Source organism: Parambassis ranga, chromosome 6 (assembly GCF_900634625.1).
Source record: "Parambassis ranga chromosome 6, fParRan2.1, whole genome shotgun sequence".
Taxonomy (NCBI): Eukaryota; Metazoa; Chordata; class Actinopteri; family Ambassidae; genus Parambassis; species Parambassis ranga.
In genome coordinates, this window is record NC_041027.1 from 74,574 (window position 1) to 146,662 (window position 72,089).

Sequence of the window (72,089 nt, forward strand, 5' to 3'; positions counted from 1 at the left end):
CTCCTGTCCTATGCTCTCCTCCTCTCATTTCCACAGATATACAACAAACACATGTTTACAACCAAACTTTCCTGCTACCAGTAGGTGGCGCTATGACCGTATCATCCTATTAGCATATATATCTGTTCAGACTCGGGTCCATAGCAGTACTGTAAGATTTTGTCCACATTGCATAAAGTATATGGGTAGTACTGCATAAAACACAGCGAGTTCCTTTGTAATGGCGAATGGTCAACTTTGAGGCCACTCCCCCGCCACACGGTAATACTTTTGAAAGAGTTTTGGAATGCGTCTATTCCCTATGGTGTCCTGAGTGGACACAGTGAATTTCAGCTCAATTGCATGAAGTATGTGAGGCGTGAAAAGTTTTGAAGCAGGGTCACAAATAGGCAAAAAATGGCCACAAAAGTCAAAATGGTGGACTTCCTGTTGGGTTTGGAGGGGGGGTCCAAGAGACTTTTTTGTGCGTCTTGGGGTGATACACATGTGTGCTAATTTCATGATCCTGTGTCAAACTGGCCAGCGGGGCTACGCATTAGGGCAATAAATACAGTGAGTTCCTTTGTAATGGCGAATGGTCAACTTTGAGGCCACGCCCCCACCACACCGTAAGACTTTTGTAAGAGTTTTGGAATGCGTCTATTCCCTATGGTGTCCTGAGTGGACACAGTGAGTTTTAGCTCATTTGGATGAAGTATGCGAGGCGTGAAAAGTTTTGTAGGCAGGGTCACAAATCGCCAAAAATTAACAGAAATTTCAAAATTGCGGACTTCCTGTTGGGTTTGGAGGGGGGGTCCAAGAGACTTTTTTGTGCATCTTGGGGTGATACACATGTGTACCAATTTTCATGACCCTACTCAAAACAGGCCAGGGGGGCAGGCAGAAAAACCTATGAAAACACAACATTTTGTGTAGCCAGTAGGTGGCGCTCTGTCAAAGCCTCAATATTGTTGTATAGATGTGTTTAGGGTCAGACTCTGATCATACATGTGACATTTCGTACAGATCGGACAGAAAACGAAGAAGTTATAGAGACTTTCTGTGTCCTCAGAAATGGTCAAACTTTGAGGCCACGCCCCGGCCACACCGTCAGACTTTTGTAAGAGTTTTGGAATGCGTCTATTCCCTATGGTGTCCTGAGTGGACACGGCGAATTTCAGCTCAATCCGATTGAAGTATGCGAGGCGTGAAAAGTTTGGCAGCAGGGTCACACATCGCCAAAAATGGCCACAAACCTTCAAATGGCGGACTTCCTGTTGGGTTTGGAGGGGGGGTCCAAGAGACTTTTTGTGCGTCTTGAGGTGATACATATGTGTGCCAATTTTCATAATCCTGTGTCAAACCGGCCAGAGGGGCTACGCGTTGGGGGCGCTATAGAGCCATTTTTATATGTGCATTTCAAAAGTCAGCAAATTTCAAAATTTTTCGGGCGAATGAATTTTTCTACCAAGTTTGGTGAGTTTTTGGGCATGTTAAGGCCTCCAAAAATGCGATCTCGGAGGGGGAAAAAAAAAAAAAAAAAAAAATTAAAGCTGCAAGCAGCATTGCGGGCCCTCGCGCACCTTGCGATCCGCGGGGTCATCGCAGTCTTCTCTCCTATGCTCTCGTCTCCTATACTCTCCTGTGCCTATGCTCTCCTCCTCTCATTTCCACAGATATACAACAAACACATGTTTACAACCAAACTTTCCTGCTACCAGTAGGTGGCGCTATGACCGTATCATCCTATTAGCATATATATCTGTTCAGACTCGGGTCCATAGCAGTACTGTAAGATTTTGTCCACATTGCATAAAGTATATGGGTAGTACTGCATAAAACACAGCGAGTTCCTTTGTAATGGCGAATGGTCAACTTTGAGGCCACTCCCCCGCCACACGGTAATACTTTTGAAAGAGTTTTGGAATGCGTCTATTCCCTATGGTGTCCTGAGTGGACACAGTGAATTTCAGCTCAATTGCATGAAGTATGTGAGGCGTGAAAAGTTTTGAAGCAGGGTCACAAATAGGCAAAAAATGGCCACAAAAGTCAAAATGGTGGACTTCCTGTTGGGTTTGGAGGGGGGGTCCAAGAGACTTTTTTGTGCGTCTTGGGGTGATACACATGTGTGCTAATTTCATGATCCTGTGTCAAACTGGCCAGCGGGGCTACGCATTAGGGCAATAAATACAGTGAGTTCCTTTGTAATGGCGAATGGTCAACTTTGAGGCCACGCCCCCGCCACACCGTCAGACTTTTGTAAGAGTTTTGGAATGCGTCTATTCCCTATGGTGTCCTGAGTGGACACAGTGAGTTTTAGCTCATTTGGATGAAGTATGCGAGGCGTGAAAAGTTTTGTAGGAGGGTCACAAATCGCCAAAAATTAACAGAAATTTCAAAATTGCGGACTTCCTGTTGGGTTTGGAGGGGGGGTCCAAGAGACTTTTTTGTGCATCTTGGGGTGATACACATGTGTACCAATTTTCATGACCCTACTCAAAACAGGCCAGGGGGGCAGGCAGAAAAACCTATGAAAACACAACATTTTGTGTAGCCAGTAGGTGGCGCTCTGTCAAAGCCTCAATATTGTTGTATAGATGTGTTTAGGGTCAGACTCTGATCATACATGTGACATTTCGTACAGATCGGACAGAAAACGAAGAAGTTATAGAGACTTTCTGTGTCCTCAGAAATGGTCAAACTTTGAGGCCACGCCCCGGCCACACCGTCAGACTTTTGTAAGAGTTTTGGAATGCGTCTATTCCCTATGGTGTCCTGAGTGGACACGGCGAATTTCAGCTCAATCCGTTGAAGTATGCGAGGCGTGAAAAGTTTGGCAGCAGGGTCACACATCGCCAAAAATGGCCACAAACCTTCAAATGGCGGACTTCCTGTTGGGTTTGGAGGGGGGGTCCAAGAGACTTTTTTGTGCGTCTTGAGGTGATACATATGTGTGCCAATTTTCATAATCCTGTGTCAAACCGGCCAGAGGGGCTACGCGTTGGGGGCGCTATAGAGCCATTTTTATATGTGCATTTCAAAAGTCAGCAAATTTCAAAATTTTTCGGGCGAATGAATTTTTCTACCAAGTTTGGTGAGTTTTTGGGCATGTTAAGGCCTCCAAAAATGCGATCTCGGAGGGGGAAGGAAAAAAAAAAAAAAAAAAAAAATAATAATCCTAAGGGTTTCAATAGGGCTCTTGCACCATTCGGTGCTCGGGCCCTAATTAAAGCTGCAAGCAGCATTGCGGGCCCTCGCGCACCTTGCGATCCGCGGGGTCATCGCAGTCTTCTCTCCTATGCTCTCGTCTCCTATACTCTCCTGTGCTATGCTCTCCTCCTCTCATTTCCACAGATATACAACAGAACACATGTTTACAACCAAACTTTCCTGCTACCAGTAGGTGGCGCTATGACCGTATCATCCTATTAGCATATATATCTGTTCAGACTCGGGTCCATAGCAGTACTGTAAGATTTTGTCCACATTGCATAAAGTATATGGGTAGTACTGCATAAACACAGCGAGTTCCTTTGTAATGGCGAACGGTCAACTTTGAGGCCACTCCCCCGCCACACGGTAATACTTTTGAAAGAGTTTTGGAATGCATCTATTCCCTATGGTGTCCTGAGTAGACACAGTGAATTTCAGCTCAATTGCATGAAGTATGTGAGGCGTGAAAAGTTTTGAAGCAGGGTCAAAAATAGGCAAAAAATTGCCACAAAAGTCAAAATGGCGGACTTCCTGTTGGGTTTGGAGGCGGGGTCCAAGAGACTTTTTTGTGCGTCTTGGGGTGATACACATGTGTGCTAATTTTCATGAACCTGTGTCAAACTGGCCAGCGGGGCTACACATTAGGGCAAAAAATACAGGGAGTTCCTTTGTAATGGCGAATGGTCAACTTTGAGGCCACGCCCCCACCACACCGTAAGACTTTTGTAAGAGTTTTGGAATGCGTCTATTCCCTGTGGTGTCCTGAGTGGACACAGTGAATTTCAGCTCAATTGCATGAAGTATGTGAGGCGTGAAAAGTTTTGAAGCAGGGTCACAAATAGGCAAAAAATGGCCACAAAAGTCAAAATGGCGGACTTCCTGTTGGGTTTGGAGGGGGGGTCCAAGAGACTTTTTTGTGCGTCTTGGGGTGATACACATGTGTGCTAATTCTCATGATCCTGTGTCAAACTGGCCAGCGGGGCTACGCATTAGGGCAATAAATACAGTGAGTTCCTTTGTAATGGCGAATGGTCAACTTTGAGGCCACGCCCCCGCCACACCGTCAGACTTTTGTAAGAGTTTTGGAATGCGTCTATTCCCTATGGTGTCCTGAGTGGACACAGTGAGTTTTAGCTCATTTGGATGAAGTATGCGAGGCGTGAAAAGTTTTGTAGGAGGGTCACAAATCGCCAAAAATTAACAGAAATTTCAAAATTGCGGACTTCCTGTTGGGTTTGGAGGGGGGGTCCAAGAGACTTTTTTGTGCATCTTGGGGTGATACACATGTGTACCAATTTTCATGACCCTACTCAAAACAGGCCAGGGGGGCAGGCAGAAAAACCTATGAAAACACAACATTTTGTGTAGCCAGTAGGTGGCGCTCTGTCAAAGCCTCAATATTGTTGTATAGATGTGTTTAGGGTCAGACTCTGATCATACATGTGACATTTCGTACAGATCGGACAGAAAACGAAGAAGTTATAGAGACTTTCTGTGTCCTCAGAAATGGTCAAACTTTGAGGCCACGCCCCGGCCACACCGTCAGACTTTTGTAAGAGTTTTGGAATGCGTCTATTCCCTATGGTGTCCTGAGTGGACACGGCGAATTTCAGCTCAATCCGTTGAAGTATGCGAGGCGTGAAAAGTTTGGCAGCAGGGTCACACATCGCCAAAAATGGCCACAAACCTTCAAATGGCGGACTTCCTGTTGGGTTTGGAGGGGGGGTCCAAGAGACTTTTTTGTGCGTCTTGAGGTGATACATATGTGTGCCAATTTTCATAATCCTGTGTCAAACCGGCCAGAGGGGCTACGCGTTGGGGGCGCTATAGAGCCATTTTTATATGTGCATTTCAAAAGTCAGCAAATTTCAAAATTTTTCGGGCGAATGAATTTTTCTACCAAGTTTGGTGAGTTTTTGGGCATGTTAAGGCCCCCAAAAATGCGATCTCGGAGGGGGAAAAAAAAAAAAAAATAATAATCCTAAGGGTTTCAATAGGGCTCTTGCACCATTCGGTGCTCGGGCCCTAATTAAAGCTGCAAGCAGCATTGCGGCCCTCGCGCACCTTGCGATCCGCGGGGTCATCGCAGTCTTCTCTCCTATGCTCTCGTCTCCTATACTCTCCTGTCCTATGCTCTCCTCCTCTCATTTCCACAGATATACAACAAACACATGTTTACAACCAAACTTTCCTGCTACCAGTAGGTGGCGCTATGACCGTATCATCCATTAGCATATATATCTGTTCAGACTCGGGTCCATAGCAGTACTGTAAGATTTTGTCCACATTGCATAAGTATATGGGTAGTACTGCATAAAACACAGCGAGTTCCTTTGTAATGGCGAACGGTCAACTTTGAGGCCACTCCCCCGCCACACGGTAATACTTTTGAAAGAGTTTTGGAATGCGTCTATTCCCTATGGTGTCCTGAGTGGACACAGTGAATTTCAGCTCAATTGCATGAAGTATGTGAGGCGTGAAAAGTTTTGAAGCAGGGTCAAAAATAGGCAAAAAATTGCCACAAAAGTCAAAATGGCGGACTTCCTGTTGGGTTTGGAGGGGGGGTCCAAGAGACTTTTTTGTGCGTCTTGGGGTGATACACATGTGTGCTAATTTTCATGATCCTGTGTCAAACTGGCCAGCGGGGCTACGCGTTAGGGCAAAAAATACAGGGAGTTCCTTTGTAATGGCGAATGGTCAACTTTGAGGCCACGCCCCCACCACACCGTAAGACTTTTGTAAGAGTTTTGGAATGCGTCTATTCCCTATGGTGTCCTGAGTGGACACAGTGAATTTCAGCTCAATCCGATGAAGTATGCGAGGCGTGAAAAGTTTTGAAGCAGGGTCACAAATAGGCAAAAAATGGCCACAAAAGTCAAAATGGTGGACTTCCTGTTGGGTTTGGAGGGGGGGTCCAAGAGACTTTTTTGTGCGTCTTGGGGTGATACACATGTGTGCTAATTCTCATGATCCTGTGTCAAACTGGCCAGCGGGGCTACGCATTAGGGCAATAAATACAGTGAGTTCCTTTGTAATGGCGAATGGTCAACTTTGAGGCCACGCCCCCGCCACACCGTCAGACTTTTGTAAGAGTTTTTGAATGCGTCTATTCCCTATGGTGTCCTGAGTGGACACAGTGAGTTTTAGCTCATTTGGATGAAGTATGCGAGGCGTGAAAAGTTTTGTAGGAGGGTCACAAATCGCCAAAAATTAACAGAAATTTCAAAATTGCGGACTTCCTGTTGGGTTTGGAGGGGGGGTCCAAGAGACTTTTTTGTGCATCTTGGGGTGATACACATGTGTACCAATTTTCATGACCCTACTCAAAACAGGCCAGGGGGGCAGGCAGAAAAACCTATGAAAACACAACATTTTGTGTAGCCAGTAGGTGGCGCTCTGTCAAAGCCTCAATATTGTTGTATAGATGTGTTTAGGGTCAGACTCTGATCATACATGTGACATTTCGTACAGATCGGACAGAAAACGAAGAAGTTATAGAGACTTTCTGTGTCCTCAGAAATGGTCAAACTTTGAGGCCACGCCCCGGCCACACCGTCAGACTTTTGTAAGAGTTTTGGAATGCGTCTATTCCCTATGGTGTCCTGAGTGGACACGGCGAATTTCAGCTCAATCCGTTGAAGTATGCGAGGCGTGAAAAGTTTGGCAGCAGGGTCACACATCGCCAAAAATGGCCACAAACCTTCAAATGGCGGACTTCCTGTTGGGTTTGGAGGGGGGGTCCAAGAGACTTTTTTGTGCGTCTTGAGGTGATACATATGTGTGCCAATTTTCATAATCCTGTGTCAAACCGGCCAGAGGGGCTACGCGTTGGGGGCGCTATAGAGCCATTTTTATATGTGCATTTCAAAAGTCAGCAAATTTCAAAATTTTTCGGGCGAATGAATTTTTCTACCAAGTTTGGTGAGTTTTTGGGCATGTTAAGGCCTCCAAAAATGCGATCTCGGAGGGGGAAAAAAAAAAAAAAAAAAAAAAAAAATTAAAGCTGCAAGCAGCATTGCGGGCCCTCGCGCACCTTGCGATCCGCGGGGTCATCGCAGTCTTCTCTCCTATGCTCTTGTCTCCTATACTCTCCTGTCCTATGCTCTCCTCCTCTCATTTCCACAGATATACAACGAAACACATGTTTACAACCAAACTTTCCTGCTACCAGTAGGTGGCGCTATGACCGTATCATCCTATTAGCATATATATCTGTTCAGACTCGGGTCCATAGCAGTACTGTAAGATTTTGTCCACATTGCATAAAGTATATGGGTAGTACTGCATAAAACACAGCGAGTTCCTTTGTAATGGCGAACGGTCAACTTTGAGGCCACTCCCCCGCCACACGGTAATACTTTTGAAAGAGTTTTGGAATGCATCTATTCCCTATGGTGTCCTGAGTAGACACAGTGAATTTCAGCTCAATTGCATGAAGTATGTGAGGCGTGAAAAGTTTTGAAGCAGGGTCAAAAATAGGCAAAAAATGGCCACAAAAGTCAAAATGGCGGACTTCCTGTTGGGTTTGGAGGCGGGGTCCAAGAGACTTTTTTGTGCGTCTTGGGGTGATACACATGTGTGCTAATTTTCATGAACCTGTGTCAAACTGGCCAGCGGGGCTACACATTAGGGCAAAAAATACAGGGAGTTCCTTTGTAATGGCGAATGGTCAACTTTGAGGCCACGCCCCCACCACACCGTAAGACTTTTGTAAGAGTTTTGGAATGCGTCTATTCCCTGTGGTGTCCTGAGTGGACACAGTGAATTTCAGCTCAATTGCATGAAGTATGTGAGGCGTGAAAAGTTTTGAAGCAGGGTCACAAATAGGCAAAAAATGGCCACAAAAGTCAAAATGGTGGACTTCCTGTTGGGTTTGGAGGGGGGGTCCAAGAGACTTTTTTGTGCGTCTTGGGGTGATACACATGTGTGCTAATTCTCATGATCCTGTGTCAAACTGGCCAGCGGGGCTACGCATTAGGGCAATAAATACAGTGAGTTCCTTTGTAATGGCGAATGGTCAACTTTGAGGCCACGCCCCCGCCACACCGTCAGACTTTTGTAAGAGTTTTTGAATGCGTCTATTCCCTATGGTGTCCTGAGTGGACACAGTGAGTTTTAGCTCATTTGGATGAAGTATGCGAGGCGTGAAAAGTTTTGTAGGAGGGTCACAAATCGCCAAAAATTAACAGAAATTTCAAAATTGCGGACTTCCTGTTGGGTTTGGAGGGGGGGTCCAAGAGACTTTTTTGTGCATCTTGGGGTGATACACATGTGTACCAATTTTCATGACCCTACTCAAAACAGGCCAGGGGGGCAGGCAGAAAAACCTATGAAAACACAACATTTTGTGTAGCCAGTAGGTGGCGCTCTGTCAAAGCCTCAATATTGTTGTATAGATGTGTTTAGGGTCAGACTCTGATCATACATGTGACATTTCGTACAGATCGGACAGAAAACGAAGAAGTTATAGAGACTTTCTGTGTCCTCAGAAATGGTCAAACTTTGAGGCCACGCCCCGGCCACACCGTCAGACTTTTGTAAGAGTTTTGGAATGCGTCTATTCCCTATGGTGTCCTGAGTGGACACGGCGAATTTCAGCTCAATCCGTTGAAGTATGCGAGGCGTGAAAAGTTTGGCAGCAGGGTCACACATCGCCAAAAATGGCCACAAACCTTCAAATGGCGGACTTCCTGTTGGGTTTGGAGGGGGGGTCCAAGAGACTTTTTTGTGCGTCTTGAGGTGATACATATGTGTGCCAATTTTCATAATCCTGTGTCAAACCGGCCAGAGGGGCTACGCGTTGGGGGCGCTATAGAGCCATTTTATATGTGCATTTCAAAAGTCAGCAAATTTCAAAATTTTTCGGGCGAATGAATTTTTCTACCAAGTTTGGTGAGTTTTTGGGCATGTTAAGGCCTCCAAAAATGCGATCTCGGAGGGGGAAAAAAAAAAAAAAAAAAAATTAAAGCTGCAAGCAGCATTGCGGGCCCTCGCGCACCTTGCGATCCGCGGGGTCATCGCAGTCTTCTCTCCTATGCTCTCGTCTCCTATACTCTCCTGTCCTATGCTCTCCTCCTCTCATTTCCACAGATATACAACAAACACATGTTTACAACCAAACTTTCCTGCTACCAGTAGGTGGCGCTATGACCGTATCATCCTATTAGCATATATATCTGTTCAGACTCGGGTCCATAGCAGTACTGTAAGATTTTGTCCACATTGCATAAAGTATATGGGTAGTACTGCATAAAACACAGCGAGTTCCTTTGTAATGGCGAATGGTCAACTTTGAGGCCACTCCCCCGCCACACGGTAATACTTTTGAAAGAGTTTTGGAATGCGTCTATTCCCTATGGTGTCCTGAGTGGACACAGTGAATTTCAGCTCAATTGCATGAAGTATGTGAGGCGTGAAAAGTTTTGAAGCAGGGTCACAAATAGGCAAAAAATGGCCACAAAAGTCAAAATGGCGGACTTCCTGTTGGGTTTGGAGGGGGGGTCCAAGAGACTTTTTTGTGCGTCTTGGGGTGATACACATGTGTGCTAATTTTCATGATCCTGTGTCAAACTGGCCAGCGGGGCTACGCGTTAGGGCAAAAATACAGGGAGTTCCTTTGTAATGGCGAATGGTCAACTTTGAGGCCACGCCCCCACCACACCGTCAGACTTTTGTAAGAGTTTTGGAATGCGTCTATTCCCTATGGTGTCCTGAGTTGACACAGTGAGTTTTCAGCTTGATTGGATGAAGTATGCGAGGCGTGAAAAGTTTTGTAGCAGGGTCACAAATCGCCAAAAATTAACAGAAATTTCAAAATGGCGGACTTCCTGTTGGGTTTGGAGGGGGGGTCCAAGAGACTTTTTTGTGCATCTTGGGGTGATACACATGTGTACCAATTTTCATGACCCTACTCAAAACAGGCCAGGGGGCAGGCAGAAAAACCTATGAAAACACAACATTTTGTGTAGCCAGTAGGTGGCGCTCTGTCAAAGCCTCAATATTGTTGTATAGATGTGTTTAGGGTCAGACTCTGATCATACATGTGACATTTCGTACAGATCGGACAGAAAACGAAGAAGTTATAGAGACTTTCTGTGTCCTCAGAAATGGTCAAACTTTGAGGCCACGCCCCGGCCACACCGTCAGACTTTTGTAAGAGTTTTGGAATGCGTCTATTCCCTATGGTGTCCTGAGTGGACACGGCGAATTTCAGCTCAATCCGATGAAGTATGCGAGGCGTGAAAAGTTTGGCAGCAGGGTCACACATCGCCAAAAATGGCCACAAACCTTCAAATGGCGGACTTCCTGTTGGGTTTGGAGGGGGGGTCCAAGAGACTTTTTTGTGCGTCTTGAGGTGATACATATGTGTGCTAATTTTCATAATCCTGTGTCAAACTGGCCAGAGGGGCTACGCGTTGGGGGCGCTATGGAGTCATTTTGCTATGTGCGTTTCAAACGTCAGCAAATTTCAAAATTTTTCGGGCGAATGAATTTTTCTACCAAGTTTGGTGAGTTTTTGGGCATGTTAAGGCCCCCAAAAATGCGATCTTAGGGGGGGAAGGAAAAAAAAAAATGAAAAATAATAATCCTAAGGGTTTCAATAGGGCTCTTGCACCATTCGGTGCTCGGGCCCTAATAATAATCCTAAGGGTTTCAATAGGGCTCTTGCACCATTCGGTGCTCGGGCCCTAAAAATAATAATCCTAAGGGTTTCAATAGGGCTCTTGCACCATTCGGTGCTCGGGCCCTAATAATAATCCTAAGGGTTTCAATAGGGCTCTTGCACCATTCGGTGCTCGGGCCCTCATTAAAGCTGCAAGCAGCATTGCGGGCCCTCGCGCACCTTGCGATCCGCGGGGTCATCGCAGTCTTCTCTCCTATGCTCTCGTCTCCTATACTCTCCTGTCCTATGCTCTCCTCCTCTCATTTCCACAGATATACAACAAACACATGTTTACAACCAAACTTTCCTGCTACCAGTAGGTGGCGCTATGACCGTATCATCCTATTAGCATATATATCTGTTCAGACTCGGGTCCATAGCAGTACTGTAAGATTTTGTCCACATTGCATGAAGTATATGGGTAGTACTGCATAAAACAGCGAGTTCCTTTGTAATGGCGAATGGTCAACTTTGAGGCCACTCCCCCACCACACGGTAATACTTTTGAAAGAGTTTTGGAATGCGTCTATTCCCTATGGTGTCCTGAGTGGACACAGTGAATTTCAGCTCAATTGCATGAAGTATGTGAGGCGTGAAAAGTTTTGAAGCAGGGTCACAAATAGGCAAAAAATGGCCACAAAAGTCAAAATGGCGGACTTCCTGTTGGGTTTGGAGGGGGGTCCAAGAGACTTTTTTGTGCGTCTTGGGGTGATACACATGTGTGCTAATTTTCATGATCCTGTGTCAAACTGGCCAGCGGGGCTACGCGTTAGGGCAAAAATACAGGGAGTTCATTTGTAATGGCGAATGGTCAACTTTGAGGCCACGCCCCCACCACACCGTCAGACTTTTGTAAGAGTTTTGGAATGCGTCTATTCCCTATGGTGTCCTGAGTGGACACAGTGAGTTTTCAGCTTGATTGGATGAAGTATGCGAGGCGTGAAAAGTTTTGTAGCAGGGTCACAAATCGCCAAAAATTAACAGAAATTTCAAAATGGCGGACTTCCTGTTGGGTTTGGAGGGGGGGTCCAAGAGACTTTTTTGTGCATCTTGGGGTGATACACATGTGTGCCAATTTTCATGACCCTACTCAAAACAGGCCACAGGGGGCAGGCAGAAAAACCTATGAAAACACAACATTTTGTGTAGCCAGTAGGTGGCGCTCTGTCAAAGCCTCAATATTGTTGTATAGATGTGTTTAGGGTCAGACTCTGATCATACATGTGACATTTCGTACAGATCGGACAGAAAACGAAGAAGTTATAGAGACTTTCTGTGTCCTCAGAAATGGTCAAACTTTGAGGCCACGCCCCGGCCACACCGTCAGACTTTTGTAAGAGTTTTGGAATGCGTCTATTCCCTATGGTGTCCTGAGTGGACACGGCGAATTTCAGCTCAATCCGTTGAAGTATGCGAGGCGTGAAAAGTTTGGCAGCAGGGTCACACATCGCCAAAAATGGCCACAAACCTTCAAATGGCGGACTTCCTGTTGGGTTTGGAGGGGGGGTCCAAGAGACTTTTTTGTGCGTCTTGAGGTGATACATATGTGTGCCAATTTTCATAATCCTGTGTCAAACCGGCCAGAGGGGCTACGCGTTGGGGGCGCTATAGAGCCATTTTTATATGTGCATTTCAAAAGTCAGCAAATTTCAAAATTTTTCGGGCGAATGAATTTTTCTACCAAGTTTGGTGAGTTTTTGGGCATGTTAAGGCCCCCAAAAATGCGATCTTAGGGGGGGAAGGAAAAAAAAAATGAAAAATAATAATCCTAAGGGTTTCAATAGGGCTCTTGCACCATTCGGTGCTCGGGCCCTAATAATAATCCTAAGGGTTTCAATAGGGCTCTTGCACCATTCGGTGCTCGGGCCCTAATGATGAATAAGAGAAGCACCTACATAAATGTGAACTGAATCAACCTGGAAACTTGATTTTTCAGGATAACGCTTGACAGATTCTGGCTTATGTTGACAGATGGGTAACTGGAGGCATGGCTGCTTTGATTGACAGGTGGGTGATGTGTCCAGCTCTTTCCCCATATTTGGATCATATGGGTGTAAGTCATATCCACATGTTGCCAAGATGGCAACAGTTGGAGCGTCCCTCTAAAGTTTTTGGGTGACATCAATCCCTCTGCACAGTCCATGGTCATGAAGAGTGTGTGAAAAATAATAAATACTGATGTGATGATGGCCCCTCATACATCCCTGCAGCTCTTCAACATTTCACTGTAAAACACATTACGTAATGCTAACTACAAAAAGTTTAATTAGTCTGGTGATAAAATCACTTGTGCAAATGTATTAATATCAAGCAGTCTGATGTGGCTCCTCATCATCTTGGAAGGATTCAATTCTGCTGTACATTATCATTATTATTATCATCATTATTGTTATTATTATTAGGGCCCGAGCACCGAATGGTGCAAGAGCCCTATTGAAACCCTTAGGATTATTAGGGCCCGAGCACCGAATGGTGCAAGAGCCCTATTGAAACCCTTAGGATTATTATTTTTTTTTTTTTTTTTTTTTTTTCTTTCCCCCCCTTAGATCGCATTTTTGGGGGCCTTAACATGCCCAAAAACTCACCAAACTTGGTAGAAAAATTCATTCGCCCGAAAAATTTTGAAATTTGCTGACGTTTGAAACGCACATAGGAAAATGACTCTATAGCGCCCCCAACGTGTAGCCCCTCTGGCCAGTTTGACACAGGATTATGAAAATTGGCACACATATGTATCCCCTCAAGACGCACAAAAAAGTCTCTTGGACCCCCCCTCCAAACCCAACAGGAAGTCCGCCATTTGAAGGTTTGTGGCCATTTTTGGCGATGTGTGACCCTGCTGCCAAACTTTTCACGCCTCGCATACGTCATCGGATTGAGCTGAAATTCGCCGTGTCCACTCAGGACACCATAGGGAATAGACGCATTCCAAAACTCTTACAAAAGTCTGACGGTGTGGCCGGGGCGTGGCCTCAAAGTTTGACCATTTCTGAGGACACAGAAAGTCTCTATAACTTCTTCGTTTTCTGTCCGATCTGTACGAAATGTCACATGTATGATCAGAGTCTGACCCTAAACACATCTATACAACAATATTGAGGCTTTGACAGAGCGCCACCTACTGGCTACACAAAATGTTGTGTTTTCATAGGTTTTTCTGCCTGCCCCCCTGGCCTGTTTTGAATAGGGTCATGAAAATTGGTACACATGTGTATCACCCCAAGATGCACAAAAAAGTCTCTTGGACCCCCCCTCCAAACCCAACAGGAAGTCCGCAATTTTGAAATTTCTGTTAATTCTTGGCGATTTGTGACCCTCCTACAAAACTTTTCACGCCTCGCATACTTCCTCCAAATGAGCTAAAACTCACTGTGTCCACTCAGGACACCATAGGGAATAGACGCATTCAAAAACTCTTACAAAAGTCTTACGGTGTGGTGGGGGCGTGGCCTCAAACTTGACCATTCGCCATTACAAAGGAACTCACTGTATTTATTGCCCTAATGCATAGCCCCGCTGGCCAGTTTGACACAGGATCATGAGAATTAGCACACATGTGTATCACCCCAAGACGCACAAAAAACTCTCTTGGACCCCCCCTCCAAACCCAACAGGAAGTCCACCATTTTGACTTTTGTGGCCATTTTTTGCCTATTTGTGACCCTGCTTCAAAACTTTTCACGCCTCACATACTTCATGCAATTGAGCTGAAATTCACTGTGTCCACTCAGGACACCATAGGGAATAGACGCATTCCAAAACTCTTTCAAAAGTATTACCGTGTGGCGGGGGAGTGGCCTCAAAGTTGACCATTCGCCATTACAAAGGAACTTGCTGTGTTTTATGCAGTACTACCCATATACTTTATGCAATGTGGACAAAATCTTACAGTACTGCCATGGAGCCGAGTCTAAACAGATATATATGCTAATAGGATGATACGGTCATAGCGCCACCTACTGGTAGCAGGAAAGTTTGGTTGTAAACATGTGTTTGTTGTATATCTGTGGAAATGAGAGGAGGAGAGCATAGCACAGGAGAGTATAGGAGACGCGAGCATAGGAGAGAAGACTGCGATGACCCCACGGATCGCAAGGTGCGCGAGGGCCCGCAATGCTGCTTGCAGCTTTAATTAGGGCCCGAGCACCGAATGGTGCAAGAGCCCTATTGAAACCCTTAGGATTATTATTTTTCATTTTTTTTTTTCCTTCCCCCCCTAAGATCGCATTTTTGGGGGCCTTAACATGCCCAAAAACTCACCAAACTTGGTAGAAAAATTCATTCGCCCGAAAAATTTTGAAATTTGCTGACGTTTGAAACGCACATAGCAAAATGACTCCATAGCGCCCCCAACGCGTAGCCCCTCTGGCCAGTTTGACACAGGATTATGAAAATTAGCACACATATGTATCACCTCAAGACGCACAAAAAAGTCTCTTGGACCCCCCCTCCAAACCCAACAGGAAGTCCGCCATTTGAAGGTTTGTGGCCATTTTTGGCGATGTGTGACCCTGCTGCCAAACTTTTCACGCCTCGCATACGTCATCGGATTGAGCTGAAATTCGCCGTGTCCACTCAGGACACCATAGGGAATAGACGCATTCCAAAACTCTTACAAAAGTCTGACGGTGTGGCCGGGGCGTGGCCTCAAAGTTTGACCATTTCTGAGGACACAGAAAGTCTCTATAACTTCTTCGTTTTCTGTCCGATCTGTACGAAATGTCACATGTATCATCAGAGTCTGACCCTAAACACATCTATACAACAATATTGAGGCTTTGACAGAGCGCCACCTACTGGCTACACAAAATGTTGTGTTTTCATAGGTTTTTCTGCCTGCCCCTGTGGCCTGTTTTGAGTAGGGTCACGAAAATTGGCACACGTGTGTATCACCCCATGATGCACAAAAAAGTCTCTTGGACCCCCCCTCCAAACTCAACAGGAAGTCCGCCATTTTGAAATTTCTGTTAATTTTTGGCGATTTGTGACCCTGCTGCAAAACTTTTCACGCCTCGCTTACTTCATCCAATCAAGCTGAAAATCACTGTGTCCACTCAGGACACCATAGGGAATAGACGCATTCCAAAACTCTTTCAAAAGTCTGAAGGTGTGGTGGGGGCGTGGCCTCAAAGTTGACCATTCGCCATTACAAATGAACTCCCTGTATTTTTTGCCCTAACGCGTAGCCCCGCTGGCCAGTTTGACACAGGATCATGAAAATTGGCACATATGTGTATCACCCCAAGACGCACAAAAAAGTCTCTTGGACCCCCCCTCCAAACCCAACAGGAAGTCCGCCATTTTGACTTTTGTGGCCATTTTTTGCCTATTTGTGACCCTGCTTCAAAACTTTTCACGCATCACAAACTTCATGCAATTGAGCTGAAATTCACTGTGTCCACTCAGGACACCATAGGGAATAGACGCATTCCAAAACTCTTTCAAAAGTATTACCGTGTGGCAGGGGAGTGGCCTCAAAGTTGACCATTCGCCATTACAAAGGAACTTGCTGTGTTTTCTGCAGTACTACCCATATACTTTATGCAATGTGGACAAAATCTTACAGTACTGCTATGGACCTGAGTCTGAACAGATATATATGCTAATAGGATGATATGGTCATAGCGCCACCTACTGGTAGCAGGAAAGTTTGGTTGTAAACGTGTTCGTTGTATATCTGTGGAAATGAGAGGAGAGCATAGGACAGGAGAGTATAGGAGACGAGAGCATAGGAGAGAAAACTGCGATGACCCCGCGGATCGCAAGGTGCGCGAGGGCCCGCAATGCTGCTTGCAGCTTTAATTCATTTTTTTTTTTCTTCCTTCCCCCCCTTAGATCGCATTTTTGGGGGCCTTAACATGCCCAAAAACTCACCAAACTTGGTAGAAAAATTCATTCGCCCGAAAAATTTTGAAATTTGCTGACGTTTGAAACGCACATAGGAAAATGACTCTATAGCGCCCCCAACGCGTAGCCCCTCTGGCCAGTTTGACACAGGATTATGAAAATTAGCACACATATGTATCACCTCAAGACGCACAAAAAAGTCTCTTGGACCCCCCCTCCAAACCCAACAGGAAGTCCGCCATTTTACCTTTTGTGGCCATTTTTGGCGATGTGTGACCCTGCTGCCAAACTTTTCACGCCTCGCATACGTCATCGGATTGAGCTGAAATTCGCCGTGTCCACTCAGGACACCATAGGGAATAGACGCATTCCAAAACTCTTACAAAAGTCTGACGGTGTGGCCGGGGCGTGGCCTCAAAGTTTGACCATTTCTGAGGACACAGAAAGTCTCTATAACTTCTTCGTTTTCTGTCCGATCTGTACGAAATGTCACATGTATGATCAGAGTCTGACCCTAAACACATCTATACAACAATATTGAGGCTTTGACAGAGCGCCACCTACTGGCTACACAGAATGTTGTGTTTTCACAGGTTTTTCTGCCTGCCCCCCTGGCCTGTTTTGAGTAGGGTCATGAAAATTGGTACACATGTGTATCACCCCAAGATGCACAAAAAAGTCTCTTGGACCCCCCCTCCAAACCCAACAGGAAGTCCGCAATTTTGAAATTTCTGTTAATTTTTGGCGATTTGTGACCCTCCTACAAAACTTTTCACGCCTCGCATACTTCATCCAACTGACCTAAAACTCACTGTGTCCACTCAGGACACCATAGGGAATAGACGCATTCCAAAACTCTTACAAAAGTCTGACGGTGTGGCGGGGGCGTGGCCTCAAAGTTGACCATTCGCCATTACAAAGGAACTCACTGTATTTATTGCCCTAACGCGTAGCCCCGCTGGCCAGTTTGACACAGGATCATGAGAATTAGCACACATGTGTATCACTCCAAGACGCACAAAAAAGTCTCTTGGACCCCCCCTCCAAACCCAACAGGAAGTCCACCATTTTGATTTTTTTTTTGTAATTTTTACCGTTTTCTGACCCTGCTATAAAACTTTTCATGCCTCGCATACTTCATGCAATTGAGCTGAAATTCACTGTGTCCACTCGGGACACCATAGGGAATAGACGCATTCCAAAACTCTTTCAAAAGTATTACCGTGTGGTGGGGTAGTGGCCTCAAAGTTGACCATTCGCCATTACAAAGGAACTCCCTGTATTTTTTGCCCTAACGCGTAGCCCCGCTGGCCAGTTTGACACAGGATCATGAAAATTTGCACACATGTATCACCCCAAGACGCACAAAAAAGTCTCTTGGACCCCCCCTCCAAACCCAACAGGAAGTCCGCCATTTTGACTTTTGTGGCAATTTTTTGCCTTTTTTTGACCCTGCTTCAAAACTTTTCACGCCTCACATACTTCATGCAATTGAGCTGAAATTCACTGTGTCTACTCAGGACACCATAGGGAATAGATGCATTCCAAAACTCTTTCAAAACTATTACCGTGTGGCGGGGGAGTGGCCTCAAAGTTGACCGTTCGCCATTACAAAGGAACTTGCTCTATTCTATGTAGTACTACCCATATACTTCATGCAATGTGGACAAAATCTTACACTACTGCTATGGACCCGAGTCTGAACAGATATATATGCTAATAGGATGATACGGTCATAGCGCCACCTACTGGTAGCAGGAAAGTTTGGTTGTAAACATGTGTTTGTTGTACATCTCTGCAAATGGGAGGAAAACAGAGCATAGGACAGGAGAGTATAGGAGACAAGAGCATAGGAGAGAAGACAGCAATAGCCCCGTGGATCGCAAGGTCTGCGAGGGCCCGCAATGCTGCTTGCAGCTTTAATTATTATTTTTTTTTTTTTTTTTTTTTTTTTTTTTTCCCCCTCCGAGATCGCATTTTTGGAGGCCTTAACATGCCCAAAAACTCACCAAACTTGGTAGAAAAATTCATTCGCCCGAAAAATTTTGAAATTTGCTGACTTTTGAAATGCACATATAAAAATGGCTCTATAGCGCCCCCAACGCGTAGCCCCTCTGGCCGGTTTGACACAGGATTATGAAAATTGGCACACATATGTATCACCTCAAGACGCACAAAAAAGTCTCTTGGACCCCCCCTCCAAACCCAACAGGAAGTCCGCCATTTGAAGGTTTGTGGCCATTTTTGGCGATGTGTGACCCTGCTGCCAAACTTTTCACGCCTCGCATACTTCAACGGATTGAGCTGAAATTCGCCGTGTCCACTCAGGACACCATAGGGAATAGACGCATTCCAAAACTCTTACAAAAGTCTGACGGTGTGGCCGGGGCGTGGCCTCAAAGTTTGACCATTTCTGAGGACACAGAAAGTCTCTATAACTTCTTCGTTTTCTGTCCGATCTGTACGAAATGTCACATGTATGATCAGAGTCTGACCCTAAACACATCTATACAACAATATTGAGGCTTTGACAGAGCGCCACCTACTGGCTACACAAAATGTTGTGTTTTCATAGGTTTTTCTGCCTGCCCCCCTGGCCTGTTTTGAGTAGGGGCATGAAAATTGGTACACATGTGTATCACCCCAAGATGCACAAAAAAGTCTCTTGGACCCCCCCTCCAAACCCAACAGGAAGTCCGCAATTTTGAAATTTCTGTTAATTTTTGGTGATTTGTGACCCTCCTACAAAACTTTTCATGCCTCGCATACTTCATCCAAATGAGCTAAAACTCACTGTGTCCACTCAGGACACCATAGGGAATAGACGCATTCAAAAACTCTTACAAAAGTCTGATGGTGTGGCGGGGGTGTGGCATCAAAGTTGACCATTCGCCATTACAAAGGAACTCACTGTATTTATTGCCCTAATGCGTAGCCCCGCTGGCCAGTTTGACACAGGATCATGAGAATTAGCACACATGTGTATCACCCCAAGACGCACAAAAAAGTCTCTTGGACCCCCCCTCCAAACCCAACAGGAAGTCCACCATTTTGACTTTTTTTTGTAATTTTTACCGTTTTCTGACCCTGCTATAAAACTTTTCATGCCTCGCATACTTCATGCAATTGAGCTGAAATTCACTGTGTCCACTCAGGACACCATAGGGAATAGACGCATTCCAAAACTCTTTCAAAAGTATTACCGTGTGGTGGGGGAGTGGCCTCAAAGTTGACCATTCGCCATTACAAAGGAACTCGCTGTGTTTTATGCAGTACTACCCATATACTTTATGCAATGTGGACAAAGTCTTACAGTACTGCCATGGAGCCGAGTCTAAACAGATATATATGCTAATAGGATGATACGGTCATAGCGCCACCTACTGGTAGCAGGAAAGTTTGGTTGTAAACATGTGTTTGTTGTATATCTGTGGAAATGAGAGGAGGAGAGAATAGCACAGGAGAGTATAGGAGACGAGAGCATAGGAGAGAAGACTGCGATGACCCCGCGGATCGCAAGGTGCGCGAGGGCCCGCAATGCTGCTTGCAGCTTTAATTATTATTATTATTACACAGCTGCTTACAAAACACACCAATCATTTTTACAAAATGTATTGAAAATGGATAACATAGGAGAGAAAGTTATAAAAACATTTTCTTGATCTGATCAGCTGTGGGTCAACCTTCTTCAAACTGGAGCATTGAAGTAGGAAAATGAACTTCGGTTTATTAAATATGTGAAAAATGGGGGAGTCACACATTTTATAAAAATAATAAAACCTACATTCACTCAAATACATTCATTGAGACAGACCTTCTAAAACATTTCCAGTGTCCAGTGTGTCCAGTATAACATTATTAATGAGGGTTTTTATTGCTTTAGTTTAGAGATAAACAAAAAGGGAGGAGCAGTAAAGTGGCCTGAGCAGGAAGAAGAAGCAGTAAGAGAAGCTGAACCTACACAGAGTGGACTGAGGTAAAAACAACAACACATCCTGTACTGTACACATGACGAAAACCACCTGTCCTATCACAGCTTACTGAGGTGAGACACTAAATATACACACAATATACCACCACTTCTTTACTTATGCAACTGCAGTGATTATATCTGGGTCATTTAACCCTCATGCATTGTTCGCAAACACTACCCTAATGTGTTGTTCGGGGACAAAAACGTCCCCTAACTTTAACGGTTTTAAAAATATATTAGATAAATATTTTTTTGAAATTTTTTTGCATAGACCTTTTAATTAACTTCAGTTCTAATCAACAGTAGTGAAAAAATCATTTTCCCCCAGGATTTTAACCCTTTAATCACCAATTTTATGAGGGGTGGTGCTGAAAATTGAAAAAAAAAAAAACACAAAATGGCTCATTTTTAATAGAAAAGGTGAATGTGGACTGGATTCTTTTGAACCTTTATTACAGTCTTGGTCATGTCAAACATCAGTAAAAAAATTGACTTGATTGCATTATTAGTTTTTGCACAGCACTGGATTTTCTTTTTTTCTCCCTAATGTGTTGTTCGGGGACAAAAACGTCCCCTAACTTTAACGGTTTTAAAAATATATTAGATAACTATATTTTTGAATTTTTTTTGCATAGACCTTTTCATTAACTTCAGTTCTAATCAACAGTAGTGAAAAAATCATTTTCCCCCAGGATTTTAACCCTTTAATCACCAATTTTATAAGGGGTGGTGCTGAAGATTGAAAAAAAAAACACACAAAATGGCTCATTTTTAATAGAAAAGGTGAATGTGGACTGGATTCTTTTGAACCTTTATTACAGTCTTGGTCATGTCAAACATCAGTAAAAAAAATTGACTTTATTGCATTATTAGTTTTTGCACAGCACTGGATTTTCTTTTTTTCTCCCATTTTGTCCCATAGACTTACATTATAAACACACTTTTTTTGACTGCACAGCCATGGCACTACATAATCATGCATTCTTGATTGTTGGTGGTTTACCCTGTTGGTAGGAGGTAAAATTTGTGATTTTTACAGTTAACAACTTAATTACCATATTAACCCTTTACCTGCAGGCCTGTGCTCATGTAGTGTAGTTTCTGGCTTGTATATGGAGTTATAGGGAGTATTTTAGCACATAATTGTGTGTCTACACACTGTGTGTGTATGTTAGAGAGGAAGAGAGCCATTTGCACACTGATCTTGTTGTCTGTGAGTACACACAACCACAGAGTCTTCATAGTAAACAAAAACAAATAAAGTGTTGCTATGCACGTGTGGCCCTTTGATGTCTACAGGTGCAGACTAAACAAAACAAAAAGGCAAGTGGTCTTACATGTGACCTTGTGGTCATTTGATGGTGAGAAGAGCAGAAAGCAACATGAAGAGAGGATTCACTTGTGCACAATCTCTGGAAATGATTGTGCAGCCTGGCTCTATGAAGGGCCAGGCTGTGAAGCTGTGAAGGCTGCACAAGTAGATCCGTCACTTGTTCACAAGCGAATCCTTCATTCGTTCACAAGTGAATCCTTCACTCATGCACAGGTGAATCCTCTCTTCATGCTGCTTGCTGCTCTTGTCACCATTAAATGACCAGGAGGATGCATGCAAGTCCACTAGTGTTTTTGTTTTGTTTAGTCTGAACCTCTCAGCATCAAAGGGCCCGGCACTTACTTTTAGGGCTGCAACAAATTTACTTTACTTTACTTTACTAAACTACTTTTAATACTAATTTTAGTAGGGGACTAAACTGTAGATTAGATTTGGTTAGTCAATGATTATTTATTATGTTATCAAGTTATCTATCTATGGTGTCTATTTAGTAACATGCACATGTACGTATGGTCGTGTGGAGCGCAACACACCATGGAAAAGGGGCACTTAGACCTCACTTAGACTAATTCAGTGATCTCAACTGAGACACTAACCTAAAAGTAAAGTCACTCTACTGGAGGACGTGTTTTCCGAAAGCTAAAAAAAAAAAAAAAAAAACAGCTATTTTACCCATCCACAACTTCAGACGCCAGAACTCCTGGATGTTTTCATTTTACATGCTTATGCATTGCCGTTGTACGTCTGAATTAGGTACACTTCACTTACTTAGTAACTTTATTTTCCTGACTTTCCTTCCCTGACAGTGTGCAAATGGCTCTCTTCCTCTCTAACATACACACACAGTGTGTAGACACACAATTATGTGCTAAAATACTCCCTATAACTCCATATACTTAAGCCAGAAACTACAGTACATGAGCACAGGCCTGCAGGTAAAGGGTTAATATGGTAATTAAGTTGTTAACTGTAAAAATCACAAATGTTACCTCCTACCAACAGGGTAAACCACCAACAATCAAGAATGCATGATTATTTAGTGCCATGGCTGTGCAGTCAAAAAAAGTGTGTTTATAATGTAAGTCTATGGGACAAAATGGGAGAAAAAAAGAAAATCCAGTGCTGTGCAAAAACTAATAATGCAATAAAGTCAATTTTTTACTGATGTTTGACATGACCAAGACTATAATAAAGGTTCAAAAGAATCCAGTCCACATTCACCTTTTCTATTAAAAATGAGCCATTTTGTGTGTTTTTTTTTTCAATTTTCAGCACCACCCCTTATAAAATTGGTGATTAAAGGGTTAAAATCCTGGGGGAAAATGATTTTTTCACTACTGTTGATTAGAACTGAAGTTAATTAAAAGGTCTATGCAAAAAAATTTCAAAAAAATATTTATCTAATATATTTTTAAAACCGTTAAAGTTAGGGGACGTTTTTGTCCCCGAACAACACATTAGGGGGTAAAATTTGCCCACAGTGTACCGTTGACCTATGAAAAATTTTAAAATCATATTAACAAAATTTATGTAAAATTAAGCTTATTGAGGAAAAATGATTCCATTTGTCCACATATTGACAAAGTTATGGCCAAAATAAACAGAAAAATTTCTCTCAGAGGACAAAAATGTCCCGAACAACGCATGAGGGTTAAGTCATCTTCATCCTCACCAGAACAAAAGCTGTGCTAATCTATCAGAAATACTGAACGTACACTGTGGCTCACAACAGGGTTGTTTCCTAGCATTTAGTGTTTGTTGGATTTTACAATGACCTCGAACACAATTATTCTGTATTAAAACAATTCCATCCAACTGCCATTCTAGAAATGTTGTGAATGTTTTAACAGAAATATTTTTCATGTTATTACAACAAACACATGTTATAACAATTAACTTTTAATAACAAAATAAGATACTATTTATCACTTTATAATGTCAGATAAACTGGCCTTGAGCAGAGTGGTGGAGGTGGACTCCATGTGATGTGTACTCCCCTCGACCGTATGTCATTACTGTGGCACAAAACTGCGGTGGTTTGGTGTACCAAAATTGTGTCTCTCTGTATTTCAATGTATAAACTGGAACAATAAAACAAATAAAATGTTCTATGTTATAAGTGTGATGAATAGGGTATTGTTATAACAAGAACATTTTATTGTGATAACGTATGTTTATATGCTGTAGGATGGTATCATCATTTTATAAATAGTGATATTTTTTTCTGTCTGGTGTGACAGTTCAGCACTTGTGTATAAAAACACTAGTAACACCAGACAAATTAGTTATTTTAACAGTTACTGGTGCTGTTTATATGCATGTGCTGGTGTTTAACACATTCTATTGGTTTTATGAAGGAGTACTCTTGTTCAATGTGTCATAGAAAAAATCATCCAAAATCGATGTGCTGTATAAGCCTGTCTATCTCTGCTCTCTGCAGTGAGCAGGGCTGTGTTCCTTCATGATGAGGGTGATATGTGGCTCTGTTGGACTTTGTATGAGGTTTACTTAGAAGAGATAAACTCTGATACTGAAAATACTTTGACATGACATGACAACAGAACTGCTGTAACTGCTCAACGATGACCCAACATCTTAATGAGCACATTCAGCCTGTGTGGCCTCTGATACATTCTAAAGGTTCTCACACCCAGCGCTATCAGTCATTCTGACATCTGCAGTCAGTGCTCCCCCAGCAGACCCAGTCGGTGTAAAGAAGGAACAGTCCCTACGTGAAACAGGCCTCCCTGGCCTGCTAGATACCTCTCTGCAGGTCCGTCACTGCGGCAGAATTCCCCACATGTGGTCTGTTCTGATGTTTGCATGACAACATATTAGACGGAGAAGGCTGCCCCGTTCTTCCAGCTGCGTTTAGGGAGAAAAGTTGGTAGTTTGAGTCCAGCAAAGGGGCTGATCCAAAGCAGGGATGGCTGACCTCCAAACACCGACCTCAGTCCTGCCCAGCGGGTACGACGCTCCCATGTTGGCCTCTCGTTTTTCAGGCCCTCGATCTCCTGGCAGAAAAACAACCTTGTTACACACCTCTTTATAAAAAGCAGACACACAACCTCATTACACACAGGCATCTGTTTAACAAAAACACACAACCAGAAAGTGCTCTTTGGCTGCTTATGCTTAGCAATATAGGAAATATGGAACCAGTGGACAGCTATCGATCAAAGATGAATCCAGCTTTAGATATAAAGCAGTGGCTGATAAATCATAATAACACAAAGCCCTCACTGTCTCATCATTGCAGATGGAGTGGAGCTGTGTGCTGAACACAACAGCTGTGAAGGTGAGGAAGAGGAGACTTTCCATGCAGAGGAAGATCATCAGCATCATTGTCACTGGAGGAGAGAAATCACTGCACTCTTTGGGGAAAAAAGAAAAATTATACTGACATTATTATAACAGAAAGACAACAGCTCATTAAAAAGCAAATCAGGAGGATAGACCGGTGTGTTAAAGACTCACCTCTCCACTGGACTCTGACGCAGGCGATGAACTGGTATCCACACAGTGCCAGAGCGTGCCCGGATATAAAAGCAATGTACATCTGTAGAGAGAACAATATTAAATTAACCAGACCACATCAATCTATGGGTGTTTCAGCATTTAACATGACTGTTCTTAACACATTCGAACAGATTGGCCTACATACCTTTTATACCTTTTATATAATTTTGGATCCTATGTTACATGTGGTTAGGAAATACAAATACCTGGAGTGCTAATACATCAGCTTGTATAAACAGCAAACTATGGACACTATGATGTAAGCAGGCTAAAGGTATACTTTAAAACTAATTTTATTTAAATGAAATCACCACAATTAGTGAATTCAATAATTCACTAACTGTTCCCTATTAATGACATGAATTTTACAGCTGGCTTACATGCTATGTAGGCTCACAGGTTCCATTATTGATTCACTGATTGGGTGATTCAATGCATTCTGATTTTGTGTTGGCATGGCTACTACAAACACACTAATCTAAACACTTCTATTCTATTCTTTTTACACACGTGTCCCTGCTGTTGCTTTGTCAATCAGCAGATGAAGACATATTGGTTCCAGGAGCCAGGAGTGCAGATTGAAAAGAGATTAAAAAAAGGGTTTCATGATGCAATAAAGTAATCCATACACAGAGTCCAAATGATTCAAATGATTCAGATCAGGAGTTCTGCAATCAGTAAATCAAGATTCCAAATTGAAACTCATAGTTTGTTGAACCTCCTTAATAGAACAGGCTTCTGGAGTACAACAGAAAACAGGAATGGTGGGGCAGATCCAGTCCACTTATCTAGGTGACATTTCCTTATGGTAAGGGACATAGTGGCACAGAAGATAAGAATTTATCCAGAGGTGTGATGAACTGATGTTCTGTCTGAACACCATATCATGGGTGTGATCAAAAGCTTATCTAGACACAGTTAACATGTAACCACAACACTGTAACAAAGTAAGCAAACACACAGACACACACAATACTGTACCCAAACCACAGACACTATTGTATCAACATACCTCATCACACATGCTGCTCTATTACCAAACTACCAGCCACACAAAAGACTATCAAGATGAAATACTGAATTCTGTATTGATGTAAAACATCTTCAGCGGTTTCAACAGATATGAAAAGTGTAGCTCGATGAGGTGAAGGCAAATGTTAGCTTAAGCCAGTTAGCATTGGTTAGGTAAAAGTCAGAAACAAGCTAATGCTAGCAAGTACCCATAAACATGACACAGTGTAATTCAAACTTTTAAGCTATCTGAAGCTTAAACTTGCTAAATAGCTTTACTACTTACATCAACCTACAGCGTCTCCATTGGCTTATGATGTAACTTTAATGAGGATGAGAACCACTGCAATGATGAGAGGGAGGCAGGAAAATCAGCTAAAATAGGCTAAAAATGCTACAATAAAAGACATTTCCAGGCATGAATGTAGACACCGTACCATGTACCATTATGAGAAGTACAGGTCTGAAGAAATGAATGAAATGAGGACAAGACAGTCAATGGACTTACGGTGAAGAGGACAAAGAAACGCTGGTTTTTCTCCCCAACACAGTTGTTGACCCAGGGACAGTGGTGGTCCATCTTACGGATGCAGCGTTTACAGATACTGTAGAAGATGAAGAAGACGGGGAGGGAAAACATGCCTGACTGACCAACATCCATAAATTTCAAAGAGGAGGAACTTGCTAATACAGCTCCTCTGACCTGCAGTGGTGAGCCCTCTCTGGTTTGATGCTGCAGCATTTTGGACATTTATAGATAACCTCACCCGGCTTCAGCTGCAGACTCTCCATGTGCTTTTTTGTGGCATTTCCTTTAGGAATAGCTCCCTGAGGAGAGAAGGGAAGAATCATGTGAGTGAACCAGTCATTATCAAAAATACTGTCCAATTGCAGGTCTTTTAAAATGACCCAACCACACTGGTCTCTGTCTTTACCGGGTCAGTGAGCATGGTGCGGAGGTGGGAGGCCAGTGCCAGCATAGCCAGACTGTTGAAGACCACCCCGTTGACCACAGCATACCAGAAGCTTTTGGAAGGCAGCAACATAACAAACGTGACCACGAAGTCAGCGAAGAAAACCAAACACCAGGTGATGAAGGCACACACCATGCCGCAGCAGTCCTGAATGAACCAGAGATGAGGGGGTTTGGCATTGCAACTGTTCTCCACCGCCTCCTCTGCCCCATCCAGCAGGGGGCGCTGCTGCTCCACATCCCTCTGACGGTGGCCTGAGGACATTCTGCCCTGGTAAAGGAACAGAGGACTGTCAAGTCAAAGTGAGATTTAACCACTAGCTTTACAGAAAATGGCATCTTCCAAGTCTTACAAACAAGAACATCAGACGTTATATAAACCCACAACGTGAAGTGCTGGAAAATAATTAATTTTCATAAAAACAAATAAAAAACACTAACCTGTGCAAACAAAAAAGCTTGCTGGTATTACGATTCCATTTTGCATTATGTCAAACCAAAATAACAAAATTTAATGCATAATAATCCAATTCCGGAGCTATATTTACACACTGGAAAGAGTCATATAATTTATTATGAATAATAAAAATGTACAATGTTAATGAAGCGGGCTCCACAACCTCCTAATCTTACCCAAACCAGGACCAGCACTAGATAAACCTACTAAACTAGACCTGCTGCCTGAACAGCGTCGGCACCTTGCTTTCGAGATTAACAAATTCATACATTTAAAGTATTTTTCAGAAGGAATAAGTGGTGCTATAAACAAAAAAAATCAGGTGTCTAATACTGACAACAAATGCAGCAAAAATCTTTTTAGCGTCACAGTCCAGTGACATACAGGCTAACTAAATTAGCTTACGTAGCTGTCCTATCTTTAGCAGAGGAAAGGCCAACAGCTTGGCAAGAAAACAGACACAGACCGATATTTATTGCTACAAGACGACCCAGTTTAAACATTATTATATTCCAATCGGGAAGAGAGCCAAATAAACCAGCAACAACCCAAAGTGCCTGGACAGAAGTTTAGCTTTCCAACGCTAATGCGCAGTCAAACATGTAAGTAAACCTTTAACAGCTTCTCGTCAGATTAAGTTCACTCACCTTTTAAAGAGACACCATTAAATGAGTTTGTGGTAAAAAGTTGAATTGATATAATTTAGCTAGGTTATGCTAATACTCTGCAGGCAACTACCTTCCGCCATTGTTGTTTTGGGGCGATATGGGTGCTCAGAGGTGCCAAAAGGGGCGTAGAGAAAAGTCGATTTCAGCAATTATACCTTTTCGTCATTTTATTAAAAGTAGGGTAGGAGATTTCATTCTGATGCACCCTGTGTGAAATTAGTGTAACTTCTCTTTACAATCCGTTTGCAACCCATTACTTAGGCAGTTTCCATTAGTTTTAACGTCAGCCAATGTTCTGGACGAGCCTAGTTGTAATGGAAATAGTCATATAGTCAAGTAACTCCCTATCATTCGAAGGAAAGCTTCCTCAGGCAAACGTGTAAATATGAGATCTATTCAGCAGGTCTTATAAAGGTTATTTACATGGTTATCTGACGTTTTCCCAGCTTGTTATAGTCAATCAAAATGTCTTCATAGTTGTGAGCCTAGCTGTTTGTTGTGTTACAGTTCATATAGTCTAAGGTGCGTTTATAATGTTAAACTTTACAGTGTTATAGTGCACATCATTATTGTTAGAGCATAACTTAGCATTCCCACATGCTGTATTATACTACAGTTTACTGAGTCTTTGCATTATGCTAATTAGCATTTCACTGTAACAACAATAAAATTGAAATACTTTACTATACAGCAGTGGCTCAGTGGTATAGCAGGGTTGTCCAATAACCGGTATTTTCTCCATAATTTTAGACTTAATTTTAGACAATTTTAGATGATTGCAGTGGGTGGGGGGACAAGTGCAACATTTTAGGTGGTGCCAATTGTGTGAGTTTTTCCTTGCCACTTTCTGCTTACTTTCAGGCTTTGGGTTTCTGTAAATCGCCTAGAGACGATGATTGTAAAAGGTGCTATATAACTAAAATTGAACTGAATAACCATGCAAACACTGTTTCAAATGTCTTTTTTATGGAACCATGACACTTCATCTTATAATATACCACTCGTTTTCATTTAAAAACCATTTAAATGCACTCATGATATTTGGTATACTTAAGAAAATGTCTAATTATGTTATCAATTATGTTATATTGGAGATATATATTGGAACACCTCTACAAAATTCATTGCCATTAACTTGCATGGATTCATGTAAGGAAAAAAGTATGCTTTGTTTTTTCTAAAATCAAACTTTACAGCCAGTACAAATGTGTCATTTCAAGCAGGATCTTCTCAATAGGTGGTGGTATAAACAACTGGAATGCTGAATGCTGAATGGAGTGCAGCATATCTTGTAGGTCTCATTCTGATGATGTTCTCAGCAGATGCTCTTTCATAATTTACATCATTTGTTAAAGTTGCTTTTATGATATTAAAATACCTGTTTCCAAGTATATCATGAAGCCTTGTTCCCAGGGCGGGCCAAAGGCATATGCGAAATATGCGGTCTCTTAGGGCCCCCAAGAGCACCAAAAGTCTGTGATAAATTATATATTTTAAAAAATAACATTGATTAATACAAACAAGATGATATTACAGATTCAATCCAATCCAATCCATCCATCCATCCATCCATCTTCTACCGCTTATCCGGGGCCGGGTCGCGGGGGCAGCAGTCTAAGCAGGGACACCCAAACTTCCCTCTCACCAGACACTTCTTCCAGCTCCTCTGGGGGAATCCCGAGGCGTTCCCAGGCCAGCCGAGAGACATAGTCTCTCCACCGCGTCCTGGGTCTTCCCCGGGGCCTCCTCCCAGTGGGACATGCCCGGAACACCTCCCCAGGGAGGCGTCCAGGAGGCATCCGAACCAGATGCCCGAGCCACCTCAGCTGGCTCCTCTCGATGTGGAGGAGCAGCGGCTCTACTCCGAGCTCCTCTCGGGTGACTGAGCTTCTCACCCTATCTCTAAGGGAGCGCCCAGCCACCCTTCGAAGGAAACTCATTTCGGCCGCCTGTATTCGCGATCTCATTCTTTCGGTCACTACCCAAAGCTCATGACCATAGGTGAGGGTAGGAACGTAGATTGACCGGTAAATCGAGAGCTTCGCCTTCCGGCTCAGCTCCTTCTTCACCACAACAGACCGGTACAGCGACCGCATTACTGCGGAAGCTGCACCGATCCGTCTGTCAATCTCCCGCTCCATTTTCCCCTCACTCGTGAACGAGACCCCGAGATACACAAACTCCTCCACTTGGGGCAGGAACTCTCCTCCGACCCAGAGAGGACAGACTACCTTTTTCCGGTCGAGAACCATGGCCTCAGACTTGGAGGTGCTGATTCTCATCCCAGCCGCTTCACACTCGGCTGCAAACCGTCCCAGTGCACACTGGAGGTCCCGGCTCGATGAAGCCAACAGGACAACATCATCTGCAAAAAGCAGAGATGAAATCCTATGGTTCCCGAACCAGATCCCCTCCGGTCCCTCGCTGCGCCTAGAAATTCTGTCCATAAAAATTATGAACAGAACCGGTGACAAAGGGCAGCCCTGCCGGAGTCCAACATGCACTGGGAACAGGTCTGACTTACTGCCGGCAACACGAACCAAACTCCTGCTCCGGCCATACAGGGACCTAACGGCCCTCAGCAGAGGGCCACGGACCCCATACTCCCAGAGCACCTCCCACAAGATGCCGCGAGGGACACGGTCGAACGCCTTCTCCAAGTCCACAAAACACATGTGGACTGGTTGGGCGAACTCCCATGAACCCTCCAGCACCCTGCGGAGGGTATAGAGCTGGTCCAGTGTTCCGCGGCCAGGACGAAAACCACATTGCTCCTCCTTAATCCGAGGTTCGACTATAGGCCTAATTCTCCTCTCCAGTACCCTGGCGTAGACCTTCCCAGGGAGGCTGAGGAGTGTGATCCCCCTGTAGTTGGAGCACACCCTCCGGTCCCCCTTTTTAAAAAGAGGGACCACCACCCCGGTCTGCCAGTCCAGCGGCACTGCCCCCGATTGCCACGCGATGTTGCAGAGGCGTGTCAACCAAGACAGCCCCACAACATCCAGAGACTTAAGGTACCCAGGGCGAATCTCATCCACCCCCGGTGCCTTGCCGCCGGGGAGCTTTTTGACTACCTCGGCAACTTCAGCACAGGTGATGAACGAGTCCACCACTGAGTCATCAGCCTCCGCTTCCATAATGGAAGGCGTGTTGGTGGGATTGAGGAGGCCCTCAAAGTACTCTTTCCACCGTCCAACCACCCCCTCAGTCGAGGTCAACAGCTCCCCACCTCCACTGAATACAGTGTTGGCAGAGTACTGCTTCCCCCTCCTGAGGCGCCGGACGGTTTGCCAGAATCTCTTTGAGGCTGACCGATAGTCCTCCTCCATGGCCTCCCCGAACTCCTCCCAGGCCCGAGTTTTTGCCTCTACAACTGCTTTGCTGCAGCACGCTTGGCCTGCCGATACCCATCAGCTGCTTCAGGAGTCCCACAAGCCAACCAGGCCCGATAGGACTCCTTCTTCAGCTTGACGGCATCCCTGACCTCCGGTGTCCACCACCGGGTCCGGGGATTGCCGCCACGACAGGCACCAGAGGCCTTGCGGCCGCAGCTTCGGACAGCTGCATCAACAATGGAGGTGGAAAACATAGTCCACTCCGACTCAATGTCTCCAGCCTCCCTCGGAATCTGGGTGAAGCTCTCCCGGAGGTGGGAGTTGAAGATCTCCCTAGCGGAGGGTTCGGCCAAACGCTCCCAGCAGACCCGCACAGTACGTTTGGGCCTGCCGGGCCCGTCCAGCCTCTTCCCCCGCCAACGGATCCAACTCACCACCAGGTAGTGATCAGTTGACAGCTCAGCCCCTCTCTTCACCCGAGTGTCCAAAACACAAGGTCGAAGGTCGGCTGACACGATTACAAAATCGATCATCGACCTCCGGCCTAGGGTGTCCTGGTGCCAGGTGCACCGATGGACAACCTTGTGCTCGAACATGGTGTTCGTTATGGACAAACCATGCCCAGCACAGAAGTCCAATAACAAAACACCACTCGGGTTCAGATCGGGGAGGCCGTTCCTCCCAATCACGCCTCTCCAGGTGTTACTGTCACTGCCCACGTGGGCGTTGAAGTCTCCCAGCAAGATGACAGAGTCCCCGGTTGGGGTGCCATCCAGCACCCCTCCCAGAGACTGTAAGAAGGTCAAGTACTCTACACTGCTGTTCGGCGCATACGCCGAAACCACAGTGAGAGACCTCTCCCCAACCCGGAGGCGCAGGGAGGCGACCCTCTCACATACTGGGGAAAACTCCAACACATGGCAGCTAAGCTGTGGGGCTAGAAGCAAGCCCACACCAGCCCGCCGCCTCTCACCATGGGCAACTCCAGAATAGAAGAGAGTCCAACCCCTCTCAAGGAGTTGAGTTCCAGAACCCAAGCTGCGCGTGGAGGCGAGCCCGACTATATCTAGTCGGTACCGCTCGGCCTCCCGCACAAGCTCAGGCTCCTTCCCCCCCAGCGAGGTGACATTCCATGTCCCCAGAGCCAGTTTCTGTGTCCGGTGATCAGGTCGCCGAGGCCCCCGCCTTCGACTGCCACCCAATCCACTCTGCACCGGCCCCTTACGGTTCCTCCCACCGGTGGTGGGCCCATGGGAGGTCGGCCCCACGTCGCTGCTTCGGGCTAAGCCCGGCCGGGCCCCGTGGGGAAAGGCCCGGCCACCAGGCGCTCGCATTCGAGCCCCAACCCCGGGCCTGGCTCCAGGGTGGGGCCCCGGCTGCGCCATACCGGGCGACGTCACGGTCCTTGATTTTACTTGCCTCATAAGGGGGTTTTTGGACCGCTCTTAGTCTGGCCCATCACCCAGGACCTGTTTGCCTTGGGAGACCCTGCTGGGGGCATTAAGCCCCCGACAACATAGCTCCTAGGATCATCTGGGCACTCAAACCCCTCCACCACAGTAAGGTGGCGGTCCATGGAGGGGGGCGGTCCATGGAGGGGCCAATCCAATCCATCCATCTTTATTTATAGAGCACTTTTAAAAACAACAAGGTCAGCCAAAGTGATGTACACAGCCTATCAAGTGTAGAATAAATGACTAGTAAAATAAAATAAAATGAAATAAAATAAATATAAGTTTGATAAAGCATAGGAATATAAAGCAATACAATAAAAACACCAGGAGTAAGTCAGGAGTAAGAACAATAAAACAAGTAAAAGTCAACAACTCAAACAGATTAAAAGCCAGAGTAAAAAGATGTGTTTTGAAGTGATGACTTAAAAACCATAAAAGAATCCATCTGTCTAAGGTGCAAAGGCAATTTGTTCCACAGTTTAGGACCTGCAACAGAGAAGGAACAGTCCCCCCTGAGTTTTCTCTGCGTTTTTGGGACGACCAAGAGAGACTGATCAGCTGACCTTAGAGAGCGAGCAGGGCAGTAGGGCTGGAGCATGTCAGACATGTACTGAGGGGCGAGACCATGAAGGGATTTAAAAACAAATAAGAGAATTTTAAAATCAATGCGAAAACGAATTCAGACGAATTCAGTAGTGTGTATTACACACACTCATATACTACTCACATACTCAAGCAGTGTCTTTATTAGAAAAGGCCAGGAGGGTGACAAGTCCAAAGTCAAAAACAAAATCACACACCAGGTGGAAAAATGCAAACGGCAAAACAGGATCTCAAAACCAGAGTTCAAAAAAGCAAAACAAGACAAGGTTACCAGAGGATCGCGAGGTCAAGGCTGGTAATGTGTACACACACTCCCCAAGGAGACGAGACGTGGCCAGATTCGCCTAGAGGACCTGAGGGTCAAATACTATCTTTTACCATTGAAATATGATTGTCCAACATCTGCTATTAAAGAAGACCATCATGTAAAAGTTAAAAGCAAACTTTTTATTGGAGGATCTCTTTCTTGGTTGACTACCAGTTCACACTAACACTCCGGGCATTAATAATTTCTTCACTGGTTTGAGACGAGTACCCCTATTGGTGTCACCCCCCTTTGTAGCCAGAATCTTATCTACCACAGAGCTCTTGTGACCAGTAGGTGTATTCAGCAGGAAAGCCTCGCTCCGACAGCTCTCTCACTCTCTTGCAGCGTGACAAGTGACAAAAAAGTGTACAAAAAAAACTTGAAATCAATTCAAATAAAGCCAGACCAGATCAGACCAGACAAAGACCGGACCGGAGGACAGGACCAGCTCGACCTGTTGCACAGGAAATCTGTGCTTGTCGACCACTGTGGGCTGGTCGGAGGTCTGGGCTGAGGAGGGTAATCTGCCGGGCAGGCCGATGCTGGAAGAGGGCGTCTGAAAAACAGAAAGAAAGTCACCATTTAAACAGTAACATTTAAAAACTGCAAAGATGTTCCATTGCAAAACATCCATGTATTTATAGCATGAGTTTACTGTATAGATTTAATTGATTGTTGTTGCCTTTATAATGTTGCACAGTGAAAACAGCTCCATGTTATGGATGTCTGATTATGGTAACATTACTTTGCTGTCACTTTAAGACACACCAGGCCTGCTGGGAGTCTGAGGAGACACATGGATCACAGTACCAACCTGACGGGCTGCTCCAGATGGGCTGGCTGTCGGCTGCCCCTGGAGGATGATCCGCAGTGGGGCTTCACTTGGCACCAGCATCCAAGCGCCACCTACAGGAGAGCTGAAGGGAATGGAGTCAGAAGAGGAAGAGGAGCTGGAGGAGTGGAGAGAGGGAGAGGGAGGCAGGGGCTAAGGAGTCATTGGAAAAGAATAAAGATTAGAAAGAAAGTCTGATAGAGAGGAACAGGTGGAGTCAGGAGAGCTAAAGGGAAAGCTGGCAGAGCTGATAGGAGAAGATAAGGGAAAGATAGAGGAGCTAGGAGATCTGCAAGGGGAGGAGCAGGGAGAGCTAGAAGAGGAGCAGGTAGAGCTAGAGGAGGAGCTGCAGGAGGAGCTAGAAGAGGAGCAGGGAGAGCTAGAGGAGGAGCTGCAGGAAGAGCTAGAGGAGGAGGAGGAAGAAGAATAAAAAGTGGAGCCTGGAGAGGGGGCAGCTGGGACCCTCCCTAGAGTCTCTCTGCTGGGCTGGTCTGGGTCCTGCACGTGGATCCATCTCCAATGTTGCTGAGGCTGAGAAGAGAAACAAAGCCACCGTTTGAACTCATGCTGCATGAAGACATATCCATGATGACTTTCTGCTCCTCTCATCATCACATTTATATCATTACAATCTACATCAAGCCTGCGGTTTCACATCACTCAGCATTTTCTATCACCTATGCAGATATGAAATGCAAAAATATCATCTGCAGTTAAATCAGGATCATGAAAGTGATAAGAAGTAGACCTAAAATTAAAACTTTACATCTGTGTGCTTTCTAGGCCTCATGTTCACTAAATAAACGTTCTTCTAAAAATCAGCTGAATTTACTGACAGAAAATATTGATCAGAGAAGAGACGATGGATCATGTCTGCAGCCTCAGTAATGTGTTTACATATGGTAATATGTTCTGAATCCTTGTTGATGAGGTTATCTGTGCTCTTTTAAACCTGCTGTAAACTTTGTAAAGCCTCTCTGGTCTAAATGTTGTCAGAAGTCATTTGTGTCATTTTTTCTTTACAGTGTCATTAATCAGTGAACTCTAAATGTTTCTGAAACTCTGTGTGAAAAACATAAATAGTCAAGGCAGTGGTCTGTGAGGCAGTAAGTTACAGTCTCCATGTCGGAACGGTCTTGGTCCATGGGCATCTCCATGGGCATCTGTGGTGAGTCTGTGTCTGCGCAGTCGCTGTCCGGGATGCAGGTCGCGTCTGTGAAGAAGTCGTCTGCTCAAATATTCCTCTTGTAAAGCTGCTGCAAAATGGCTGCTGCTTGGGAGTGTGAGTTTTGATTCAAAACATGTTATTGTTGTCAAAAAACAACATAGCATGTACGCGTCTGTATCATGACATCTGCAGCTCTGACCTCTGTAAAACAGCGTTTCATCCTGAAAAGTTGATTCTCAGTCTTCAGGGATTTTCTGTGTGCAGCTTCATCTGCAGCGTGTTTGCATGTGTACATTTATACTGTACACTTATTTTATATTTAAGGGCTGGGCGACCTCATGTTTGGGTGTAAAGACGTTCAGTCTGGTGTTTTGAGAAGCTGTAGGTTTGTGCTCACCGTCATCAATTGTCTTCATATCTAGGGGTTTTTTTCATTAATATTACGATAAATGTACACCAACCAGACCTTACAGGAGCCCCTCAAACACCTGAATGACGGCTGTACAACAAGAGTCTCATCCTATAACGTGATTATTTCCACCTGTTGTCTGTTCCATTTGCACAACAGCAGCTGAAACTGATTCACAATCAGTGTTGCTTCCTAACTGGACAGGCTGATTTTACACAAGTGTAACTGACTTGGAGTCACAGTGTGTTGTTTAAGTGTTCCCTTGATTTAGTTTTTGACCGTGGTATTTTCTCTTTTAGACGAAATAATGGACAAAGGACATATGATTGATTCAACTGTGGCGGCTTCCAGAGTTTTTGTTTGTTTCCATTTGTTTTGTTTTTGGCTCATACTATATGCATTTGTTTTGTGGTATGTATTTGGTGTGACGTGTGTTTAATAAATGAAATTTACTGTCACATTCAGAAAAGGTTTAGCACATTATAACACACCAACAGTCCTGTGTTACTCAGATTTTCCACTAGAGTGAGACAAAAGTCTGTGTAGCAGCAACTGTGTCACCTCCGTGCTGCACAGGATTACACAGACAGACCTGAACTTTGACCCCAAGTGGTTTTAAAGAGATGTCCCAAGAAGTGATGGAGGACAGCACATGGAAGTAAGAGTAAGCAGATCTGTTAGTGTGATGCTGGTGGAAGGTCATCATCCTGACTGATGACAGAAGAGGCATCCTTGAACTCTTTTAGGTGCACTGCTGTTTGAGACGTGCTCCTCAAAACCAGAAGATTATTCATATTAAAGAGTAATAGTTAATATAATTGAGATTGTTTACATGATCTACTCCATGATCTATTTACATCTACTCTGTGTCTGAGATGAAGATGCTGAAAAAACATCTGATCATTGAATTTTTCAATATATTTAAAGTCAGAAAATTAAGATAAAAATGTGCAGAAATTTGCACAGCTCTGACCTCGTCCTTCTTTTTATGTGATGTTGCAGACTTTAAGACTGAATCACTGACACACACACACAGTGTGTCAGTGATTCAGTGTGTGTGTGAGCAGAGACCAGTAGACTCACACACACTCACCTGTACATATGCAGGGTTCAGTGGCACTGCTCACATGGCTTGGATCAGAGAGGCTGCTGGTAAAAACTGGAGTGGGTTGACAGTGTTTACATCTACTACTCTCAGTCAGTCAGGGGCGATTCTGGCATTATAGCTGTAGGGGTGCTGAGCACTCAGCGAGCCTTTCTGGCCCCACATTCTTCATCATGTAAAATTCACTGCATGCACTCGCGACACCATAGGTAGTGGACACATTCCAAAATAGGAGATCTATTCAGCAGGTCTTATAAAGTTCATTTACATGGTTATCTGGCATTTTTCCAGCTTGTTATAGTCAATCAAAATGCTTTTCATAGTTGTGAGTCTAGCTATTTGTTGTGTTACAGTTCATATAGTCTAAAGTGTGTTTATCATGTTAAACTTCACACCAGTGTTAAAGTGCACATTAATGTCAGAGCATAACTTAGCATTCCGACATGTTGAATTATACTGCAGTTTACTGATTATTTGCATTCTGCCAATTAGCACAATTAAAGGGTTAACCCTTTAATTAGAACATTAAAGGGTTAACCCTTTTAACCACTCCAAGAAACAAGCAATGAAAAAATATTTTTTTGTGTTTTTATGTTATTGGGGCACCAATAACATACATTTTTTTCTATACTGATTTTTTACCTATAAATACAAAAAAGTGTTCAACACAGTTGAACTGTTGAAATAGTCAAATAACTGGAAAAGAAGTAATGCCAAGTAATTTTATTAGCAGCCAGGCATTGGAGATGCATAGGTCAACAGGGGGAAGTACCATCGTTGTGACTTGGTTGGTGTCTTGTACAGGTGAACCAGCATGTCTGAAAGGTCAATGCCACCCATATGCTGAACTTTAAGCAAGAATTAGTGATGGGTTTTCGATGGGAATCCTTGCTTTGCTATCTTTGCTCAAAAGTTTGGACAGTTGCAAGAGGTGTGATCCCACAGGCATTGCTTAGAAGTGTGACACATTTGTTGTCATACCATTTTACAGCAAGCACACCTTCTGCAGACTTCAAAAGCTCCACGTCCTCTCTTCATCAGTTGTTTGTCTTCCACCAAGGTAGCTCCACCAACACGGTTTGATCGGACTGTGCCAATGGACTTGATACCCAGATTTGTGTGCAGGCTCAGGACGAGGTCGAAACTAGTAATTAGTTGTCAAAGAAGACAACTGAGGACCTTGGCATGATGTCAGCTATCACACTGAAGGTTGCCAGTAGTTCTCCATGGCTGGGAAGTTGAAAACACCCATCAAGAGTAGCATTGCTAGGAAATCTTCAATTTCGCAAGGGCCGGCCTTGTTCAGATCCCCCAGCTCCTGGGCAGAGTACAGATTAGTGTAGTGAGTAATATGTTGTATCATCTCGTCAGTGAAGAGCATTTTGAAGTGCTGAAAAGGTGTCTTTACAACATCAGGGTTTATAAAACTTGCATCAGGAACTTGGAATTCCACATCTTCATGCTTCCAGATTCTCCTTGTGCCTTTCTTTGGGCCTGGTGGTGACCTTGGCTCAGGTGTGTCATGTGGCCCCATATTGACTGATTTTAGGGTGTTTTTTCCTTTTTTCTTCTGCTTACAGGGTGGTGTAGTAGTGCTTGTCGAGGCCATCTCATCTTCATCCATTGCATCAAAGGAAAGATCCACCTCTGCTTGTGTGTGCAGATAATCAGGACCTGTAATGATGTCATCGTCATCACTTAGATCAGCCCCAGAGTCTTGAGGATCTTCTGGTACAAGTGCCTGGTAATTATGTGGCCTTGAACCATAAAAGAATTTAGCATCCATCTATAATTTGTAAACAGAAACGGAAAAATACCAGAATTAGGAATCATGCAGTTTACAATAAAGTGCTAACTCAACCATTTGGTCGAGCACGTTTTAAAAAATGATTTGACCCTTTTAAGACATTTCTTTATGGCACCATGTTACATAATTTTGTTTATTAATATGTTAAATCATATAATGTGGCAAGAAAACCAAGCTTACCTTTGAAATTCATCCAAAAAAAGTCCACATCTCAGTAGTGCTCTTCTTTACTTTCAACTTCCTGCTGGCTGACCGAATGAAAAGGCCTATTGTGATCTGTAGAGTGACATCTAGTGGATTTTTTTGATCATAGCATATGTCAACCGAGTGGTAGAGATGGCTCAATGCAGTAGAATTAAGGTACCCACTTTTTTCAATAAGATATTGTGCCTCAAAATGTGCTCTACCAAATGGTTGAGCTATTAAAATGTTAAAATTGACATTGTTACTAATATAATTTGTATATCAGATAAAGTACACTGTATATTATACAGTATAGTCTACATCATACCTGTATCTAGGTTTTTCATTTATAATATTTCATGTTATTTTATTCTTGAAATCATGTGTTTATTATAAGACTGCTGTCACATACTCCACTTCTATCTGCAGAGGCACTGCCGAGGTTCCTCAGTCCCACCACTGCAAATCCTCCTGTCGTCTCCACCTCAGCAGCACCACCCAGCACTGATGCAGCACTGCAACATCGCACTAATTATTATAGTATTACGCAATGTATGCAGTTTTCATACGCAACATTTTAAGTTAAGATCTATAGGCAAGATTTATTTTATTTGTAGAGCTAGGGTATAAGAGTTATAAAATGTAAAATGATTAGATACGAAGAATAGAATAAAGCTTTTATTAATTACACAGCGCTCCCTCTCCTGATTAGTGTAAAGCAATGCACAGTGAGCAGGTGTGTCTTCAGGGTGGGCTCAGAGGGAAGGAGGCGGGTGTGTATTTTCAAATACAAAAGTTTCTCACTGAGTTTTCAAGATCTCCTACCCTACCTTTAAGATTAAGAAAACCTTTGTCCCACAATGGAGAAGTTGATTTAACTTTGACCCACTGGAGAGTGGGACTCAAACCCACAACTTTCGAATCTTCTGTGGTTATTTAAAAGCTCAACATGCTAGCCATTTTTTTAGGGCTGCATATCAGCATAATACCTATAAAATATATAATATAGCTATAGCTTAGAGCAGTCTAAGGACCAATTTTTTTTTTTTTTTTTGGCGGGGGGGGGCACAGACTAAAACCCACATGAACCCTGAGCTTTTAAAAAACCTTTATCATGGGGCTCAGTGGTGTTTATAGGGGGTGAATGGAGCAGTGTGGGGGTTTAGGGTGGATGGGGGGTGTTCAAAGGGGGTGAATGGAGCAGCGTGGGGGTTTAGGGTGGAATTAGGCTGCGGGGCTGAGGAGTGTCCAACTGCGATATGGTGGTTGCTCCCCATAGGCAGCCAGGTCTGCTGTGTGTCTCAGCAATGTTGAAACCCCCTGACAGATGTTAGAATAGAATAGAATAGAATAGAATAGAATAGAATAGAATAGAATAGAATAGAATAGAATAGAATAGAATATACTTTATTAATCCCTTTGGGAAGGTCCCTCAGGGAAATTTGGGTATCAGCAGCAATACAACACCAACAGTCAGAGTAAGACTCTGACTGTCAGTAACGTACTGTAAAAAATAAAAGATAAGAGGAATTATGTACAAACATTGCACACCAGCATAGATGGTAATGTGATATAGTGCAGTAAATGTAAGGAATTATGTAGAAACATTGCACAGCAGGATAAATGGTACAGATGGATTATTGCACATATAAATTATTGCACGTGTGTTGTATCAAGCGGGCTGTACTCCTCCCTCCTTCTCCCCCTCCTGCCAAAAGCAGAGTTGTAATGTTTGATGGATCGGAGGACAAAGGATTCTCTGAGTCTGTTGGTCTTGCTCTTGAGGAGGAGCAGCCTGTGACAGTTCAGGCTCCTCTGAGCTCTGATGACAGTGAGCAGAGGATGACTGGCATCGTCCACAATAGCCAGAAGTTTTCTTGGTGTTCTCCTCTCTGCCACTGTCACCAGGGAATCCAGCTTCATGCCGACCACAGAGCCGGTCCGCCTGATAAGTTTGTCCAGCCTGTTAGCACACCTTTTGTTTATGTTACCCCCCCAGCAGACAACAGCATAAAAAAGTGTACTGGCCACCACAGACTGGTGGAACATTCACAGGAGTTTCCTGCAGATGTTGAAGGCTCCCAGTTTTCGCAGGAAGTAAAGACGGCTCTGGCCCTTCTTGTACAGGTGATCTGTACAACATGTCCAGTCCAGCTTGTTGTCCAGTCACAACCTGAGGTACAACCTCGTCGTCCCTGATGGTCATTGGACGTGGCTGTGGGCTGGACTTCCTGAAGTCGATGACCAGCTCCTTAGTCTTTGAGGTGTTAAACTGGAGATGGTTCACCTGACTCCAGGTGACAAAGTCGCTGACTACACTCCTGTACTCATCCTCTCCATCATCCCTGATACACCCCACGATGGCTGTGTCATCTGCAAACTTCTGGATGTGACACAGTTCTGAGCTGTAGCAGAAGTCTGAGGTGTAAAGGGTGAAGAGAAGGGGGGCCAGCACCGTCCCCTGGGGAGATCCGGTGCTGCTGATTACAATGTCTGATGTGGTGTCCTTTAGCCTGACGTACTGCGGTCTCTCCGTGAGGTAGTCAGCAATCCAGGACACCAAGTAGTGGTCCACTAACATCTCCCTCAGTTTGTCCAGTAGCAGCAGGGGCTGGATGGTGTTGAGGGCACTTGAGAAGAAGGATGAGCTGCTCTATTGTCTTCATCACCTGTGATGTGAGTGCCACCGGCACAGATGTAGACTGAGGTTGAAGACATGCTGGAGTGGTTCCCCCAGTTCAGCAGCGCAGGTCCTCAGCAGACGAGAAGGCACCCTGTCGGGGCCCCGCCGCTTTCCTTGGGTGGAGCCTCCTCAGTTCTCTCCTCACCTGGTCTGCTGTGATGGATGGATGTTGAGATGGGGGGGGGGTGACGGATGTTGAGATGGGGGGGAGGGGTGATAGGTGGGGAGAGGGCTGCACAGGGGATGGAGTCAGGGGGGTCATACACTGCAGTGAGGAGGGGGGGGGGGGGCAGTGGGCTGGCGTTTGAAGAAGTTGTTCAGCCTGTTTGCTTCCTCCACTGTCCCCCAGCTGTTGTGGCCTTTGATCTGTAGCCTGTGATGGTGTTGAAACCATCCCAGACCTCCCCTCCTTCACAAATTCATCCATCCTGGTGAAGAATGAATCCATTCATGTATTCTGTGTGGACATCTCTAGGGATTCCTCGTCTCTGTTATCAAGGATTCTGATACAGGTCTGAACAACAGTGTTGCTGAAGACCTTTGATCTGAAGAGCTCCCCGAGGAACTTGATGTTGTTGAGTGAGTGACTGGAGGCTCTGATTTCCTCCAGTTCTCTCCTCAGCCGTTCCATTTCCTTTTCTTGTCCCTTTGCAGCCTCCAGGCTTTTCTGTCTCTCTTCAAAAGGAGTTGATTGTCCGTGAATCAGGTCAAATTCCGCTGTGCAGCGCTGGGCAATCACCATCACCTTGAACAGCACTGACAGGCTTGGTGTCAGTGTGGCTTTTTCAATGATTATATCAGCCACTGTCTTCATGCTGTCCTATAAGTGTCAAGACGCAGGTTCTTTAACTCGGACATCAAAGTCTGGAAGGTTCCAGGCGTCAGTCTGTCCAGGATGGACTGAACACAGCGGATGCCCTCTGGTGACATTATTGTCTCCAATGGTGGCTCTTTATGCACAATAGGTTCCTCAGGGCGTGCTACAGTTGTGAATCCCACCCTTCTGGGTGGATGAACCTTCTGTCTTGTTTTCAAATGTCTCTAGACTCAAATGTATTCATCTGGAAAATTGTTTCTCGGTGAAGTGAAGCAATCCAAGCTATCCAATCCAACTGATACTCCGATGACCTGAACTGAATACTCAATACTCAATGTGACCGTCTGACTGATCCTTGCAGTAGATCTGAGTGTGTATGCAAATGTACTTGCAGCTATACCTTTGGCTCATCACGGATGACATCATAACGGTCACTTACTTTGATCTTTATGATTTACTGCTAGGCAATCAAACTCTTTCTCTTCACCCTCTTTCTTCTATTTAGTTTGATTGTCGTTGCTAGGCAACTGATTTCAGCCATTCAACTGTCAAAATGTTCATCTCACAGAGGACATTCCGGGGCAACTTCAAGACTCCATTTTAGTCTTAAAACCATAGGCGTAGCCACCATTATATCAGAGGGGGACGCGTCCCCCCACATTTTAAAATGGCCCGTTTGGACCCCCCCACATTTACTGAGTAGGAAACTCTACCTAATGCTGTTTCGATTTCTTGTGAAAAAACTGTTCTACTTGATTCATAAGAGAATAACCTCACCGCTGAAATCCACTCCATGTTTTCCTGGTTACCACAGAGCTGCAATACCGTTTCTATAGTAAAGGAGCTAACAAAGCCAGTGGCTTTCTTCGGGCGAGAATAAAACATCGCAAAGAGAACCGTCAGTGCTGGTTGAGCTGGAGGAGGTGACGTCAGTGTCATCCCACAAAGTCCAGCTCATGCTAAAGCCTTACTGTTTTGTTACATGGCCCCAGGTGATGTTGATGTCAACTGAAAAGTTGGGAGGAAGCTACTGTTTACTTTCAGTTACAGATATTATTTGTCTGACAACATGTTGTTTGCCTTTTCTGCTCCCTCCCCACACACAATGGACATGAGGAGATTCCTAACAAAGACACAGACACGTATTCTTATCAGCAAGAATAAAATAAATGTAATGGACCGTCAGGACACAGTGGTGCACTGTATTAACAGGGAAACACTGATGTTGTGGTGTGTGGTAAGGTGCAGCATTGCCCCCTGTGGGCCACCACACGCCACTATCGTGCTGTGTCGCCTTCTCCCTCCTCATTTCTCCTCAGGTGCTCTGGGATGGCAGTGACTGCAAGGTGGAGCCAGGGCAGGGCAGACGCACCTGTCATTAATCACCTCTTCAGCGCCGCTTCTTAAGGGCCTCTCTTCTTCACCAGTCACCTGTTCTTCAGCTAACCACGCGTCATAAGAACCGTCCCCATCCTGCTCTCCTGCTGGCTATTTTTGACCTTGCCTTCTTTTTCCTCCCAGGCTCCTTCCCGGCGTCCTCTGCAGTCCTGCCGTGCCGAGTGCCTGTCCAGTTGGCCTTTTTCTCCCTAATGGATGTTTTTTGTTAACCTTTTGTAACTTTGTTTTGAATAAAGACTTTGCTCGTGAACCTGCATGTGGATCTCCTACTTGAAAACTCACACAGCAGATGTAGCAAGACAGATAAGACAGTGCATCATTATAAACACATCCACAAGGTTTGTTGTGAATTGAGCAGTTTTATAAGCAAATAAAAATAAAGACATGCATTCTTTGTGAGTTAGTATTTTTAGTGTTTCAATTGTCTGCATGAAGCAGAGTTTGGTTCATGGTCCAACAACTTTTTGAAACTCAGATGATGAGAAGACCACTGTGTTAAATCAACATATGCTGATGTTATCATTCATTCATTCATTGATGATATACATTTTAAAGCTCACTTATATTGGTTGTTAATTGAAAAGTAAAGCACAATCTATCTCCATCTCTCTACTCCATATTTGAGGTTGATTCTAAGAGTGAGTCAGAGGCAGGGCCATCATGTAGGGCCAGTGGAGGAAGTTCTATTGCTGAGGTGAGTGATGACGGGAAAACTCTATCAGGTGGACATGAGTGAGATTTGCCAGTTTTTTGTCTCTGTAAATGAGAGAAGGCGGCAGGTATAGAGGATTTGTATAATCTGTTAGTGTAGTAGCACAAGTGTGGTTGATAAAACTGTTGTTTCCTTGGAATTAGTTCTGTATGTCACCATGTTTTAAAATCAATGAGTTTTTGTTGAATCTGTCTCTGAAACAGTCTATTAAGTGTTTACTTCTGTAGGTAAAATAGTTTAACAACCTGTTAAAATCCGCAGGAAATCACAACTACTTCATATTATTATATTATATTTCATAATATACTAATGTACTTTTTTCACCACCCACAGAAGGTGCCCCCCCCCCACATTTTTAATGCTTCCTACGCCACTGCTTAAAATGCTCATTAGATGCTGCTCTATCAAACTTGATACACAGAGGCATACAAAGCTCTAAATTGCCCTGATTCTCCAGCAATTCAGAGCAATTCTTCACATCATCATCATCATCAAAGCAATGCTTCAGCTGCAGCAATCAAACTTGTATTTTCTTCAGGAAATGCCCTTTTCTATTTTTCTATTGCCCTTTTCTTCAGGAAATGCCCTTTTTAATTTTTGATTAAGCAATTTCGGCGTCATCTGCCAAATGTATCTCCTCCTACAAATTTCAAGCTACAGACTACAGTTAAGTCTTAAAACACTCATTAGATGCTGCTCTATCAAACTTGTATTCAGAATTTTCTTTTTTCTGATTGAACGATTTCTGAATCGTTTCCACGCGCCAGGCTCTCAAAGTTGGAGTGGTTTTTGAGGTCTCCTCTGATTTTAACATGGCAGCCAGGGCTGTTAACATAGTGACAGGCTGTGTGACAAGTGTGTTCTTGTCTTCAGCAGTGTCTCTTTCATATCTTCATGATATTAAGATTTTCTACTTTTAAAAATAAGAGCTTCATCTTTTAAAATTCTAACTGTGTTTCAGCAAATTCAATTAAGATTGCGGATTCTCCAGCAATTTGGAGCAATCCTTCACATCAGCATTTAAAGCAATGCTTCAGCTGCAGCAATCGAACTTGCATTTTCTTCAGGAAATGCTTTTTCTAGTTATTTATATTCTTTGCATTATTCATCTGTTGGCCGGCTGGGCCAAGATGGCGCAGTCAACACGTTTTTTAAGACGTCTCCAGAAAAATAGGACTCCAAGCTGATTTACCACGGTATTTTTGAAACCAAAACGAAATACTTGGTTTAGTTAATTAAAGAACTTAAGCTTAAATACTAAAACGGCCAGAAAAAAAACACTCCACAACTCAGGAACCGGACTTCAACTTTAGTTAGCCATCGGTTAGCTAAACCTTTCAAAAGCCAAGATGAGCGGTGCCAAAAGAGAAGACACTAATACCCCGTTCACACTGGAGGAAAAAATCTGGCTAAAGCGGGATTCGGGCCTATCCAGATGTTTTTTTTCTGAGTGTTAACACCTTGAATCCGGCAGTATCCAGTTTGATTTCAATCCGGCTAGATCCACCTCTCGTAACATCTGATAGTAAGGGGCATTGAATTATTGTTGTTGTTGAATTTCACTCTAATACACTTTTGCTGGGTAATGTGTATGGTTATAATTCTGATAATCTGAATGAGTTAAAAGATACTATTACCTTTCTATGCTTTAAATACACTTCAGCAGGGGTGATATTAGGGGATTTTAACATGGTCTGGTCAAACCAGTTGGACAGATATCCACCTAGATCAAAAAATGGAGATGATCATGTCATTGATTGAAAAACAGTCTAAACTTATTGGATATATGGAGAATTCATCATCCCAATGACTGACAATATACATGGAATAACAAAACATTTTCATCTCTATCTAGAATTGACTTTTGGTTGGTTTCAAGGGAAATTGAAGAACATGTATCAGAGGTGCATATCTGTCCAGCAATATTAACTGATCACAAATCTATTAACATAAAATATAATTTCTCATGTGAAAAAAAATAGAAAAATGTTTAACCACTGGAAACTTGCCCTGATGAGGAACTGGTGGAGCTTGGGGTGGAGGAGGGTTGCCAAAATCAATCCGAAAGACAGCTGGAGAGGAGACAGAGTGATTTTTAAATGAATTGCTGAGCGGTGATTGGGCAGGAGAGGAGCGGCTCGGCCGCTGATTGGAGGGGGAGTTGCTCTATATTAACCATCTGATTAAGTGGGAGGCAGAGAAAGAGAAAGGGGTGAGGGAGAAGGTGGGACAAGTGTGAGGAGGATGAGGGAGAGGCGGTTGGAAAGAAGTGATGAAAGAGTGATGGTCTTCCTGATTGAACTTGCGCTAAGAGCTTCATTTTTGTTCTCACTATACGATATCCACCTAGATCAAAAAATGGAGATGATCATCTCATTGATTTTTCAAACAGTCTAAACTTATTGGATATATGGAGAATTCACCATCCCAATGACTGACAATATACATGGAATAACAAAACATTTTCATCTCTATCTAGAATTGACTTGCGGCTCGCCCGCTGATTGGAGGGGGAGTTGCTCTATATTAACCAGCTGATTAAGTGGGAGGCACTGGAAACTTAACAACTCTCTGTTGAACAATGAGGAACTGATTATCGCTATTAAGAAACTAATTAAACAGTACTGGGCACTTGCAAAAATCAATAATGAATTTGGAAAATATTGGGAATTACTTAAATACGAAATTGGAAAATTTGTAATTGGTTTTAGCAAAAGACTTAATCAAAGTAAAAAACACCACTTAGAGCAACTGATAAAGAACATTTTAGACATTACCACTGGTGTTATAGATCAAGATGATGAGGGGTTACAGACACAATTACAAGAATATCAACAAGAATTAGATGATATTTTTAAGGAGAGAGCACAAGGTGCTTTTATCCGGTCTCGTTTAAAGTGGATTGAAGAGGGTGAAAAGATATGAGATATAAGATATCAATGAAACAAGGTCTTATTACTCTAATTCCAAAGCCCAATAAAGACCCCTTAATTATCGAGGTAATTGGTGAGGTATTACTTTACTTAATAATGATTATAAGATTTTAGCGTCCCTCTTAGCAAAAAGATTGAAAAGTGGGTTAAATGATATTATTCATGAATCTCAAAATGGTTTCATGCCTGGACGACACATCGCTGATAATATCAGATTAGTTTTAGACCTTGTTCATTATAAAGATTTGATCCCTGGCGATCCTCTAATTCTTTTGTTGGATTATCAAAAAGCCTTTGACACAGTTAGTCATGAATTTATCTTTGATACATTATGTTTTCTAAATTTTGGAAATTTTTTTGTCAAAGCTTTTAAGACTCTATATAAGGATAATAATAGTGCTGTTAAACTTCTCTATCATACATCACACAGATTTAACATTAATAAAGGTGTGAGACAAGGCTGTCAAGCCTCACCTTATATGTTTTTACTGGTGGGACAAATTTTAAATTATTTAATCCAGCAAAGCTCCTTTAAGGGAATCCCGGTCCTTGATCAGGAACTCAAAATATCACAATTAGCGGATGATACAACAATTTTCTTGAAGAGTTCTGAGGAAGTACCATTGGCCTTATTTGTAATATCTACGTTCTCTGATATTTCTGGACTTAAAGTTAATTTTAATTAAAGCTGCAAGCAGTGATGATGTGAGCATGATGACGGGCCCTCGCAGCCCTTGCGGTCCGCGGGACCAGCAGCTGCCGCCTCCCCTATCGTCCCACGACCTCTCTCCCAGCGGTACCGGCACGAGCTGTGGTCTGCAGGGCTGAAGAGTACAGCAAAGCACACATGTACAAAAGACAGGTCCTCCGGCCAGTAGGTGGCGCAGTAACTGTAGCATATCAGCATGTCAATCTGTGCAGTGTGCGATGTTCAGCATGACTGTAAAGTTTCATCCACATAGGATGAAGTATGTGGGAGACAGCCAAAAATGCATCTATTTCCTGTGAGTTGGCAAAGGGGCAACTTTGTGGCGGCACCACGGCCAGACCGTGTGATGAAGTGCTGCGTTTTTGATAACTTTTGGTCCCTAATGCCTTAAGAGTAAGCAGACCAAGTTTCAGGTGGATTGGAGAAATCCTCTAGGAGGAGTTCGTAAAAGTGCAGGGAGTGAAAAAGGCAAAATGGCGCAGTTTTTTCAAAATGGCGGACTTCCTGTGTGTTTTAGAGGATACCTCCAAGAGACTTTTTTTCTTGTCTAGAGGTGATACATATGCGTACCAATTTTCGTGTCTGTAGGTCAAACGGGGAGGCAGATCTCATTCCAGGGGGCGCTGCTGAGCCATGTGGCCACGCCCACATATGACGATGAGGTAATATGAAAAGGTGCACAGGGGCTGATGTCATGATAGAGTAAGAGGTAGGTAGGATGGACAGATCTAGAAAGACAGAAGCTTTTTCTATGGTGACGAAGGGTCAGCTTTGTGGCGATGCCCCGCCCACGCGGTGTAACATCGAGCTGCGTTTTTGATAACTTTTGCTCAGCCATGTCTTCAGAACCAGGTGACTCACAGGTCTGTCAGAGTATTTCCCTAGGAGGAGTTCGTTCAAGCACGAGGTGTGGAACATGGATAATCAGGCTGAACACAATTCATACCGCCAGTAGGTGGCGCTATGAGAGTTTGTGGTCATTAGCTTATCAATCTGTTCAGAATGACAGGCTCAGCATGCCTGATTTTTTTCATCCACATAGGATGAAGCATGTGGGAGATACAGCAACAAACATCCATTTCCTGTACGATGGCGAAAGGTCAACTTTGTGGTGGCGCCACAGCCAGACCGTATGACGAAGTGCTGCGTTTTTGATAACTTTTGGTCCCTGACCCATTAAGGGCGAGCGCACCAATTTTCAGCCGTATCAAGCAATTCCCCTAGGAGGAGTTTGCAAAAGTGCGGTGTGCAAATTGGAACAAGGCGTGGTTTTTTCAAAATGGCGGACTTCCTGTACATCGTGGAATTTTTGTCCAAGAGGCTTTTTTTCTTGTCACGAGACAATACATCAGTGTACCGAGTTTCAGGTCTGTAGCAGTTGCGGTGAATATTTTCACACTTTAGGGGGCGCTGCAGAGCCATGTGGCCACGCCCGCCAATGGCGACAGTGTCAAGTAAAAATTTTAGTTGGGGGACAATTTTGGGTAAAGTTTGGTGAGTGAGAGAACATTCAGGGCGTCAAAATCGCGTCCAAAGACGCAGGAGAATCATGATAATAATTAAAGCTGCAAGCAGCGATGATCGGGCCCTCGCACTCAGCGTGACCGCCCCCTCCCCGTCACGCCGTCCCTTCCCACCCCCGCTCCCCCCACGAGCTGCGCCGATTTTGCCAGCGGTGGGAAGAAGCAGAGATGTGTCAGTGCAACAAACCTGTCAATATATGTAAAAAATGTTAGTGTGCAGAAACCTCCTGTTTACAGTAGGTGGCGCTGTCCACAGATGTCCACACGTGGTTGGGATCGGGTCTGTATTACATGTAAAAAATTTGAGGTTTTTAGGAGCATCCGTGGTGGAGTTGTATCAGCTGCAGTACCATATGTGTCCACTGGGTGGAGCCAGACACCATGAGAATAGTGGAGACCTGTCTGTGCATCAAACCTCAAAAAACATTTGATTCATACATGAAAAATGTCCTGAAGCAGTTACTTCCGGTTTCCTGTAGGTGGCGCTGTGCAGGTGACTCATGAGCATGCAGACGTGTGGGGGGACAGACTGTTAGGACATGAAAAAAATTTGAGGACGGTAGGACGATGCACGGCGAAGTTATAAGCAGTTGATGTTTCATGGCGAATGTTCAACAGTCGCCACCGCCACGGGCAGCATGATACAGAAAACCACACAGGTGTCTCTGTGGGACGTCAAATCTGTGATCCTCATTTCGCTGTGTAATGACAGAGAAGGATTAAACAGAGTGCATGTCAGTGAAGAACATGGCACTTCCTGTCTCCACCACAAGGGAGCGCCATAGATCATGATGACATAGAGACGTTCAGGGAGGGGCTCTGACCACGTGCAGAAAGTTTGAAGCCGTTTGGAGCAAGTATGTAGGAGAGAGAGCTGTTCGTGTATGAATGGCAAAGTGACGCCACAGCGGCCACGCCCTTTAACTTAGAAAAAAGCTTTTGATAACTTTTGATCAGCATGGTCTCTAGGTGACAGCGACCGAATATGAAGTCAATCGGTCGAAATCCCTAGGAGGAGTTCGTCCGCATACCAAAGGTGGAAATCGCTGAAATTTGACCGCCTAAATCAAAATGGCTGACTTCCTGTGTGGTCTAGATCAATGGTGCAAGAGACTTTTATGTGCACCTGGACGTGTTCTGTGTGTGTGCCGATTTTTGTCATCCTACTCCAAAAAAACCCCTATGGAGAGGGGTATTTTAAAAATTCAAGGGGGCGCCATTGAGCCATTTTGCCCCGCCCACTTACAAGACCCCCATCAGTTGCTAGTACATGCCCCCGAGAATGTGTGTATGAATTTTCATGATCATAGAAGGTCATTAAGGTCATTAAATACTCAAACGTAATCTCACGGCAAAGGATCGACAGTTGGCGCCCCGCCACATGGACACCATTGCACGCAGCTTCACGGCCTTCGTAGTGTAGCTTCACCAACTAGTTGGGAAGGTTCTAGAGGTGAAATGAAGTTGATGCTGTCAACTATGTAGGAGCAGTACACGTCAGAGTAAAAAGAGGCCATTTCCTGTTACCAGCAGGGGGCGCCACGAGTAAGTAAGGGTTTCAACATATGGAGGTGTTCAGGGCGGAGCCCTCGTCATGCTCATAAAGTTTGAAGACGTTTGGATAAAGTATGCAGGCGTGAGAGCCGTTCAAAGTTACATGGCGAAATCATGAATCGTCGCCAGACTTTGGCGAGCCACAGAGGCCACGCCCTGTAAGTTAGAGAAAAGCTTTTGATAACTTTTGATCAGCAGGTCCTTTAGGTGACCTCCAGCAAATTTCAGGTCAATCGGGCAACAGCTCTAGGAGGAGTTTGCTCACATACCAATGGTGTAAATCGCCAAAATCGCTATTTTCCATCCAAGATGGCGGACTTCCTGTTGGGTTAAGGCCATGGTGTCAAGAGACTTTTTGGTGCGTCTTGGTATGATAAACATGTGTACCGATTTTCGTGCACCTACTCCAAACTAAGCCAAATGCGAGGGGTGTTTTGAAAATTTAGCAGTTACTTCCGGTTTCCTGTAGGTGGCGCTGTGCAGGTGACTCATGAGCATGCAGACGTGTGGGGGGACGGACCGTTAGGACATGAAAAAAATTTGAGGACGCTAGGACGATGCACGGCGAAGTTATAAGCAGTTGATGTTTCATGGCGAATGTTCAACAGTCGCCACCGCCACGGGCTGCATGATACAGAAAACCACACAGGTGTCTCTGTGGGACGTCAAATCTGTGATCCTCATTTCACTGTGTAATGACAGAGAAGGATTAAACAGAGTGCATGTCAGTGAAGAACATGGCACTTCCTGTCTCCACCACAAGGGAGCGCCATAGATCATGATGACATAGAGATGTTCAGGGAGGGGCTCTGACCACGTGCAGAAAGTTTGAAGCCGTTTGGAGCAAGTATGTAGGAGAGAGAGCTGTTCGTGTATGAATGGCGAAGTGACGCCACAGCGGCCACGCCCTTTAACTTAGAGAAAAGCTTTTGATAACTTTTGATCAGCATGATCTCTAGGTGACAGCGACCGAATATGAAGTCAATCGGTCGAAATCCCTAGGAGGAGTTCGTCCGCATACCAAAGGTGGAAATCGCTGAAATTTGACCGCCTAAATCAAAATGGCTGACTTCCTGTGTGGTCTAGATCAATGGTGCAAGAGACTTTTATGTGCGCCTGGACGTGTTCTGTGTGTGTGCCGATTTTTGTCTTCCTACTCCAAAAAAAACCCCTATGGAGAGGAGTATTTTAAAAATTCAAGGGGGCGCCATTGAGCCATTTTGCCCCGCCCACTTACGAGACCCCCATCAGTTGCTAGTACATGCCCCCGAGAATGTGTGTATGAATTTTCATGATCATAGAAGGTCGTTAAGGTCATTAAATACTCAAACGTAATCTCACGGCGAAGGATCGACAGTTGGCGCCCCGCCACACGGACACCATTGCACGCAGCTTCACGGCCTTCATAGTGTAGCTTCACCAACTAGTTGGGAAGGTTCTAGAGGTGAAATGAAGTTGATGCTGTCAACTATGTAGGAGCAGTACACGTCAGAGTAAAAAGAGGCCATTTCCTGTTACCAGCAGGGGGCGCCACGAGTAAGTAAGGGTTTCAACATATGGAGGCGTTCAGGGCGGAGCCCTCGTCATGCCCATAAAGTTTGAAGACGTTTGGATAAAGTATGCAGGCGTGAGAGCCGTTCAAAGTTACATGGCGAAATCATGAATCGTCGCCAGACTTTGGCGAGCCACAGAGGCCACGCCCTTTAAGTTAGAGAAAAGCCTTTGATAACTTTTGATCAGCAGGTCCTTTAGGTGACCTCCAGCAAATTTCAGGTCAATCGGGCTACAGCTCTAGGAGGAGTTCGCTCACATACCAATGGTGTAAATCGCCAAAATCGCCATTTTCCATCCAAGATGGCGGACTTCCTGTTGGGTTAAGGTCATGGTGTCAAGAGACTTTTTGGTGCGTCTTGGTATGATAAACATGTGTACCCATTTTCGTGCACCTACTCCAAACTAAGCCAAATGCGAGGGGGCGCTGTAGAGCCATTTTGCCCCGCCCCTTTGCAGCGACCACAAAATATCAAATTTTTCGCCACCCCTGATGAGTGTGCAAAGTTTCGTGAGTTTTCGTGCATGGCAAAGGGGTGAAAAATGCAGTTAAACAGGCAGGCAAATAATAAGAATAATAATTAAAGCTGCAAGCAGCATTGCGGGCCCTCGCGCACCTTGCGATCCGCGGGGTCATCGCAGTCTTCTCTCCCATGCTCTCGTCTCCTATACTCTCCTTTCCTATGCTGTCCTCCTCCCATTTCCACAGATATACAACGAACATGTTTACAACCAAACTTTCCTGCTACCAGTAGGTGGCGCTATGACCGTGTCATCCTATTAGCATATATATTTGTTCAGACTCGGGTCCATAGCAGTACTGTAAGATTTTGTCCACATTGCATAAAGTACATGGGTAGTACTGCATAAAACACAGCGAGTTCGTTTGTAATAGCGAATGGTCAACTTTGAGGCCACTCCCCCGCCACACAGTAATACTTTTGAAAGAGTTTTGGAATGCGTCTATTCCCTATGGTGTCCTGAGTGGACACAGTGAATTTCAGCTCAATTGCAAGAAGTATGTGAGCCGTGAAAAGTTTTGAAGCAGGGTCACAAATAGGCAAAAAATGGCCACAAAAGTCAAAATGGCGGACTTCCTGTTGGGTTTGGAGGGGGGGTCCAAGAGACTTTTTTGTGCGTCTTGGGGTGATACACATGTGTGCTAATTCTCATGATCCTGTGTCAAACTGGCCAGCGGGGCTACGCATTAGGGCAATAAATGCAGTGAGTTCCTTTGTAATGGCGAATGGTGAACTTTGAGGCCACGCCCCCACCACACCGTCAGACTTTTGTAAGAGTTTTGGAATGCGTCTATTCCCTATGGTGTCCTGAGTAGACACAGTGAATTTCAGCTCAATTGCATGAAGTATGCGAAGCATGAAAAGTTTTATAGCAGGGTCAGAAAACGGTAAAAATTACAAAAAAAAAATCAAAATGGTGGACTTCCTGTTGGGTTTGGAGGGGGGGTCCAAGAGACTTTTTTGTGCGTCTTGGGGTGATACACATGTGTGCAAATTTTCATGATCCTGTGTCAAACTGGCCAGCGGGGCTACGCATTAGGGCAAAAAATACAGGGAGTTCCTTTGTAATGGCGAATGGTCAACTTTGAGGCCACACCCCCACCACACCGTAATACTTTTGTAAGAGTTTTGGAATGCGTCTATTCTGTATCGTGTCCTGAGTGGACACAGTGATTTTCAGCTTGATTGGATGAAGTATGCGAGGCGTGAAAAGTTTTGCAGCAGGGTCACAAATCGCCAAAAATTAACAGAAATTTCAAAATTGCGGACTTCCTGTTGGGTTTGGAGGGGGGGTCCAAGAGACTTTTTTGTGCATCTTGGGGTGATACACATGTGTACCAATTTTCATGACCCTACTCAAAACAGGCCAGGGGGGCAGGCAGAAAAACCTATGAAAACACAACATTTTGTGTAGCCAGTAGGTGGCGCTCTGTCAAAGCCTCAATATTGTTGTATAGATGTGTTTAGGGTCAGACTCTGATCATACATGTGACATTTCGTACAGATCGGACAGAAAACGAAGAAGTTATAGAGACTTTCTGTGTCCTCAGAAATGGTCAAACTTTGAGGCCACGCCCCGGCCACACCGTCAGACTTTTGTAAGAGTTTTGGAATGCGTCTATTCCCTATGGTGTCCTGAGTGGACACGGCGAATTTCAGCTCAATCCGATGACGTATGCGAGGCGTGAAAAGTTTGGCAGCAGGGTCACACATCGCCAAAAATGGCCACAAACCTTCAAATGGCGGACTTCCTGTTGGGTTTGGAGGGGGGGTCCAAGAGACTTTTTTGTGCGTCTTGAGGTGATACATATGTGTGCCAATTTTCATAATCCTGTGTCAAACTGGCCAGAGGGGCTACACGTTGGGGGCGCTATAGAGTCATTTTCCTATGTGCGTTTCAAACGTCAGCAAATTTCAAAATTTTTCGGGCGAATGAATTTTTCTACCAAGTTTGGTGAGTTTTTGGGCATGTTAAGGCCCCCAAAAATGCGATGTTAGGGGGGGAAGGAAAAAAAAAAATGAAAAATTAAAGCTGCAAGCAGCATTGCGGGCCCTCGCGCACCTTGCGATCCGCGGGGTCATCGCAGTCTTCTCTCTTATGCTCTTGTCTCCTATACTCTCCTGTGCTATGCTCTCCTCCTCTCATTTCCACAGATATACAACAAACACATGTTTACAACCAAACTTTCCTGCTACCAGTAGGTGGCGCTATGACCGTATCATCCTATTAGCATATATATCTGTTTAGACTCGGCTCCATGGCAGTACTGTAAGGTTTTGTCCACGTTGCATAAAGTATATGGGTAGTACTGCATAAAACACAGCGAGTTCCTTTGTAATGGCGAACGGTCAACTTTGAGGCCACTCCCCCACCACACGGTAATACTTTTGAAAGAGTTTTGGAATGCGTCTATTCCCTATGGTGTCCCGAGTGGACACAGTGAATTTCAGCTCAATTGCATGAAGTATGCGAGGCATGAAAAGTTTTATAGCAGGGTCAGAAAACGGTAAAAATTACAAAAAAAAATCAAAATGGTGGACTTCCTGTTGGGTTTGGAGGGGGGGTCCAAGAGACTTTTTTGTGCGTCTTGGGGTGATACACATGTGTGCTAATTCTCATGATCCTGTGTCAAACTGGCCAGCGGGGCTACGCGTTAGGGCAATAAATACAGTGAGTTCCTTTGTCATGGCGAATGGTCAACTTTGAGGCCACGCCCCCGCCACACCGTCAGACTTTTGTAAGAGTTTTGGAATGCGTCTATTCCCTATGGTGTCCTGAGTGGACACAGTGAGTTTTAGGTCATTTGGATGAAGTATGCGAGGCGTGAAAAGTTTTGTAGGAGGGTCACAAATCGCCAAAAATTAACAGAAATTTCAAAATTGCGGACTTCCTGTTGGGTTTGGAGGGGGGGTCCAAGAGACTTTTTTGTGCATCTTGGGGTGATACACATGTGTACCAATTTTCATGACCCTACTCAAAACAGGCCAGGGGGGCAGGCAGAAAAACCTATGAAAACACAACATTTTGTGTAGCCAGTAGGTGGCGCTCTGTCAAAGCCTCAATATTGTTGTATAGATGTGTTTAGGGTCAGACTCTGATCATACATGTGACATTTCGTACAGATCGGACAGAAAACGAAGAAGTTATAGAGACTTTCTGTGTCCTCAGAAATGGTCAAACTTTGAGGCCACGCCCCGGCCACACCGTCAGACTTTTGTAAGAGTTTTGGAATGCGTCTATTCCCTATGGTGTCCTGAGTGGACACGGCGAATTTCAGCTCAATCCGATGACGTATGCGAGGCGTGAAAAGTTTGGCAGCAGGGTCACACATCGCCAAAAATGGCCACAAACCTTCAAATGGCGGACTTCCTGTTGGGTTTGGAGGGGGGGTCCAAGAGACTTTTTTGTGCGTCTTGAGGTGATACATATGTGTGCCAATTTTCATAATCCTGTGTCAAACTGGCCAGAGGGGCTACACGTTGGGGGCGCTATAGAGTCATTTTCCTATGTGCGTTTCAAACGTCAGCAAATTTCAAAATTTTTCGGGCGAATGAATTTTTCTACCAAGTTTGGTGAGTTTTTGGGCATGTTAAGGCCCCCAAAAATGCGATCTAAGGGGGGGAAAGAAAAAAAAAAAAAAAAAAAAATTAAAGCTGCAAGCAGCATTGCGGGCCCTCGCGCACCTTGCGATCCGTGGGGTCATCGCAGTCTTCTCTCCTATGCTCGCGTCTCCTATACTCTCCTGTGCTATGCTCTCCTCCTCTCATTTCCACAGATATACAACAAACACATGTTTACAACCAAACTTTCCTGCTACCAGTAGGTGGCGCTATGACCGTATCATCCTATTAGCATATATATCTGTTTAGACTCGGCTCCATGGCAGTGCTGTAAGATTTTGTCCACATTGCATAAAGTATATGGGTAGTACTGCATAAAACACAGCGAGTTCCTTTGTAATGGCGAACGGTCAACTTTGAGGCCACTCCCCCGCCACACGGTAATACTTTTGAAAGAGTTTTGGAATGCGTCTATTCCCTATGGTGTCCTGAGTGGACACAGTGAATTTCAGCTCAATTGCATGAAGTATGCGAGGCGTGAAAAGTTTTGAAGCAGGGTCACAAATAGGCAAAAAATGGCCACAAAAGTCAAAATGGCGGACTTCCTGTTGGGTTTGGAGGGGGGGTCCAAGAGACTTTTTTGTGCGTCTTGGGGTGATACACATGTGTGCTAATTCTCATGATCCTGTGTCAAACTGGCCAGCGGGGCTACGCATTAGGGCAATAAATACAGTGAGTTCCTTTGTAATGGCGAATGGTCAACTTTGAGGCCACGCCCCCGCCACACCGTCAGACTTTTGTAAGAGTTTTTGAATGCGTCTATTCCCTATGGTGTCCTGAGTGGACACGGCGACTTTCAGCTCAATCCGATAAACTATGCGAGGCGTGAAAAGTTTTGCAGCAGGGTCACACATTGCCAAAAATGGCCACAAAAGGTAAAATGGCGGGCTTCCTGTTGGGTTTGGAGGGGGGGTCCAAGAGACTTTTTTGTGCGTCTTGAGGTGATACACATGTGTGCCAATTTTCATGACCCTACTCAAAACAGGCCACAGGGGCAGGCAGAAAAACCTATGAAAACACAACATTTTGTGTAGCCAGTAGGTGGCGCTCTGTCAAAGCCTCAATATTGTTGTATAGATGTGTTTAGGGTCAGACTCTGATCATACATGTGACATTTCGTACAGATCGGACAGAAAACGAATGGCGACAATGGTCAACTTGAGGCCACTCCCCAGCCACACGTAATACTTTTGGAAAAGAGTTTGGAATGTGTCTATCCCTATGGTGTACTGAGTGGACACATTGAATTTCAGTTGAAATTGATATGACGTATGGGAGTGTGAAAGGTTTTGAAGCAGGGTCACAAACTAGGCAAAAATATTGGCCCACAAAAGTCAAATGGCGGACTTCCTGTTGGGTTGGAGGGGGGGTCCAAGAGACTTTTTTGTGCGTCTTGGGGTGATACACATGTGTGCTAATTCTCATGATCCTGTGTCAAACTGGCCACGGGGGCTACGCATTAGGGCAAATAAATACAGTGAGTTCCTTTGTAATGGCGAATGGTCAAACTTTGAGGCCCGCCCCCGCCACACCGTCATGACTTTGTAAGAGTTTTTGAATGCGTTCATTCCCTATGGTGTCCTGCGTTGGACACAGTATTGTTTCCGCTCATTTGGATGAAGTATGCGAGGCGTGAAAAGTTTTGTAGCAGGGTCACAAATCGCCAAAAATTAACAGAAATTTCAAAATGGCGGACTTCCTGTTGGGTTTGGAGGGGGGGTCCAAGAGACTTTTTTGTGCATCTTGGGGTGATACACATGTGTGCCAATTTTCATGACCCTACTCAAAACAGGCCACAGGGGCAGGCAGAAAAACCTATGAAAACACAACATTTTGTGTAGCCAGTAGGTGGCGCTCTGTCAAAGCCTCAATATTGTTGTATAGATGTGTTTAGGGTCAGACTCTGATCATACATGTGACATTTCGTACAGATCGGACAGAAAACGAAGAAGTTATAGAGACTTTCTGTGTCCTCAGAAATGGTCAAACTTTGAGGCCACGCCCCGGCCACACCGTCAGACTTTTGTAAGAGTTTTGGAATGCGTCTATTCCCTATGGTGTCCTGAGTGGACACGGCGAATTTCAGCTCAATCCGTTGAAGTATGCGAGGCGTGAAAAGTTTGGCAGCAGGGTCACACATCGCCAAAAATGGCCACAAACCTTCAAATGGCGGACTTCCTGTTGGGTTTGGAGGGGGGGTCCAAGAGACTTTTTTGTGCGTCTTGAGGTGATACATATGTGTGCCAATTTTCATAATCCTGTGTCAAACCGGCCAGAGGGGCTACGCGTTGGGGGCGCTATAGAGCCATTTTTATATGTGCATTTCAAAAGTCAGCAAATTTCAAAATTTTTCGGGCGAATGAATTTTTCTACCAAGTTTGGTGAGTTTTTGGGCATGTTAAGGCCTCCAAAAATGCGATCTCGGAGGGGGAAAAAAAAAAAATTAAAGCTGCAAGCAGCATTGCGGGCCCTCGCGCACCTTGCGATCCGCGGGGTCATCGCAGTCTTCTCTCCTATGCTCTCGTCTCCTATACTCTCCTGTGCTATGCTCTCCTCCTCTCATTTCCACAGATATACAACAAACACATGTTTATAACCAAACTTTCCTGCTACCAGTAGGTGGCGCTATGACCGTATCATCCTATTAGCATATATATCTGTTCAGACTCGGCTCCATGGCAGTACTGTAAGATTTTGTCCACATTGCATAAAGTATATGGGTAGTACTGCATAAAACACAGCGAGTTCCTTTGTAATGGCGAATGGTCAACTTTGAGGCCACTCCCCCGCCACACGGTAATACTTTTGAAAGAGTTTTGGAATGCGTCTATTCCCTATGGTGTCCTGAGTGGACACAGTGAATTTCAGCTCAATTGCATGAAGTATGTGAGGCGTGAAAAGTTTTGAAGCAGGGTCACAAATAGGCAAAAAATGGCCACAAAAGTCAAAATGGTGGACTTCCTGTTGGGTTTGGAGGGGGGGTCCAAGAGACTTTTTTGTGCGTCTTGGGGTGATACACATGTGTGCTAATTCTCATGATCCTGTGTCAAACTGGCCAGCGGGGCTACGCATTAGGGCAATAAATACAGTGAGTTCCTTTGTAATGGCGAATGGTCAACTTTGAGGCCACGCCCCCACCACACCGTCAGACTTTTGTAAGAGTTTTGGAATGCGTCTATTCCTATGGTGTCCTGAGTGGACACAGTGACTTTTAGCTCATTTGGATGAAGTATGCGAGGCATGAAAAGTTTTGTAGCAGGGTCACAAATCGCCAAAAATTAACAGAAATTTCAAAATGGCGGACTTCCTGTTGGGTTTGGAGGGGGGGTCCAAGAGACTTTTTTGTGCATCTTGGGGTGATACACATGTGTACCAATTTTCATGACCCTACTCAAAACAGGCCAGGGGGGCAGGCAGAAAAACCTATGAAAACACAACATTTTGTGTAGCCAGTAGGTGGCGCTCTGTCAAAGCCTCAATATTGTTGTATAGATGTGTTTAGGGTCAGACTCTGATCATACATGTGACATTTCGTACAGATCGGACAGAAAACGAAGAAGTTATAGAGACTTTCTGTGTCCTCAGAAATGGTCAAACTTTGAGGCCACGCCCCGGCCACACCGTAAGACTTTTGTAAGAGTTTTGGAATGCGTCTATTCCCTATGGTGTCCTGAGTGGACACGGCGAATTTCAGCTCAATCCGTTGAAGTATGCGAGGCGTGAAAAGTTTGGCAGCAGGGTCACACATCGCCAAAAATGGCCACAAACCTTCAAATGGCGGACTTCCTGTTGGGTTTGGAGGGGGGGTCCAAGAGACTTTTTTGTGCGTCTTGAGATGATACATATGTGTGCCAATTTTCATAATCCTGTGTCAAACCGGCCAGAGGGGCTACGCGTTGGGGGCGCTATAGAGCCATTTTTATATGTGCATTTCAAAAGTCAGCAAATTTCAAAATTTTTCGGGCGAATGAATTTTTCTACCAAGTTTGGTGAGTTTTTGGGCATGTTAAGGCCTCCAAAAATGCGATCTCGGAGGGGGAAAAAAAAAAAAAAAAAAAAAAAAAAAAAAAAAAAAAAAAAATTAAAGCTGCAAGCAGCATTGCGGGCCCTCGCGCACCTTGCGATCCGCGGGGTCATCGCAGTCTTCTCTCCTATGCTCTCGTCTCCTATACTCTCCTGTCCTATGCTCTCCTCCTCTCATTTCCACAGATATACAACAAACACATGTTTACAACCAAACTTTCCTGCTACCAGTAGGTGGCGCTATGACCGTATCATCCTATTAGCATATATATCTGTTCAGACTCGGGTCCATAGCAGTAGTGTAAGATTTTGTCCACATTGCATAAAGTATATGGGTAGTACTGCATAAAACACAGCGAGTTCCTTTGTAATGGCGAATGGTCAACTTTGAGGCCACTCCCCCACCACACGGTAATACTTTTGAAAGAGTTTTGGAATGCGTCTATTCCCTATGGTGTCCTGAGTGGACACAGTGAATTTCAGCTCAATTGCATGAAGTATGTGAGGCGTGAAAAGTTTTGAAGCAGGGTCACAAATAGGCAAAAAATGGCCACAAAAGTCAAAATGGCGGACTTCCTGTTGGGTTTGGAGGGGGGGTCCAAGAGACTTTTTTGTGCGTCTTGGGGTGATACACATGTGTGCTAATTCTCATGATCCTGTGTCAAACTGGCCAGCGGGGCTACGCATTAGGGCAATAAATACAGTGAGTTCCTTTGTAATGGCGAATGGTCAACTTTGAGGCCACGCCCCCACCACACCGTAAGACTTTTGTAAGAGTTTTGGAATGCGTCTATTCCCTATGGTGTCCTGAGTGGACACAGTGAGTTTTAGCTTGACTGGATGAAGTATGCGAGGCGTGAAAAGTTTTGTAGCAGGGTCACAAATCGCCAAAAATTAACAGAAATTTCAAAATTGCGGACTTCCTGTTGGGTTTGGAGGGGGGGTCCAAGAGACTTTTTTGTGCATCTTGGGGTGATACACATGTGTGCCAATTTTCATGACCCTACTCAAAACAGGCCAGGGGGGCAGGCAGAAAAACCTATGAAAACACAACATTTTGTGTAGCCAGTAGGTGGCGCTCTGTCAAAGCCTCAATATTGTTGTATAGATGTGTTTAGGGTCAGACTCTGATCATACATGTGACATTTCGTACAGATCGGACAGAAAACGAAGAAGTTATAGAGACTTTCTGTGTCCTCAGAAATGGTCAAACTTTGAGGCCACGCCCCGGCCACACCGTCAGACTTTTGTAAGAGTTTTGGAATGCGTCTATTCCCTATGGTGTCCTGAGTGGACACGGCGAATTTCAGCTCAATCCGTTGAAGTATGCGAGGCGTGAAAAGTTTGGCAGCAGGGTCACACATCGCCAAAAATGGCCACAAACCTTCAAATGGCGGACTTCCTGTTGGGTTTGGAGGGGGGGTCCAAGAGACTTTTTTGTGCGTCTTGAGGTGATACATATGTGTGCCAATTTTCATAATCCTGTGTCAAACCGGCCAGAGGGGCTACGCGTTGGGGGCGCTATAGAGCCATTTTTATATGTGCATTTCAAAAGTCAGCAAATTTCAAAATTTTTCGGGCGAATGAATTTTTCTACCAAGTTTGGTGAGTTTTTGGGCATGTTAAGGCCTCCAAAAATGCGATCTCGGAGGGGGAAAAAAAAAAAAAAAAAATAATAATCCTAAGGGTTTCAATAGGGCTCTTGCACCATTCGGTGCTCGGGCCCTAATAATTAAAGCTGCAAGCAGCATTGCGGGCCCTCGCGCATCTTGCGATCCGTGGGGTCATCGCAGTCTTCTCTCCTATGCTCTCGTCTCCTATACTCTCCTGTGCTATGCTCTCCTCCTCTCATTTCCACAGATATACAACAAACACATGTTTACAACCAAACTTTCCTGCTACCAGTAGGTGGCGCTCTGACCGTATCATCCTATTAGCATATATGTCTGTTCAGACTCGGGTCCATAGCAGTAGTGTAAGATTTTGTCCACATTGCATGAAGTATATGGGTAGTACTGCATAAAACACAGCGAGTTCCTCTGTAATGGTGACTGGTCAACTTTGAGGCCACGCCCCCACCACATTGTAATACTTTTGAAAGAGTTTTGGAATGCGTCTATTCCCTATGGTGTCCTGAGTGGACACAGTGAATTTCAGCTCAATTGCATGAAGTATGTGAGGCGTGAAAAGTTTTGAAGCAGGGTCACAAATAGGCAAAAAATGGCCACAAAAGTCAAAATGGCGGACTTCCTGTTGGGTTTGGAGGGGGGGTCCAAGAGACTTTTTTGTGCGTCTTGGGGTGATACACATGTGTGCTAATTCTCATGATCCTGTGTCAAACTGGCCAGCGGGGCTACGCATTAGGGCAAAAATACAGGGAGTTCCTTTGTAATGGCGAATGGTCAACTTTGAGGCCACGCCCCCACCACACCGTCAGACTTTTGTAAGAGTTTTGGAATGCGTCTATTCCCTATGGTGTCCTGAGTGGACACAGTGATTTTCAGCTCATTTGGATGAAGTATGCGAGGCGTGAAAAGTTTTGTAGGCAGGGTCACAAATCGCCAAAAATTAACAGAAATTTCAAAATGGCGGACTTCCTGTTGGGTTTGGAGGGGGGGTCCAAGAGACTTTTTTGTGCATCTTGGGGTGATACACATGTGTACCAATTTTCATGACCCTACTCAAAACAGGCCAGGGGGGCAGGCAGAAAAACCTATGAAAACACAACATTTTGTGTAGCCAGTAGGTGGCGCTCTGTCAAAGCCTCAATATTGTTGTATAGATGTGTTTAGGGTCAGACTCTGATCATACATGTGACATTTCGTACAGATCGGACAGAAAACGAAGAAGTTATAGAGACTTTCTGTGTCCTCAGAAATGGTCAAACTTTGAGGCCACGCCCCGGCCACACCGTCAGACTTTTGTAAGAGTTTTGGAATGCGTCTATTCCCTATGGTGTCCTGAGTGGACACGGCGAATTTCAGCTCAATCCGTTGAAGTATGCGAGGCGTGAAAAGTTTGGCAGCAGGGTCACACATCGCCAAAAATGGCCACAAACCTTCAAATGGCGGACTTCCTGTTGGGTTTGGAGGGGGGGTCCAAGAGACTTTTTTGTGCGTCTTGAGGTGATACATATGTGTGCCAATTTTCATAATCCTGTGTCAAACCGGCCAGAGGGGCTACGCGTTGGGGGCGCTATAGAGCCATTTTTATATGTGCATTTCAAAAGTCAGCAAATTTCAAAATTTTTCGGGCGAATGAATTTTTCTACCAAGTTTGGTGAGTTTTTGGGCATGTTAAGGCCTCCAAAAATGCGATCTCGGAGGGGGAAAAAAAAAAAAAAAAAAAAAAAATTAAAGCTGCAAGCAGCATTGCGGGCCCTCGCGCACCTTGCGATCCGTGGGGTCATCGCAGTCTTCTCTCCTATGCTCGCGTCTCCTATACTCTCCTGTGCTATGCTCTCCTCCTCTCATTTCCACAGATATACAACAAACACATGTTTACAACCAAACTTTCCTGCTACCAGTAGGTGGCGCTATGACCGTATCATCCTATTAGCATATATATCTGTTTAGACTCGGCTCCATGGCAGTACTGTAAGATTTTGTCCACATTGCATAAAGTATATGGGTAGTACTGCATAAAACACAGCGAGTTCCTTTGTAATGGCGAATGGTCAACTTTGAGGCCACTCCCCCGCCACACGGTAATACTTTTGAAAGAGTTTTGGAATGCGTCTATTCCCTATGGTGTCCTGAGTGGACACAGTGAATTTCAGCTCAATTGCATGAAGTATGTGAGGCGTGAAAAGTTTTGAAGCAGGGTCACAAATAGGCAAAAAATGGCCACAAAAGTCAAAATGGCGGACTTCCTGTTGGGTTTGGAGGGGGGGTCCAAGAGACTTTTTTGTGCGTCTTGGGGTGATACACATGTGTGCTAATTCTCATGATCCTGTGTCAAACTGGCCAGCGGGGCTACGCATTAGGGCAATAAATACAGTGAGTTCCTTTGTAATGGCGAATGGTCAAGTTTGAGGCCACGCCCCCGCCACACCGTCAGACTTTTGTAAGAGTTTTTGAATGCGTCTATTCCCTATGGTGTCCTGAGTGGACACAGTGAGTTTTAGCTCATTTGGAGGAAGTATGCGAGGCGTGAAAAGTTTTGTAGGAGGGTCACAAATCGCCAAAAATTAACAGAAATTTCAAAATTGCGGACTTCCTGTTGGGTTTGGAGGGGGGGTCCAAGAGACTTTTTTGTGCATCTTGGGGTGATACACATGTGTACCAATTTTCATGACCCTACTCAAAACAGGCCAGGGGGGCAGGCAGAAAAACCTATGAAAACACAACATTTTGTGTAGCCAGTAGGTGGCGCTCTGTCAAAGCCTCAATATTGTTGTATAGATGTGTTTAGGGTCAGACTCTGATCATACATGTGACATTTCGTACAGATCGGACAGAAAACGAAGAAGTTATAGAGACTTTCTGTGTCCTCAGAAATGGTCAAACTTTGAGGCCACGCCCCGGCCACACCGTAAGACTTTTGTAAGAGTTTTGGAATGCGTCTATTCCCTATGGTGTCCTGAGTGGACACGGCGAATTTCAGCTCAATCCGTTGAAGTATGCGAGGCGTGAAAAGTTTGGCAGCAGGGTCACACATCGCCAAAAATGGCCACAAACCTTCAAATGGCGGACTTCCTGTTGGGTTTGGAGGGGGGGTCCAAGAGACTTTTTTGTGCGTCTTGAGGTGATACATATGTGTGCCAATTTTCATAATCCTGTGTCAAACCGGCCAGAGGGGCTACGCGTTGGGGGCGCTATAGAGCCATTTTTATATGTGCATTTCAAAAGTCAGCAAATTTCAAAATTTTTCGGGCGAATGAATTTTTCTACCAAGTTTGGTGAGTTTTTGGGCATGTTAAGGCCTCCAAAAATGCGATCTCGGAGGGGGAAAAAAAAAAAAAAAAAAAAAAAAATTAAAGCTGCAAGCAGCATTGCGGGCCCTCGCGCACCTTGCGATCCGCGGGGTCATCGCAGTCTTCTCTCCTATGCTCTCGTCTCCTATACTCTCCTGTCCTATGCTCTCCTCCTCTCATTTCCACAGATATACAACGAACACATGTTTACAACCAAACTTTCCTGCTACCAGTAGGTGGCGCTATGACCGTATCATCCTATTAGCATATATATCTGTTCAGACTCGGTCCATAGCAGTACTGTAAGATTTTGTCCACATTGCATAAAGTATATGGGTAGTACTGCATAAAACACAGCGAGTTCCTTTGTAATGGCGAATGGTCAACTTTGAGGCCACTCCCCCGCCACACGGTAATACTTTTGAAAGAGTTTTGGAATGCGTCTATTCCCTATGGTGTCCTGAGTGGACACAGTGAATTTCAGCTCAATTGCATGAAGTATGTGAGGCGTGAAAAGTTTTGAAGCAGGGTCAAAAATAGGCAAAAAATTGCCACAAAAGTCAAAATGGCGGACTTCCTGTTGGGTTTGGAGGCGGGGTCCAAGAGACTTTTTTGTGCGTCTTGGGGTGATACACAGGCGAACGGTCAACTTTGAGGCCACGCCCCCACCACACCGTAAGACTTTTGTAAGAGTTTTGGAATGCGTCTATTCCCTGTGGTGTCCTGAGTGGACACAGTGAATTTCAGCTCAATTGCATGAAGTATGTGAGGCGTGAAAGTTTTGAAGGCAGGGTCACAAATTGGCAAAAAATGGCAACAAAAGTCAAAATGGTGGACTTCCTGTTGGGTTTGGAGGGGGGGTCCAAGAGACTTTTTTGTGCGTCTTGGGGTGATACACATGTGTGCTAATTCTCATGATCCTGTGTCAAACTGGCCAGCGGGGCTACGCAGTTAGGGCAATAAATACAGTGAGATCCTTTGTAATGGCGAATGGTCAACTTTGAGGGTCACGCCCCCGCCCACAACCGTCAGTCTTTGTAAGAGTTTTTGAATGCGTCTATTCCCTATGGTGTCCTGAGTGGACACAGTGAGTTTTAGCTCATTTGGATGAAGTATGCGAGGCGTGAAAAGTTTTGTAGGAGGGTCACAAATCGCCAAAAATTAACAGAAATTTCAAAATTGCGGACTTCCTGTTGGGTTTGGAGGGGGGGTCCAAGAGACTTTTTTGTGCATCTTGGGGTGATACACATGTGTACCAATTTTCATGACCCTACTCAAAACAGGCCAGGGGGGCAGGCAGAAAAACCTATGAAAACACAACATTTTGTGTAGCCAGTAGGTGGCGCTCTGTCAAAGCCTCAATATTGTTGTATAGATGTGTTTAGGGTCAGACTCTGATCATACATGTGACATTTCGTACAGATCGGACAGAAAACGAAGAAGTTATAGAGACTTTCTGTGTCCTCAGAAATGGTCAAACTTTGAGGCCACGCCCCGGCCACACCGTCAGACTTTTGTAAGAGTTTTGGAATGCGTCTATTCCCTATGGTGTCCTGAGTGGACACGGCGAATTTCAGCTCAATCCGTTGAAGTATGCGAGGCGTGAAAAGTTTGGCAGCAGGGTCACACATCGCCAAAAATGGCCACAAACCTTCAAATGGCGGACTTCCTGTTGGGTTTGGAGGGGGGGTCCAAGAGACTTTTTTGTGCGTCTTGAGGTGATACATATGTGTGCCAATTTTCATAATCCTGTGTCAAACCGGCCAGAGGGGCTACGCGTTGGGGGCGCTATAGAGCCATTTTTATATGTGCATTTCAAAAGTCAGCAAATTTCAAAATTTTTCGGGCGAATGAATTTTTCTACCAAGTTTGGTGAGTTTTTGGGCATGTTAAGGCCTCCAAAAATGCGATCTCGGAGGGGGAAGGAAAAAAAAAAAAATAAAAATTAAAGCTGCAAGCAGCATTGCGGGCCCTCGCGCACCTTGCGATCCGCGGGGTCATCGCAGTCTTCTCTCCTATGCTCTCGTCTCCTATACTCTCCTGTGCTATGCTCTCCTCCTCTCATTTCCACAGATATACAACAAACACATGTTTACAACCAAACTTTCCTGCTACCAGTAGGTGGCGCTATGACCGTATCATCCTATTAGCATATATATCTGTTTAGACTCGGCTCCATGGCAGTACTGTAAGATTTTGTCCACATTGCATAAAGTATATGGGTAGTACTGCATAAAACACAGCGAGTTCCTTTGTAATGGCGAATGGTCAACTTTGAGGCCACTCCCCCACCACACGGTAATACTTTTGAAAGAGTTTTGGAATGCGTCTATTCCCTATGGTGTCCTGAGTGGACACAGTGAATTTCAGCTCAATTGCATGAAGTATGTGAGGCATGAAAAGTTTTATAGCAGGGTCAGAAAACGGTAAAAATTACAAAAAAAAAATCAAAATGGTGGACTTCCTGTTGGGTTTGGAGGGGGGGTCCAAGAGACTTTTTTGTGCGTCTTGGGGTGATACACATGTGTGCTAATTCTCATGATCCTGTGTCAAACTGGCCAGCGGGGCTACGCATTAGGGCAATAAATACAGTGAGTTCCTTTGTAATGGCGAATGGTCAACTTTGAGGCCACGCCCCCGCCACACCGTCAGACTTTTGTAAGAGTTTTGGAATGCGTCTATTCCCTATGGTGTCCTGAGTGGACACAGTGAGTTTTAGCTCATTTGGATGAAGTATGCGAGGCGTGAAAAGTTTTGCAGCAGGGTCACAAATCGCCAAAAATTAACAGAAATTTCAAAATGGCGGACTTCCTGTTGGGTTTGGAGGGGGGGTCCAAGAGACTTTTTTGTGCATCTTGGGGTGATACACATGTGTGCCAATTTTCATGACCCTACTCAAAACAGGCCAGGGGGAAGGCAGAAAAACCTATGAAAACACAACATTTTGTGTAGCCAGTAGGTGGCGCTCTGTCAAAGCCTCAATATTGTTGTATAGATGTGTTTAGGGTCAGACTCTGATCATACATGTGACATTTCGTACAGATCGGACAGAAAACGAAGAAGTTATAGAGACTTTCTGTGTCCTCAGAAATGGTCAAACTTTGAGGCCACGCCCCGGCCACACCGTCAGACTTTTGTAAGAGTTTTGGAATGCGTCTATTCCCTATGGTGTCCTGAGTGGACACGGCGAATTTCAGCTCAATCCGTTGAAGTATGCGAGGCGTGAAAAGTTTGGCAGCAGGGTCACACATCGCCAAAAATGGCCACAAACCTTCAAATGGCGGACTTCCTGTTGGGTTTGGAGGGGGGGTCCAAGAGACTTTTTTGTGCGTCTTGAGGTGATACATATGTGTGCCAATTTTCATAATCCTGTGTCAAACCGGCCAGAGGGGCTACGCGTTGGGGGCGCTATAGAGCCATTTTTATATGTGCATTTCAAAAGTCAGCAAATTTCAAAATTTTTCGGGCGAATGAATTTTTCTACCAAGTTTGGTGAGTTTTTGGGCATGTTAAGGCCTCCAAAAATGCGATCTCGGAGGGGGAAAAAAAAAAAAAAAAAAAAAAAAAAAAAAAAATCCTAAGGGTTTCAATAGGGCTCTTGCACCATTCGGTGCTCGGGCCCTAATAATAATCCTAAGGGTTTCAATAGGGCTCTTGCACCATTCGGTGCTCGGGCCCTAATTAAAGCTGCAAGCAGCATTGCGGGCCCTCGCGCACCTTGCGATCCGCGGGGTCATCGCAGTCTTCTCTCCTATGCTCTCGTCTCTTATACTCTCCTGTCCTATGCTCTCCTCCTCTCATTTCCACAGATATACAACAAACACATGTTTACAACCAAACTTTCCTGCTACCAGTAGGTGGCGCTATGACCGTATCATCCATTAGCATATATATTTGTTCAGACTCGGGTCCATAGCAGTACTGTAAGATTTTGTCCACATTGCATGAAGTATATGGGTAGTACTACATAAAACACAGCGAGTTCCTTTGTAATGGCGAATGGTCAACTTTGAGGCCACTCCCCCACCACACGGTAATACTTTTGAAAGAGTTTTGGAATGCGTCTATTCCCTATGGTGTCCTGAGTGGACACAGCGAATTTCAGCTCAATTGCATGAAGTATGCGAGGCATGAAAAGTTTTATAGCAGGGTCAGAAAACGGTAAAAATTACAAAAAAAATCAAAATGGTGGACTTCCTGTTGGGTTTGGAGGGGGGGTCCAAGAGACTTTTTTGTGCGTCTTGGGGTGACACACATGTGTGCTAATTCTCATGATCCTGTGTCAAACTGGCCAGTGGGGCTACGCATTAGGGCAATAAATACAGGGAGTTCTTTGTAATGGCGAATGGTCAACTTTGAGTCCACTCCCCCGCCACACGGTAATAGAGTTTTGGAATGCGTCTATTCCCTATGGTGTCCTGAGTAGACACAGTGAATTTCAGCTCAATTGCATGAAGTATGCGAGGCGTGAAAAGTTTTGAAGCAGGGTCACAAATAGGCAAAAAATGGCCACAAAAGTCAAAATGGCGGACTTCCTGTTGGGTTTGGAGGGGGGGTCCAAGAGACTTTTTTGTGCGTCTCGGGGTGATACACATGTGTGCTAATTCTCATGATCCTGTGTCAAACTGGCCAGCGGGGCTACGCATTAGGGCAATAAATACAGTGAGTTCCTTTGTAATGGCGAATGGTCAACTTTGAGGCCACGCCCCCGCCACACCGTCAGACTTTTGTAAGAGTTTTTGAATGCGTCTATTCCCTATGGTGTCCTGAGTGGACACAGTGAGTTTTAGCTCATTTGGATGAAGTATGCGAGGCGTGAAAAGTTTTGTAGGAGGGTCACAAATCGCCAAAAATTAACAGTAATTTCAAAATTGCGGACTTCCTGTTGGGTTTGGAGGGGGGGTCCAAGAGACTTTTTTGTGCATCTTGGGGTGATACACATGTGTACCAATTTTCATGCCCCTACTCAAAACAGGCCAGGGGGCAGGCAGAAAAACCTATGAAAACACAACATTTTGTGTAGCCAGTAGGTGGCGCTCTGTCAAAGCCTCAATATTGTTGTATAGATGTGTTTAGGGTCAGACTCTGATCATACATGTGACATTTCGTACAGATCGGACAGAAAACGAAGAAGTTATAGAGACTTTCTGTGTCCTCAGAAATGGTCAAACTTTGAGGCCACGCCCCGGCCACACCGTCAGACTTTTGTAAGAGTTTTGGAATGCGTCTATTCCCTATGGTGTCCTGAGTGGACACGGCGAATTTCAGCTCAATCCGTTGAAGTATGCGA

General features: G+C 44.6%; 1 protein-coding gene across 4 annotated transcripts; it reads right to left on the reverse strand.

Moving 5' to 3' along the window:
- Nucleotides 1–23,581: 23,581 nt before the first annotated feature.
- Nucleotides 23,582–28,738, reverse strand: LOC114437722 (palmitoyltransferase ZDHHC7-like). 4 transcript variants are annotated; one of them, XM_028408581.1, is made up of 8 exons: nt 28,616–28,738; nt 27,474–27,782; nt 27,242–27,366; nt 27,047–27,143; nt 25,486–25,567; nt 25,252–25,382; nt 24,958–25,022; nt 23,582–24,873 (listed from the first exon to the last, which is right to left on the reverse strand). In XM_028408581.1, the coding sequence occupies exons 2-8, from the start codon at nt 27,774–27,776 to the stop codon at nt 24,843–24,845; spliced, it is 834 nt and encodes a 277-aa protein (XP_028264382.1). In that variant the 5' UTR covers nt 27,777–27,782; nt 28,616–28,738; the 3' UTR covers nt 23,582–24,842. The 4 variants fall into 4 exon arrangements, with proteins under 4 accessions (XP_028264382.1, XP_028264380.1, XP_028264381.1 ...); XM_028408579.1 differs by having other exon boundaries at nt 23,582–25,022; XM_028408580.1 differs by lacking the exon at nt 28,616–28,738 and adding an exon at nt 27,953–28,085 and having other exon boundaries at nt 23,582–25,022.
- Between the last annotated feature and the right edge of the window lie 43,351 nt (nt 28,739–72,089).

What these genes read in the sequence shown, in the direction of transcription:
- LOC114437722 (XM_028408579.1), bottom strand. Translation starts at nt 27,776, where the DNA reads ATGTCCTCAGGCCACCGTCAGAGGGATGTGGAGCAGCAGCGCCCCCTG. An exon ending in GCACCATGCTCACTGACCCG is followed by an intron (nt 27,367 to 27,473) that starts GTAAAGACAGAG and finishes TTCTCTCCTCAG; the next exon opens with GGAGCTATTCCTAAAGGAAA. An exon ending in GTTTCTTTGTCCTCTTCACC is followed by an intron (nt 25,568 to 27,046) that starts GTAAGTCCATTG and finishes TTCTCTCTACAG; the next exon opens with ATGTACATTGCTTTTATATC.